The sequence below is a fragment of the Camellia sinensis genome, chromosome 8, assembly GCF_055761805.1.
Source record: "Camellia sinensis isolate YWXY chromosome 8, ASM5576180v1, whole genome shotgun sequence".
Classification (NCBI taxonomy): Eukaryota; Viridiplantae; Streptophyta; class Magnoliopsida; order Ericales; family Theaceae; genus Camellia; species Camellia sinensis.
Genome location: NC_138968.1, coordinates 110,984,842 through 111,045,789, shown reverse-complemented (window position 1 = coordinate 111,045,789; position 60,948 = coordinate 110,984,842). Strand labels below are relative to the sequence as shown.

General features: G+C 39.1%; 1 long non-coding RNA gene across 2 annotated transcripts; it reads left to right on the top strand.

Moving 5' to 3' along the window:
* The first annotated feature begins 24,613 nt into the window (after positions 1 to 24,613).
* LOC145796652 (uncharacterized) lies at positions 24,614 to 28,393 on the top strand. 2 transcript variants are annotated; one of them, XR_014337142.1, is made up of 5 exons: positions 24,614 to 24,908; positions 26,279 to 26,435; positions 26,952 to 27,048; positions 27,207 to 27,290; positions 28,137 to 28,393. It is a non-coding gene; the product is annotated as an uncharacterized LOC145796652 (long non-coding RNA). The 2 variants fall into 2 exon arrangements; XR_014337143.1 differs by having other exon boundaries at positions 24,616 to 24,908; positions 26,385 to 26,435.
* The last annotated feature ends 32,555 nt before the right edge of the window (positions 28,394 to 60,948 follow it).

Genomic DNA, 60,948 nt, shown 5'->3' with positions numbered 1-60,948 from the left:
AAATGATGACATGATCAGATGTACTGAAAATTACCCCTAGTGTCCATCCACTAGCCACTGTTTTCAACGTTATGCAGGCACATGTAATGGGGATCATCAGATCCTGGAACAATTGCCAACCAATCAGACTCATGTTTCTCTTCTGTCCTAGCATGTTGAGAACTTACTCCAGTCCCCTTCTAAAGCAGTGACGGATTCCTCATATACATTTTGCAATGATCATGAATACGATGCCTCTTGTATGGGCACTCTCAGCTTGTTTATGAACATGGACTTGTTTTCGAGATTGGAGTGAACATTTGTGTATGAAATTTTGACCATGCCACTCTGTTGAACTTTTGAGGTGACTCGATAAAGAGCACCTTTGCACGACAGACACATTATGGTGACTCGATACAGAGCACAGACTGAGACAAACACTAGGCATGACACAACATAACTCACAACTGACCCAAACGTAGAAAAAGACTCAAGGTAACTGATCATTCATAGTGCCCCTAGTATTACTTAAGATCCTTTTAAAACTCAATTTTGCAAAACCCAAGTTTCAATTCCTTTTTGTTGCTCAAGATAGAGATTCTATTGATAAGTTCAAGTATTGAAAATTTATCCACTTGTTGATTCAAGTTAGTTCTACCTTACCCAACATAAGTATATGACATACACAGCAGTCGGTGTAGCTCTTGGATTGACATGAAGCTGACGACGTGAACTGGGCAAGATGATTGAGTTGAGATGGATGAGATAGACATGGTTGAGATTGAACTTCAGGATGAAGTTGCCTACGTATCTCAAAAATGGGAATCAAGTCAACGTAGTTCATGGCTGAGGTTCACTCGGGTGTTAACACTCTCGTTTTACGCTCTAACTTTTGCCAAAGTTGCCCCTTCGGGGTTGTCAACCTTGCGAACTATTTTTTTTGATTTCTCATTTTTCATGCTCTAACTTTTTCCTAGGTCGCCTTTTAAGGTTTTCAGCCTAGTGAGCCTCTCAAGGATAGCATTAGAACACTTGTGGTGAATTTGATCAATGGTCATCCTTGCCCTAACACTGGAACTGGCTTCGCCTTGAGTTGAGCTTGGTTCTCCATTCTTTTATGCATGCCTTCTTCTTTTCTTTTGCTCTATTTTCATAGTTGGTTCTTCTCGCAATATGGCGCCTTCTTGCATTGGCTTCCCGAATTCAAACAGAAGTTCCCTTCCTCGTAGTTGATTGGATTTCATTCCAATGGATGCACTGGCTTAATGGTTGACTTTTTTCCCCTTTTTTTTTTTTTCTTTTTTTTTGTTCTTCCTTTTGTTTCTTTTCTTTTTCTTTTCTCTTTTCTTCTTTTTCCTTTTTTTTTCCTTTCCTTTTCTCTTTTTTCTCTTTTTCTTTCTTTCTTTCTCTTTGAAATAATGAAAACACCAGGGGGAGAAATTCTATGATATGTGAGGTTTGAAAGCCGCCTTGTATTTACAGGTTTGAAAGCCGCCTTGTGCTTGCCAAAATGTTCGCCTAACGGCGAAGAGAATTCCTAGGACAATGTAAAATATGACGCACAATTCTGAACCTATCATCGCAAGTTTTGCAAAAGAAACAGCTTAAAATTTTTGAAAGCATAAATGATTTTGTGCCAATAAGTCAGAATTCACTCAAACCATTCAGGGGATCCTTTTCAATACTCGAGCTTATTAACAGAATCTCATTCAAAAACATAAATTCAAAAGCAAATTCAAAGCCTTTTTCTATTTGTAAAAGGTCGCACATGCATTCCCATAGGCACAACAAAGTGATCAAAAACTTGTCTCCCGCTTTTTTATTATTAAAACACCAAAATGAAGACTCAAGGGTACATGCAAGCGACTCAAAGGAAGACTCAACTGACACAACAACACAAGAAAAAGACAACAAAAATAAAATTCACAACAATTATTTACAAGACACAACTCACAACAAAATTAGTACCCTAGAAGCAAAAAGGGTTTTCACTCTCAAAGTCCATGGGCAGAATTCAAAAACAACTTCAAGTAGCCCACAGAAGGGTCCAGGAGGGTCCAAATCTGCCTTCAATTTGACAATACAATCATCAACACCCGGTAGGATCTCACAGATTGATCCTCAAAATTACATTGTCCCCATACATCTCCTTGAAAGAAGCAATTGTTTTTTCACACCATGCACCATAATTCAGAAGGTCCTTTCCAAGTGCTCTTGATAATTCCCCTAGTTGAGACTAAGGTTCGTCATTCCATCTACCAGTGTTGGCATCACTGCTTCATCAAGCTTGAACTCACCAAGATCAAGTAAACTTTCTATCTTTTCAAAGATTTTGTTCCTTTTGCTTAGATCAGAATTAGAAGATTCAGGAATGAGCACAGTGGGTTTGGGCACAGTGGCGGATATGCTGTGTTGGCTAGGGTAATGGTTGGTTGGTGGCAAGTTGTGTATGGGTTTTATGTTATGGAATGGCAATCTATTGCGGTCAAGGAGAGGGTTATTGACAGCTTTGGGATTTTCAGGTGGGGCGATGACTTTCTTGTCAATCAAGTCTTGAATTTCATGGCGCAAGCAAAAGCAACGGTCAGTATGGTGACCATATTACTGATGGAATGTACAATATTGGGTAGAGTCGTGTGTAGGTGGGAGAGGATTAGGGAGAGGTCGTGGATTAAGCCATTTGAGATATCCTTTCTCCATCAGTACGTTCAATGCACAGGTTAGGCTCATGTGGAGTTGGGCGAAGGTTCGTTTTCGGGAGGAGGAAACATTACGCTTAGAAACATTGGCAAATGGGTCAGCAAGTGTTGGTCGGGTATTCATGGGCTTGGGATTAGAATTAGGATGGGTATTTCTGGTAAAGCATCCCTTTCCATTGCTTGCTCCTTGATTCAAAATGCTCTCATCCTGAGCGACAAAAGTGTAATCCACAGTTTTTGCAACAACTGCAAGCACTTGCTGTTTGTTCAACCTTTTGACCTTCAAAGTCTTGATAGCCCACCGAAGTTGTGCATAAGGATCAATACTTGTCCCGGCTTTGTCCTTGCTACTTGCTTCTACTTGGCCAAGGGATTGGGTGGTTATATCAAAGTGAGGCCCATTTGTTGTTGATCTGTCATCACCCAGTCTTAAAATAGTTTAAGGTTGGCCCTTTTCAACTACAGCTCGCCCCAAAATTGGGGAGCTTTTTGACGAGATCGAAACCCCAAATGTTAAATCTGCTACCATTTGTTGAAGGTTTTCAATCATTCCCAACATTTCAGCAGTAGTGGGTTCACCCATTTGGCGCCCTTGGCGTACGAGAACCAAATTGGGTGCATCCATCATGTACAAATCAGTACTTTTTGGAATGAACACCTCAGGCTTGGGTAAATGGGCCGAGGTGATGTATATGCTTGGGTTAAAGGTAGATGAGAGTATATGGATGATGTTAAGGTGGACAGGAAATATTTGGTCATAGATGGGAAGTGGGTTGGTGGTAATATCGGGGTCTTGAGGTGGAGCTATTATCTAGTTGTCAATGAGATTCTGAACTTCATGACGAAGGTGGTAGCAACGATCAGTGCCATGACCATGCTGTTGATGGTACATACACTACTTGGTGGGGTTATGCCTAGTAGGGAGTGGGTCAGAAAGAGGTTGGGGATCGAGGGGTTTGAGGTACCCTTTTTCCATCAGGACTTTAGTGCGTTGGTTAAGCTCCTATAGAGGGGGGTGAAAATTCTACCTTGAGCTTGAGCTTGAGCTGGGCTGGCTGTTTGTAGGTTGGCATTGGCAAAAGGGTCGGCAATTTTAGGAGCGGCGACGGTGTTGACTTCAGTGGGTTTGGGAATAGTGCTACTGCCAGCATTGGTACTTCCTGAAAACACTCTCCTTGTTGGTTCACTTGTTCTGGGAATAATTCCTTTGTTGAATGCACTCTCAATCTAAACCCCTAGTTCATGCAAAGTTTTGAAAGTGAATAGTGGAGCAACTATTAACTTTTGCAACATATTAGGTTCAAGATTCTGCACCACTATCCGCACTTGATCTCTCTTAAAAGGGCGATCTGTCATCTGTGCTACCTTTGCTCTCCACCTTGCAACAAATTCCACAAAAGGTTCTGTAGGATTCTAGTAGGTTGCTTCAAGCTCTTGAGTGGTCATTTCAGTTGGGGTATTGTAAGAATATTGATCGACAAATGCCTCAGCCAATTTTTCCCAGTTTTGCTTTACTATATCCTCCAACTTAGCGTACCAAGTGGCTACTATACCTAACAGGGTTCTTTCATACAGAGAGAGTTTCTGAGGCTTAGTCAGACCCATTGGTTTCAAGATGTCCAAGAAAAGTCGGATATGTACCATAAGATCTGCAGACCCGTCGAAACGATCAATGTGTGGCATTTTGAATCTGTTTGGGAGCCTTACGGCAGCCTTAGTGTACCTGTCCTCAATGTCGGGAATGGAGCTAATTCCCTATGCCTTTTTGAATTGCTTCCCAAGGTTAGTAATTTTTAACAAGGTCGGGTCGAGATCATTAATATCAAGGGGATAAAGACCCTCGTTAGACTGCACCAGGGGTCTGCTAACTCAAGCTTGAGCCAACCCTTCTCGATGATCTGGACCTTGTAAATCTTCAGCTGGCGGAGGTGGGCCAAAGTTTGGCTAGGGGCTCGGGATTAGAAGTGTAGTAAAGGCCCCAGATAGGCGTTGCATTTCAGTATTGGTCTCATTCTGCATAGCAATTCTTTGGTTTAACGCAGCTATCATGGCTATAACTTCTTCTGGACTCTGAGCCATCATGGGTCTGTCAGCTGAGTTGGCAATCGGGGAAATAGATGGGTTGGGCTTTTGTTGAGTGGGTTTTTTCTGGGATTTGGATGGACTGTGATGGTTTGAGGCTGGTATTGCTCATTCTCTGGCTCAGACACACCTGGTATTGAAAACAAATGCCTCTCATCAGATTAGGATACTGGGTATGCTAGTCAAAGAAAAGAAAGATACAATTATTATTATTTTATTTTATTTATTTATTTTTGGCCCTGGTTCTGGTTTTGCTGGAAATTTCACCCATATCAAACACAAACCCCTAGATTTTGACCCAAATTCTGATTCTGATATGACCCTCAAGTTTTGAAAAGAATCACCTCAAGATTAAGGCTCTCCGAGGGTTGCATCATACATTCCCAAAGAGTTCACATTTTGCACAAAAGAATTCAAAACACCCCTATAAGAGGTTTAGGGTTTCCCTATCCTAGCTTTGGAATGATCTACAACTTTACTACTCAAAAAAGCGATATCACATCATCCTACATATAAGAGAGCATCATGTCCTTAGTTGGAACAGTCACTATGGCTTTACTATATGCAACTAGGCTGATTGGTCAAAGGGGGTACCTCAGCAAGACTACCTAATATACCTCTCACACCTAACATCGAGAAGTGAAAGGAGGATCAAACGGTACAACGGTAGTCTAGATTCAAGGGTTGTGTTCCCATCATGGCAAAGCCGGCAACCGGTCAGTCATTTGGTAAATTTTTGCAAGTAAGCCTCCGGCAAACTGTTCAGGAATAACAGATGGCAAACACAGTGACTTACACACACCAATGCAAATGCAAATGCAAAGAGACACATAAGTGTAGATAAAATAACACATCATGAGTTCGAGTCAAGTTCTCTAAGTCCCCAGCAGAGTCGCCAAAAACTGTAGCTCGGCTTTTTTGTGCCCCTTTCGGAAACTCAAAAAAAGCCTTATAGTTCGGACTCCCGCGGTTTTGAATCTAATCTCAAAAGTGCAATGTGACATCGATAAACACCAAAGAGTCCAAATCTAGTAAATCGTTTTGGAAAATTGATTTTGAATCAAAAGTGCCAAAATTGGACTACTTTGCTAGATACAGAGTCGTCACCTAAATATTTTATTTTGAAAAAATTTAGGAAACCCATGACTCATGCCAAAGGCCACGTGTCCGTCATCACCAAAGTTGCCTCAGCTAGAGAACTTAGGTATGAGAGGGAAAGGTCATGAATTAAGCACCCCCGCTCGCTCGATCAAAGATCGCTCTCTACTAATCATGATATGATTTTTTTATAAACATTATACTCTCTTGTTCTATGCGATGTGCACTAGCAAGTATAGACTAATTTGTTCAATTTGGAACAATTCAACTCATGTTTGTTTGTGAAAATGGTTTGAATTTGCCACCTCAAGTGGGTTTAAAGTTTGCGAATTTGCTACCAAACATAGTGGGCTTAAAACTGATTTGCCACTCAACAAAGTGGGCTTAAAACATACATTCGTTGAATCGTTCCAATTCAAACAACAAGCCTTCATCCACAGGCATTCAAACAATTTATCAAGTAAGCATTTAGCCTCATGGCAAGCATGCTAGATATGGCAACACTCACATTCATGCAAGTATGCAAAAGCATAAAACTCACCTACTACTCCAAGCTAAGAAGATATGAGTTAAAAAAATATGCATGATCCTTAACTATACAAGATGCCTAATGCAACACATGCAAAGAATGCAATTAATAGGCTCGGCTACTAATATGACATATGGATCGATTTGGTAACACACGGTTAAACACGTATTCAAATAAGATATTGAAGATATTGAAATGACAATGTAGTTTAAATGATGCGCCGAGCTTCGGTGCATGCAAGACAAGATAAATGTATGCAAGCATAAGGTATGCTATTTGAAACGTGCTCCTAATCTTACCATCAAAAGCGATTAAGTAAAAGAGAGAAAGACGTGGGGTTAAAAGACATACACATTATTACATTTTGCTCTCACGAAGGAGAGTCCGAATGGATGAGGCTAACTAACTAGCAACTAATTAGGGCTAAGCTAATTAAGCTAATTAGACTAATTATTGCAACACTAGAATGAATTAACTAGTAAGCTAACTAACTACTTTACAACACAGATGTAAGTAAACTAAGCAATTAAACTACGTTGCCATTACTCCGCCTCGGGAAGTGGAGGATGCACATGCTCGGTTTTTGCCCGAAAAGGCCTCCATTTTGCTCTCGAAAGACTCTGTTTACAGAGTTGAACATTTCTAGAACCATTCTGCTCCACCTTACCAAAATTTGCTGAAGTTTACATCAGTGGCCTGCCGGCCATGGATGAATGCTGCCATCCCTCTGTTGGCCAAGAAGGTGGCCTGCCGGTCATTAATAGTGCATTGCCGGCCATGGATGGTGGTCTGCCAGCCACTGATACACTGGATCACCATGCTGCAACAGAGTACAAACAGAGCAAAAAGAGGGTTTTCCCAAGGATTGTCTGCATAATTCACCTCTCCTTTTCATGGACAAATCCAAGGAGTTGTGAACTTAAACCACAAACCACCAATCTAAGCAATTTCATTGCATGATGGCTTGTGATTCAAGAGGTGCAAATTCAATAAATGCAAAATGAGACACAAACCTCCTCCCTTTTATGAAAAATCAAGGGAATAAGTTGACCCTGGAGATTTGGATCATTTCATCACTATCAAGTATGAAATGGTCCAAGTTCCATATGTTCAATTAACGTCCGATTGAACACATCGAGTTATTATTTTGCTCACTTTTAGCCTCAATTTTAGTTACTCCATTTCAACTTTACCAACCATCATTTAATTCATTAAGTCCAAATGGTGAATTTAAGTCCCCTAATGGAGTGAAGTACCAAACCAGGAGTTGACTTAAGACATGAAAGAGATGTCATGCCATTGATAATGAACCCCTAAAAAGGATTAAACCATTAAGCATGACAACCTCAATCTCATGCTTAAAAGAACAAGAGGCTTGAAACAACTCTCAAAGCAAAACAAAAGCTAAGAAATGAGGAAGGTTGCAAAGATTGTTAGTGCTGGAAATAAGTGACAAGCATAGAACAAATGCTATCAACTCAAATAAGTGATGTTTAAGACCTAAAACAGCAAGCTTATGAGGACAATTACACTACAAGCATGCAAAAAAAGACTCAAATGCAACTAACAGTTAAGAACAGTCCTAAAATTGGTCTAAAATAGCCATAAAACATGCTGGAATTGAGCTACCAAAAGTTAAAATAATAGGCTAAAACATAGAGCATGCTAGGCTAGTAAACAAAACACAAAGTGGGGAGGCTAACCCCTCTAATTTTGGACTTCAAAAAGTGTTTTTAGCCATTGAAGTAACTCTGAAATTCAGTGTTTAAAAGCTTAAAAGCAGATAGTAAAAGGGTGGGAAACACAGGGGCAAAGGCCTCCAAAACAAGGTATATAGAAGGGTGGACCATCCCTCAACCTTTAATGGCCTTAAAACCCAAGTTTCAACCTAAAAATGCAGAGCTTTTACAGTAAAAAACACCCCAAAAATAGTACAAAAATGTGATGGAATGAAAGCTAAAACATGGAACAATTTAAGCTAGTAAACAAGCTAAAGGAGGGGTGGCTAACCCCTCTATTTTTGGGACTTCAAAACTACTTTTTTAGTCTTTACAAACCTCTGAAAATCAGTGGTAAAAAGCTCAAAAAAAAGTTGATCAAAGAATGGGAAACAAAAGTGAAAAGGCTTAGAGAACAAGGTTCAAAGAAGGGTGATTAACCTCTCTACCTTTAATAGCCTTAGCCACAAGCTTCAGCCCATAAAAATAGGTTTTAAAGAGCTTAAAAATAGCAAGAAAACATGGAAAATATGTGTTGTAGAAATGGTGCAAAAGCAAGAGAAGTATATCCCGTGGAGAGGAATGAACCCTTAAGTCATAACCAACCAATTTCACACTCTCAAGTGTTTCAAGAGCTCAAATCCAAGCTCAAATCACCTCAGCAAGAAGCTCTCTAGGTTTGGTTTGGTGTGTTTGAGCATAGGCAATGCAAGTTGCAAAAGAGAGAGAGAATTGCAGAGAGAGAGGATGTTTTCCAAAATATTTCTTCACTCCTAATGTTTTCTAAACTTGAAAGATGAGAGAGAGGTCCTCTATATATAAAAATATATGAGTTTTGGTTGAAAATATCTAAAAAAGAACAGCTGGAGCAGTGTGGAACAGCTGGAGTAGTGTGGAACAGTTGGAGGGAAAATATCTAGTTTTTACACTAATGGCCGGCAAGCTTGCAGTGGTGGCCAGCCGCCATCATGGCCGGCAGGAAAAAAATGGTGGTTTCCCGGCCACAAATGGTGGCTACCGGCCACCTGTCGGCCATCAGTGATGGCCCGACTTCAAATGGGCATATCTCCCTCATCTGGACTCGGTTTCAGGTCATTCTTGAGTCTAAATTGAAGCCCCGAAAGTCTAGTTTCAATGGTGTTAACCTCACATCTGAATTCTAAGTGTACAAATATATATGCTTATTTTAGTGAAGGTTGCTCAGTTTTGTCTTAATCGGATTGATGCGTAACTTCACACAGCCATATCTCCCTCATCCGGACTTGGCCTTAGGAGATTCTTATGTCTAAAATAAAACCCCGGAAGTCCACTTTCCAATGGTGGTGGCCTCACAACTAAGGTCCAAGTGTACAAAAGGATAGACTTGATTTAGTGAGGGCTGCTCGACTCTCCCTTAACAGTTCATGCCCAACTTCTTTCCCAACTAGGTTTCTTCCCTCCACTATTATTTTCTTCAACTTCAAATCTCTAAATAAGATGTTTAAAATATTTTTCAAAGAGTTCACCTCTCTTTCATTTATTTTCACTTAGTCCTTACTCGGTTTACCGAAAAGCTCAATTTTTAACGAAATGCGAGCTTCGAAACATTGTAGAAACATTTTCAAAAATATTTTGAAAGAGAGGATTTTAAGGTCAAAAGTAATTTTGGTCAAAATAGTTTTGGTCCAAAATGGGGTGTAAGGTTGGGATTTAGAGCTCTCATTACTGAAGAAATCGAACATTTGCATAGCACAACTTTCATCATCGAGTGATCAATCAGTGGCGCCCAAGTCTTAAGGGCGGTAAAAAATGGAGTGTCTACAGTATTTAGATGCGAATCCAACCCGAATTGTGCCTATGCAGAGGAGTTTGTGATCTTAATCCTATCATGTTTGCCACTTCGCTAACTATGTCCAGGGCAATGCCCAGGCGGCGTCGAAGGGCAGTGCCCCTGAAGCAAAAAACAAAATTGCAGTCAAAGTTTTTTGACTGCTCGAGCGGTCGATTGTCTGCTTGAGTGAAGATGCAATCCTTTCAAAAGTTTCACTCACCTGCAAAAGTACTAGGAGTTGTATTTTTACGCTCGAGCGGCCTTTCTTGTGCTTGAGCATAGATCCTTGTTTCGAAACACCCGTTTTAGTCAGACTGCTTGAGCGTCCATTCCCGTGCTCGAGCGGAGATCGCGATTCTGTTTGATATTAATCTGTAATTAATTTAGTTTCTAGGGTACGATTTCCAGATCTTCTTCTTGGGTATTACGGTTTTCATCTAGAGCTTTTTTGCTTGTCTCCTTTGATATCTGTAAGAGTTTATATCATGAATTAAGGGGCTTATATCAAAGGATTTGTTTATTTTGTTTTATTCATAAAAGAGAGAGTTGTTCTTCGGTGGATTCCGTAGAATTTGGGCTTGAAGCTTTGGTGGATTCCCGAGTGGCTCATCGTCGTGGATTCAATATCGGTGTTATGGATTTAACATTAGACGAGACAATTCCGAGGTGAAGACAGTAGTGGAAGACGCACATTAGTGTCGGTTCAATTTGGGCGTGGATTCACTAGATAATTGAGAGTACATTTGTGGAATTCCTTTTTGTCTTCTTAGTGGATTGTTTTGTGGCTTTGACCCGTGATTTTTTTTTATCACAATTGGAGGCGCTCCAATTGTGGTTTTTCTACGTTAAATTGTTGTGTCGATTCGTCTTTGATTATTTGATTGCGATTGTTATTTACTGGTTAAAATTGATACATAATCACAAATAAATATCACGGGATTTTTTAGATTTTTCAAAGAGTTCGAACAGAAAATGGGTATAGGTGTGTGAAAGGAGGGTTTAAGTGGTGTGTGTACAAGGATACAAGTGGGGGTATAATTGGAACATGAAGTGTGTGCAATGAGAACAATAAAATGATTTTAATGCCCTTGTTTGTCATCTCCTTAAGATGGATTAGGCACAGAGTTTCTTTTCCGTCTCACCCTTGCTTCACAACGCATCTCTCTCTTTTCACCACCCATCTTTCCATCTTTATCACTACCAACTTTGGTTAGTACTCTCTAACAACATTTCATCAGAGGAACCCAAAAAAAAAAAAAATTTCCCAACTCTATCACTACAAAAAAAAAAAAAAAATAAATAAATAAAAGTAAAAAAAATAAGTGACCCATGACAAACAAATTAGAGAGAGATAGGTACAGTGCAGTGTATAGATTATTGATTTTGAAGAAGGGGCTTAAGTTGTTAGTGCCACTATTGCGATCCATCAAATAAATTAATTGATTGTGTAAGTAAATAGTGTTAGCAAACTGATTGAGGCCGAATTGTATATCATTAAGGTCAATAATTAGGATTTCTTAATCTTATTCTCCAGTAAATTTGTACATTTTGTGGTTGTTTATTATCAATTAGGTTGGATGCGATGGAAGCACAAAATGAGCAAAAACACAACATTTTTATGCAGAAAAGTACTTTCCGCACATGAAGAGAACCATTCTTGTACGTGTGGCCCATCCAATGAAGCCAAATAGAGAATGCAAAAATTGCACGTGCGAAGGGTTTTTCCCGCATGTGCGGAACCCTCACCACATATGCGGTGGGATTCTCCACACGTATGGTCATACCTTGAAGTTTGTGCATGATGTTTTGAAAAGCTAGAACTATAAAAGGAAGAAAAAAAAGGCTAGAATAGGGTTCTGCAAAATTTCTAAAGTGTAAGAGAGGCTAGGGTTCGGAGATAAGGCTTTTCAAGGTCCATGCATGTTTTCCATGGTGGTTTATTTCTCCTTTATCTCTACCTACTCTTCCATGAGTGGCTAGTTCTTCTCTTTTTCTAGGGTTTTGATGAAGCCCTAGCCAAATAAATAGGGCTTTTCTCTTTGGTTTTTGATTATGTAATGGTTTGAACAAGTTGTATGGTGGTCAAGAAGTCTTCAAATAGTTTCCATTATTTTCTTCAAGTATTTTACTTTCTGTGATTGTTGAATGCTTTCCATGCAATGGTTTTCTATTATTTCATATTCAATGTATGAGATGAGCCATACTACGAGGAACGAGTCATGAGCGAAATACTCGTACTACTTAAGATGGTTCATGCATGTACATTGAACGTGATAATCATCTTGATCAATGCTTCAAACATGTAGTTGTGAAGTGTTATTCAGTTCAAACCATAACACAATTGATTCTGAATTTGAGACCTTATTTATGTAGCTAGTGGTCTGACTACTATATGCAAAAGCAGTTTTTGTGTACCATACCACAAAGTGGTATTCTAATCCAAACCAAAAGTCACCAGTAAAACCGGTGATATGATGTGATTTTTTTTTTGAACTAACAGATGTTGGACGGAAGTAATATTTTACATTAAATTATTTATAAAAAAAATTGGATTAATCTTTTTTAAGATTTAAAATTATATTAAATCCCATTAAATTTGACATAATTATATTAAATTTTCTTTAAATTTTAATTTAAATAAAATTTAGCTAATCTTTCAATAATATTTTGTTAGTTATATGAATAAAAAAATAATATTAATTATTTAATATTAAAATATATATAATATATTAGTATTTATTTGTGTTTACATGAAAATTCTATAATATACATTCTGTTTTTGGATGTGTATCATATGTTCAATTATGGCCTTTGTAATATTTTATTATAACTCATTGTGTTATTGATTATGACTTGATTATGACACATTGTTGTGTTAATTATTTTTAGTTATAAGGGTTAGGCTTCACTCATATTTGGATCTCAACCATAGGTTCCGTTTTGATGATTTGAACCGTTTATTTTTTAGAACTCGTTGAGTAAAATATTCATGCAAAAAAATCAAAAAAATCGGACATAGGTGGTTATTCTTAAAATTATATTTGTCGTCCATCTTTTAAAACAAATATGATTCAAATATATAGCTATCGATGTCCAATTATCTTAATTTTTTGCATGAATATTCTACTCAATGAATCCAAAAAAAATGAACGATTCAAATTATCAAAATCAATTCCAAAATGGACCTACCAGGTCCAAACGCTTTCTCAAGTTGAAATGACAATTCGGGAGAAACCAAACTCTAATTATAAGCTCTTGTAATTTTAATTTTGATTATGATCGAAGAGTTCTTTAGTTATATGCCTCAAATGATATTTGGTTAGTACCCTTGGTATGATTCATCGTGATATTGATTATGATTTATTATGATTATTATTTTGATTATGATCGAAAAGGTCTGCACCGACATTGGTTGAGACTCGACCCTCATTTCTTTTTCGTATAGAGATAATTGCATTAAAAAGGCTTTTCTTTCACAATTGAGTTAAGCCTGAAAATTTTCTAAGTGTTGAAAGTGAATTTTTCAAAACTTACAATTTCGAAAATAATTTTTCACGATAATTGTTCCTTATATATTAAATAGTCTAATTTGATTTTAAGGGATTTTTCTATGAAGTATTAACCCCTTTACTTCAACATCAAATTTAGAAATTTTAGTTGGAAAATTATTTTTGTACTAAAACTGGGGGAACCACTTTTTGATTTAATTAGATTTTGATTTTTTTTTGTATTTTTCTTTGAATTCAAATGGGGGCATTTCCTTATTTACATTGCAAACTTAAGTAAACGAAATACAAATTAAATGGTTTTGTAGGGAATGCCTTAAGAACTAAGTCTTTGTGACAATCTGTTTCTAGGGTGACTGCTTGAGCAGTTGGTTTTATAGTTTGAGCAGTTAAAATGGAGCAACATATACTTTGCTCTATAGATCGAAATGCTGAAAGTTTGAGTTCACCGCTCAAGTGGTGGGAAGATCGCTCGAGCAGTCTACGCAAATTAGCAAACTTAAAAAGTTACTTTTGCTCTTTTTTCTTACTTTTCTTCTCCTCTTCCTCTCCCTAGCTTTGAAAACCCCTAACTTTCTCTCTTTAGAAATCTCTCTTTTAACCAAGAATCAAACCTAAATCTTTTGTAAAAAGCAAAACCTGCTTAGAGACAGTGATTTTCACTGATTGGATGCCGTTTTCGTGAAGAGTTCTTTAACTCGTATTTCGTATTATGAAATTGGAAATTAATATAGGATTAATAATTATAAAATAGGTTAAAATCAGGACGCCACAAGAAATTGGAAATTACTTCGTTACATTTCACTTACTATTCATTGAGCTTTCACTTACTACTTTATTAGATTTTAGTTACTACTCAATTCAATTTTACTTACTACTCAATAATCTTCCACTTACTATTTAATTAGCTTTTACTTACTATTTCATTAGAATTCACTTATTACTCAATGAGTTTTCACTTATTACTTTATTTACTTTAGTTACTACTCGAATAAAATTCATTTACTATTTCAATGGACTTGACTTATTACTTACTATATCATGATAAATAGACTCGAGTTATTATTCAATGAGATTCCACTTATAATTTGATTAGATTTCACTTACTACTCATTTAAACCCTACTTACTATTTAATGAGTTTCTACTTACTATTGCATAAGATTTTACTTACTATTAAATTAGCTTTCATTACTACTTCATTTGACTTTACTTTACTACTTAATTAAACTCGACTTACTATTTAATGAATTTCTACTTACTACTCCATTAGACTTTAGTTATTACTTAATAAATTTCCATTTAGTACTCAATCAAACTCTTCTTACTACTACATTAAACTTGATTTACTCAAAAAAATTTCACTTACTACTTTATTATAAGTAGATTTCACGTACCACTCAATAAGACTCTACTTATAATTTCATTAGGCTTCACTTTCTTAAATATGAAACTCCATTTACTATTTTATTAGAGTTGACTTACTAGTCAATGAGACTCCACTATTAGGCTTGACTTACCATTTCATTAAATTTCACTTGCTACTCAATTAAACTACACTTATTGCTTAACGAGACTTTACTTATAATTTCATTAGGCTTCACTTTCTTAAATATGAAACCCCATTTACTATTTTATTAGAGTTGACTTACTACTCAATGCGACTCCATTATTAGGCTTGACTTACTATTTCATTAAATTTCACTTACTACTCAATTAAACTACACTAATTGCTCCACGAGACTCTACTTAATTATTTATTAAATTTGATTTATTACTTGTGGGAGCCGAGTTTCAAGGACTGCAGAGGGGGCCGAGTACATGCTTGGAAGGTTATTGTATGATCATCCCTACTTGGCCCCACCTTGCATCTTTCGAAAGACGAACACCCTAATCGGCCCTTGAACTAGTTAAGCGGGGAGCCGAACGAGAATTGATTTATAACGGGAAAAGCCTAGTAAGCATTCACAAGGTGGATTAAAAGTGGGCCAGACCTTGAGGCCCAGGGGGAAAGTATAAATACAGGAAAAACAGCCAAAAAAGAGGTATGTGAGAACTATTATGCTTAACTTAAGACAAAAGTAACTAAGAGAGCATATACTAACTTAACCGTCAGAGTGTTAATTCCGGCACCCCCGACCGGAGTGTTCATTCATTTTCAGGTTATTAGCTGAGGGTCTCGAGTGTCCCAGTGGATCAAAGGAGTATTTCCAAACCACTTCCCCACAATTGGCACCGTTTGCGGGAATACTCAAGCACATCCATTGCGGGCGTGACGGAAGATCCTCCGGTAGTCGCTAGCGACCCTACACCGCAAGACGAAACCACTCCAAGCAACATGCTTGGGCCAAAGAATATTACCACAAGAAGGGTCTTGAACTTCAACTCACCCTCGACATCAGCACATGAGACAATGCAAGCGATTATGGAGCAGGCAAAGCAAAATGAACAGAGGTTGGAAAACATGATGGCTGAGAACGAGCGCCTTCGACAAGATTTGGCCTTGGAAGTGGCAAAATCCCAGCAAGCCGTGCCCCAAGACCTGAGATGACCTCTGAGAAGGGATGGTCAACGATCTCGAATTCGGAGACATGATAGCGGCAGTGGCTCTGACTTATCATCCCTAGAATCTACAAAGAAGGGATGAGTCGACATCTCCAGTTCTTCTGAGGGAAGTCCGTGTGCATGGAAGAAGTGAAGAAGAAATGATTCAGATGAAGAGGATCAGCATGACCCCTTTGTACGACGGATTGCAAGGGCAGTGCTACCCAAAAAGTTCAAAGCACCGTCATTCACCTTGTATGATGGTAAATCAGACCCCACCAATCACATTCGCCATTACAAACAAGCCATGACGCTCCATGCAGATGACGAGGCCCTTATGTGTCGAATATTTTCGAGTAGTTTGGGACCACTGGCTGTCAGATGGTATTATAAACTGGAGCCAGCTTCGATCAAGAGCTTCCACCAACTCCAAAAATCCTTCAGGGCAAGGTTCATCACTAATGAGGTCCAGCTGAAGCAAGCCGATTCTCTGTGGGCAATGCAAATTCAACCGGGGGAAACCTTTCGTGCGTATTCGGCGTGGTATTGGGAATGTTTTAATCTAGTAGATGATGCATGCAATGACTCCATGGCCATTGCCGCCTTCAAGGTGAGGTTACATCTAGACAGTGCCCTCCACAGCTCTTTGACCAGACGGCCCCCAAAAACGGTCAGGTCGTTGATGAAAAAAGTTGAGGAATACTGCAAAGTAGAAGACGATGCCCTCCGGGTCAAAGATGGGCATAAAGCCACTAAGTCGGCCCCGCCTGAAGTCGTGTAGTCGATAAATGCCGTACCACCACGGAGCCTTGAATCACGGAATCGGGCTAAGCGAGATAGAAGACGGGATTCACGCCAATCAAATGACCAATGTCTACACCGAGCTAATGAGCAGCTTCAAGTGGATAACAGGCAAGGCGCGCCGATAAGAAATACACGGAGTTATCGGAGCTGATCAGTGTGGTTATGGCTAAGGTTTAACACCTTTCGTTCTTCAAATGGCCATAAAAAATGGTGGGACCTCTCGACACGAGAAAACAAGATAGGTGGTACGAATATCACAAAGATCACGGTCACGATACCGACAGCTGCTATGCTTTGAAAGATCACCTTGAGGAGTTGGTGCAAGACGGTTGGCTCCAACAACACGTCTGAAAGAATAACTCAACCAAAACAGTTGCCTTACGGTAGGATTTACCTCCGCTCGGCGTCATCCATATAATATACAGCCTGCTAGCAGCCCCAGCCGTGCATGCAATTCAGTCACATCCTGGCCTCCAAAAACAAATCACACCAGCAAAATGGCCCCATGAAGCTCCGAATATTACCTTCGACGATTCTGATTTGATCGGCGTAACACTCCCCCACATTGATCCATTGGTCATCGAACTACACATAAATCGATTCACCGTTGAACGCGTTCTCATAGACCAGGGGAGTACTTCGGAGGTTATGTATTACAAGACCTTCATCAAACTCGGGTTCACCAAGTTAGACTTGTCTTCGGCTCCTTATCCATTATTCAGCTTCAACGCTAATCCAGAATACCCGTTGGGAAAAATCATATTACTAGTTCGAGCGGGCTCCCAAATAGTGGATGTGGAATTCTTGGTCGTCAAGCTGCCTTCACCGTATAATCTCATCATGGGGCAAACTTGGTTACATACCATGCAGGTAGTGCCAAGCACCTATCACCAACTGCTCCGCTTCCCGACAGAACGAGGCATTGAGCAAATCAGTGGTTCCCAGAAATCGACACAAGCATGTTATCTCCTTGCCGCAAAGTCACCAAAAGAGTTGAAAGTGAATTCTATCGAGGTGTTGGATCGAGAGAGCCTCGACGATGTTGGGCGGCTCCCAAATGAAAAGGCCACGGAAGCCAGGAATTGAGTTGAAATCGACGGGAATCCAGACAGGTTCTTCATGGTCGGCGCCTCCCTGAATGAAGCCGATAGGGAGTAGCTAATTTCCTTCTTGCTCAGCAACCTTGATGTATTTGCATGGACACCATATGAGATGCCGGGTATGGATCCGTCTGTTTCACAGCACTGTTTGAACGTTGACCCTAAATGCAAGCCGATTATTCAGAAAAGCTGGCAGTCAGCCGCAGAACACACTGCTGCCGTTGTTGAGGAAGTTGACCAGTTGCTCGATGCCGAGGCAATCCGGGAAGTTACCTACCCTACATGGCTATCGAACACTGTGGTTGTCAAGAAGAAAAATGGGACTTGGCGTATTTGTGTGGATTTCATGGACTTAAATAAAGCTTGTCCCAAGGATTGCTTTCCTCTCCCCAGAATAGACCAACTTGTAGATGCCACGGTGCGTCATCAACGTATAAGCTTCCTCGATGCCTACAGAGGCTATCATCAAATCGCCATGCATCCGCAGGACCAAGACAAAACTGCATTCCTCACCCCAAGAGGAACCTATTGCTATAAGGTTATGCCTTTTGGGCTGAAGAATGTAGGGGCAACTTGCCAAAGACTAGTCACCGTCATATTTAAGGAGCAACTCGGCCGTACTATGGAAGTGTACATTGACAATATGGTGGTCAAGTCCAAAGAAGAGCAAACTCATCTAGCCAATCTGGAGGAGACATTCGGCATTTTACGAAAGTACAAAATGAAGTTGAATGCTTCAAAGTGTGCATTTGGGATCGGAGTCGGCAAATTCCTTGGCTATATTGTCAACCACCAAGGAAACAAAGCCAACCCGAGGCAAATCATAGCAATCTTGGAACTCGGTTCCCCTTGATTGGTGAAGGAGGTTCAAAAGTTGATGGGAATGGCCACCGCACTCAACAGGTTCATCAATCGTTCCGCAGATCGCTACCGACAATTCTTTTATATCCTACAGTAGGGTAAGGCTTTTGAATGGACCTCTGAGTGTGAAGCCACTTTCAACGGTTTGAAGACCTACCTCCGATCAGTTCCACTCTTAACAACACCTTCGGCAGGTGACCCGCTCATTTTATATCTGGCAGTCTCCGACCGGGTCGTCAGCACCGTACTGTTAAAGGAAGAGCTTGGGGAGCAACGTCTAGTGTATTATGTTAGCAAGGCAATGGTTGATGCCGAAACATGTTACCTTCCGTTGGAAAAACTCATCCTAGCCCTCATCATGGCAGCAAGAAAACTGATGCATTACTTTCAGGAGCATACTATCGAGGTACTAATGAACTACCCCCTCCGGGCAGTACTCTGTAGTGCAAAAGCATCAAGGCGTGTTTAAAAGTGGGCTCTTGAACTCGGCCAGTACGATATTTAGTTCCTGCCTAGAACCTCAATCAAGGGGCAAGTGCTTGCTGACTTTGTAGCCGAATTCACTAGGGGTCTTGTCGACTTGAAGTTTGATCAAATTCAATCGAAGTCGAATTGGAGAATTTATGTTGGGGACATTTGGCAGTTGTACTGTGATGGATCGTCCAATCAACGCGGCAACGGAGCCGGAGTAGTGATCATGGCTCCCGATGGAGCAATAATTGGTAGGCTGTCAAACTCAGCTTCGAAACATCAAACAATGAGGCCGAATACGAAACCCTGCTAACCGGCTTGCGGAATGCACATCTCCTGGGTGCTCGGCGTTTGCTTATATTTTGTGATTCAAAACTTGTGATCAATTAACTAAAAGGGGAGTACGCAGCCAAAAGCGATCGTATGGCCACTTACATGAAAATGAAAAATTCTTTGCTGGCAAAATTTGACCATCATGAATTGAACCAAATAACCCGTGATCAGAACACACATGCAGACGCCCTGGCTTGCCTAGCCTCCGCCATTAACTCAAAGATTAAATAGACAATTAAAGTGGGTTTCATCCCTAAGCCGAGCATTGGCCCTTCAGAGGAAGTCCAGATCAATGTGATAGAATCAGGTCCGAGTTGGATGGACTCCATTGCTGTATTCCTATCTTTCGAACAGCTCCTGTCGGATAAGAAAGAAGCACACAAGCTGCGAAACAAAGCCTTGCGATACTACTTGGATCCGCAAGGAAAGCTCTACAAAAAATCCCTTTCTGGCCCGTACGTAGAATGCGTTCATCCGGATAAAGTCGAGAAACTCCTGACTGAAATACATGAAAGTAGCTATGGTGCCCATTTTGGCGGGCACTCTTTGGCCCATCGAGCTGTGACACAGGGGTATTATTGGCCGACAATGTAGCTGATGCCGAATGTTATGTGAAAAAATGTGAACAGTGCTAGAAGTTTTTTACCTTAACCCATCTGCCTACTGAAGAGTTAAGCTCTAGAATCAGTCCTTGGTCGTTCGCCCAATGGGGACTTGACATCGTCGGGCCATTGCCTCGCGCCGCGGGTAACAAGCGATTTTTGATTGTCGCAACAGATTATTTCACAAAAATGGGTGGAAGCGGAGGTGCTAATGCACATTCGAGATACTGATGTGAAGCGTTTTGTATGGAGAAATATCATAACGCGATTTGGCATTCTGAGAGCACTTATTTCAGACAACGGTACCCAGTTTGATTGCGGTGTCTACCGAGAATTGTGCAGTAAGTATGGTATTCGACCCTACTTTTCCACCTCGGCTTATCCTCAGAGTAATGGCCAAGCTGAAGCCTCCAACAAATCTATTTTGAACGGCATCAAGAAGAGGCTGGAGAAAGCTAAAGGCAGATGGGTCGACGAATTGCTGAGTGTGTTATAGGCTCATCGCACTACTCTGAGGCGGTCTACTGGGGAGACGCCGTTCACTTTGTGCTTCGGAACGCAGGCAATCATTCCCTTGGAGATCGGCCTCCCAACCTTGAAATCAAAAGTTTTTGATATGGGCCGAAATGACATGATGCTGGCGTTGGATTTGATTCTGATTGAAGAACGAAGAGACCGTGCCCTTGCATCCATGGCACAGTACCAGCAGTTGCTTGCTAAGTCATATAATCAATGTGTTTAACTGCGCCGCTATACACCAGGAGAGTTGGTCCAGAAGAAAGTGCTTCCAGCTGCCAGGAATTCGGCTGATGAAAAATTGGGTCCTAACTAGAACAGTCCCTATCAGATCGACTCAATCGCGGGAGTAGGGGCATATCGGCTCAAAGACATGTCTGGGAGGAGTCTGCCACGACCTTAGAATTCAACGCACTTGCGTAAATTCTATCATTAAACCCGACTTGTAGGGCATGATACTTGTTTTGAATGGCTCACCATGTACATATTTCACTTTTGCAATGCAAAGTTTCCTATTTTCTCATTGCGAAATTCAGTTCAAATGTCTTCTGGTTTAAGCCTCCGGATTCAGAGCGGCCTTCGTGTATCATGATTGGCCAAGAAGAGTCTCCGAATTCGGAGCCCCATTAGTGTATGACACTTTTGGGCTGATTAAGCCTCCGGATTCGGAGCGCCCTTCGTGAATATCACGATTGGCCAAGAAAAGTCTCCGAATTCGGAGCCCTATTAGTGCATAACACTTTTGGCCCGATTAAGCCTCCGGATTTGGAGCGCCCTTCGTGGATATCATGATTGGCCATGACAAAAAAGTCTCTGAATTCGGAGCTCCATTAGTGCATGACACTTTTGGGCCGATTAAGCCTTCGGATTCGGAGCGCCCTTCGTGTATCATGATTGGCCAAGATATAAGTCTCCGAATTTGGAGCCCCATTAGTGCATGACACTTTTGGTCCAATTAAGTCTCTGAATTCGAGCCCTATAAGTGCATGACACTTTTGGGCCGATTAAGCCTCTGGATTTGGAGCACCCTTCATGGATATCATGATTGGCCAATATTTAAGTCTCCGAATTCGGAGCCTTATGAGTGCATGACACTTTTGGGCCGATTAAGCCTCTGAATTCGGAGCCCCATAAGTGCATGACACTTTTGGGCCAATTAATCCTTCGAATTCGGAGCGCCATTCGTGGATATCATGATTGGCCAAGATATAAGTCTCCGAATTCAGAGCCCCATGAATGCATGACACTTTTGGACCAATTAAGCCTCCGGAATCAGAGCGCCCTTCGTGGATATCACGATTGGCCAAGATATAAGTCTCCGAATTCGGAGCCCCATCAGTGCATGACACTTTTGGGCCGATTAAGCCTCCGGATTTGGAGCACCCTTCGTGGATATCACGATTGGCCAAGTCTCCGAATTTGGAGCCAAATTAGTGCAGGACACTTTTGGGCCGATTAAGCCTCTGGATTCGGAGCGCCCTTCGTGGATACCACGATTGGCCTAGTCTCTGAATTTGGAGCCCCATTAGTGCATAACACTTTTGGGCCAATTAATCCTCCGGATTCTGAGCGCCCTTCGTGGATATCACGATTGGCCAAGATTTAAGTCTCCAAATTCGGAGCCCCATTAGTGCAGGACACTTTTGGGCCGATTAAGCCTCCGGATTTGGAGCGCCCTTCGTGGATATCACGATTGGCCAAATCTCCGAATTTGGAGCCCTATTAGTGCACGACACTTTTAGGCCGATTAAGCCTCTGGATTCGGACCGCCCTTCGTGGATATCACGATTGGCCTAGTCTCCAAATTTGGAGCCCCATTAGTGCATGACACTTTTGGGGCAATTAATCCTCCGGATTCTGAGCGCCCTTCGTGGATATCATGATTGGCCAAGATTTAAGTCTCCAAATTCGGAGCCCCATTAGTGCAAGACATTTTTGGGCCGATTAAGCCTCCCGATTCGGAGCGCCCTTCATGGATATCATGATTTGCCAAGTCTCCAAATTCAGAGCCCCATTAGTGCATGACACTTTTGGGTCGATTAAGCCTCCAGATTCGGAGCGCCCTTCGTGGATATCACGATTAGCCAAGATTTAAGTCTCTGAATTCGGAGCCCCATTAGTGCAGGACATTTTTGGGTTGATTAAGCCTTCGGATTCGGAGCGCTCTTCGTGGATATCACAATTGGCCAAGTCTCCGAACTCGGAGCCCCATTAGTACATTACACTTTTGGGCTGATTAAAAGCTGTGGATTCAGCGCGATTCTCATTAGTACTACGATTAAAAAGCAGACGTAGTAGGCGAAAGTTGAAACATGTAAGCACTACAAACAAAATGTTTCATTACACCAGCCGACTGGCTCAGAATGAATAAATCGAAACATGCAAAGATTTAAAATAGAGCTTTTCATTAAATTAACCAATCAATACATAATTTTCTCCCAATTTGTGTTGGGAGTATTTACAATATCTAGTCTAAGTCAGCGTCTCTCTCATCATCACTCTTCTCAACTTCGAAGGCCGAGAAGGGAAATAGATGACTCTAATATAACGGCGAAGCCGAATCAACGCCTGCCGCCCAGAGAGCGTCCGAGGCCTTTAGTGCCTTGATCCATCCATGCTTAAATCCACGATTCTCATATCGGCAGACTTCCTCGGCGAGTTTTTCCTTGATCTTGTCTATCCCGACCTTTCTGCCTTCATGGAAGCCTTTTTCATAAGCCCTGGCCTTGCCAGTCTCAATCGCAAACATACTAGCCGTGTTACGATCGGCAATCACATGACTTATTAGTCGTTGGGTCACCCTCTCCTCCACGATCAGGTTCGCTTTGCCGGTGGATTGAGCCTCGGTAGCCTTGGCCTCTCTTAGCTTGTGCTTGGCCTACTCCGCGCGAGCTTCTAAGCTTCGAATGCATTCGTCTCTCTGCCCTACACTACAACAAAAAAGGTCTATGGTGACGAAAACGCATGACGAAAAAATATTTCGTCTCCAAATATACATGTTTTAGTGATGAAAATAAGATTTCGTCTTCAATTGTACTATTTTTAGAGACGAAAACCAAATGTCGTCACCAAATGCTTAAAATCAAATAAAACAATAGATGACAAAAAAAAATTTCGTCTCTAAATTTTATTTTTCGTCACAAAACAATTTCTCACCCTTGGAAAATTTGGCGGAAGATTTGGCAACATTTTAGAGACGAAATTTTTCGTCACCATTGTAAAAATATTTTAGAGAGGAAATAATTTCATCTCCAAATGTATTGCTTTTAGAGAGGAAAACCAAATTTCGTCACCAAATGTTTAAAATCAAAAAAAAAAATTGAACCAAGAAATTGAACCAAATTTCTGGGACTAACATTTTTTTAGTCACTAACGAGTTGTGTTTTTTGCGACCAATGACATTTTGGTAGCTAATAGGTAATTTTTTGCGACAAAAAAAAATATGATCACGTAAAGTAATGGTGGAAGAGGGGTAAAAAAAAGAGCAAGATCTCAAAACCTTTGGTGACCAATAAATTGTGGTCACCGAAAGGAAAATGTCATATTTTGTATCAAAACTACGTAATTTTGAATGTTTCCTAATAATAATTAAATTTGTTACGATTTGAAATAATTATTAATAATCAATTCAAAAAAATATTAATAATTAAATAATAAATTATTAAGAATATAATAATTATTATTTTTTAATAGAATTATTATTTATTGATTAAAATAATAAAATTTCTTAAATTTATTTATTTTCATTCAAAATATTAATTAAACTTTAATAAAGATAAAATTACAAACATCAATAATAAAACTTAAAAATATATATAAATTAAAACCAATTTTTATTACAAAATTTTGTCTCAAATTTCTTTCCAATATTTGAAACAAGCCCTCCAAAATTTTTCCTAAATTAAAATTTTCTCTTGCCTAAATTTCTACTCCTTGTCTCAAAAAAACAAAACAAAAAAAAAACAATAAAAGGGAAAAATAGAGAACAACTAGCAGGGAGATGTGTGAGAGAGACAGAAGAGATAGAGGGTAGACAGACGGAGAGAAGAGCAGTCCTTTGGAGCAACAACCATTGCTTCGCTCGTGACAGCCATTGCCTCGCTCGAGCAGTCCTTCGGAGTTACCTCCTTCGCAGCCCGGTTCGTTTTCGCTTCTCCCTCCTGTCGACGAAGACCCGCGAACGAAGCAAACGGAGTCGTCTCACCTCTCCCTCCGATCGGAGCTCTCACACCTCTCCTTCCCACCGTCCAATTTCAGGTGCATGTTTAGATATTAGGGTTTTGAGTTTTGATTTGAGGCTTTTCAATTTGAAAATTAGGGTTTACGGTTTTTCAATTTCAAAATTTGGGGCTTTTTAATTTGGGGTTTAGTTTTTAACTTGGATGCTTGTTATGAATGTTTAAATGGGACTTAATAATGTCAATTTACCAAGTCCCTTAACTTCAATTGTTTTTGGAATTGATGTTGTTAAATATATATATATATATATATATTTTGATGGCTTCTATTTTGGTGTCACTAGTATGTATCTATGAAGGTTTCAATTACTGCCAAGACTATTATTGATGTCCAATTTAATTAGTTTATTTACATCTATGTTATGAATTCGTACAAACATGTTATTGATTTATTTAAACGGACACTAGTTCTGCCTTACTTGAGACTTACAAATTCAAGAAAGTTAGTAGCTTTGCTTGCCTTGTTATTTGTGTCTGAATATATCCAATTTAATTACGGCAAAATTAAATCCAATTTAATTATGTTATTTGGTAGAGATATATATCACAATGAATGCTTGCTTGTTCAATTACTGTGTTGTGTGTGTAGTTAGCTTCCTATGTGCCAAACTCGAAACTCGTCCCCTATCTTTGTATTGAAATCAAGAAAGGAATGCTTTTCCGTGCTTTGTTGGTGAGACCGAGTTTCTTACCGACCTCTATTCTATTTATGGGAAAGCACTTGTTTGTGAAGACCCGTGTTTATCTCCCAATTTCATGAGATAAATGCAAAATCACTATTCTTCATCAGTTGGGGATCTTCTTTTGAAGAAAGTTGAAAGATTTCAGTGGTTGGTTTTGGAGTAACTTTGTTTGGCCGAGTGTTCACTCTGTTCTATTTGATGAAATTCTAGAATTGGGATATAATTTTTTAAAATTATTCTATGGTTTTTGTAGTGTAATTATTTGCAAGCATTGCAATGATAATTTCACCTGAAAATTTTGCACCAGTTTCAGCAACTGTGGTATCTGGACTTGTCTTCTTGCTTCTATTTTCTCTTCACGACGTTCACTGAACCCCACTTCTTGTGCTTTTGAGTTTGACGTTATATGCTGTAATGATTTAATTTAGGGAATAATTGGCTTAAGTTTGTTGTCTGAATAATTTATGTTATTTGTATATCACTTGAATATAAAAAGTCATCCTCAAGTTGGATAAGCCTCTAGGAAATTGGCTTAAGTTTGCTGTCTAAATACTCGAAGTTATGCCTATTTATTGTGACTGGATAAGGTCATAAATTGTGAATACTATTGTCTATCATCTTTCCATTCATATGATGCTTACTACTTTTTCAAAATTGTGACTTGTATGGAATCCTGACATCCTTAAAAAAATTATCTTTTTTTCAGTCATTTCACCTTTGCTAGACGTTATACTCAATGCAGAGTTCTCTATGCTTGTGATTGGTGTAGACGTTATATTCAACACAGATATTGAAATTATCTTCTGGAGCAGGAACTGGTGCCTTCAACTCGTGACATTCCCTATGAGTTTGTTGCTGAAGAAGTAAGCTGATTCTGGTGATTTCATCGGTTACAGCATTAAATACCACTGAGTTTTGCGATCACATTTAATTTATCCTTTGAATTTTAGTTTTCAAAATTGGCTTTGGTAGCTTTGCTAGTTTTGTTTCATGTTTTGCTTCTCAAATATTATCTTGATTTAATACATACTAGGTAGTCAGATGTGATTGCAAGGAACTATGAATATCAACTGAAACTTTAATTATCGGGTCTATATTTCATAGCTTACAATGATCCTGGATTTCTAGTATTTGATTTTTTGGAATCTGGATTCCATAGTGAAAAGCCAAAGGCTTTAAACGTAATCTGGTGGCAATATGTGTTGAACTATCTTAAATTCTGTTGCGTTTTATCATAGCAAATCATTATTGATTGAAAATATCTCAGCTTTCTATCCATGTTAAATTTCTGTTTAGCCACAAAATCTTAGCACTGCATTTACTTCTTTATCATTGAAATCTTATGTATCCTGAAGTCTTCAGTATTTATGCTATCACAGAATTCTATTCCACTTCAGAGAGTCAGTTATTGTAGGCACTGCAAGGCATATGTAAAGGGGTTCGACCATCATTGTCCTACTTTTGGAAACTATATAGGTAATGACAGCATGCGGGTTATAGTTCTTTACATTTTTAACTACTTCAGACAACAAAAACTGTTGTGTTTTTCGTTCTTATTAAACTAGTCTTGGATTTGGTACAACAATGGGTCTTGCTGTCTTTGTGGATGTGACATTGATATCCTTTTAATGCAGGTCAAAAAAACCATGTCCTCTTCATAATCCTCCTTTTTGGGTTTGTTTTTACTAAGGCTTCGTATGTAGAATGCTCATCTCAATGTAAGCTTGAATATATTGGATACTGACCTGCATTAGTTTCAACAATTTATTTTTTTGGTGAAATTAATTATGCTAATTGTTAATTTCAAGAGGATTCACATTTTGTCGTATATCACTTGAATATAAAAAGGCATCCTCAAGTTGGATAAGCCTCTAGGAAATTGGCTCAAGTTTGCTGTCTGAATACTCGAAGTTATGCCTATTTATGGTGAGTGGATAAGGCCATAAATTGTGAATACTATTGTCTATCATCTTTCCATTCATATGATGCTTACTTCTTTTTATGTCTTTGTTTAGAATCAGTTAGTATTTAGATCTGAACAATGAGGAAGAACTTTTTGTAATTGCTGTGAAAAAATCATTTCATTTTTACTCCAGTAGGAAACTGTTCATTAAAATAAAATGGAAATAAGGAAGGTGGTGGTGTTTGCTTCTAATACAACCGGTTGAGCCATGCCTTATTTAATTAGCAATGCTAGAGTTGTTATGATTTTCAACACCCAAATTTTCAGTTTAGTTTAATTATATTTCAAAGCTTGATAGGCATAAGTAATATGAACTAGTAGGTGTCTGAATTGTGACATGAGTGCCCCATTTATAATACATATTTTAGATTAATTTGGTTTAGTAGTTTAAACTTTATGTCCGATGTGATGTGCCCATTGTAGTAAGACTTGTCTTATGTTGAAAGATGTATATATCACAGTTGGTTGCTGTTACGCCTAATTGTGTATGTTAACAAAATTTTTATTTTTTCTCCTTTAGGTTGCATATTAACATATTTAGTGAATGGTTATCTTAACCTTTTGTTGTTGTTTTTTTTATTTTTTATTTTTTAAATGGCAGATTGGAGATGAACGAATGTGGTAACCTGCATAGCAAGAGTTTTTGTTGACATTACCAAACATGTATTTTGACTATGTTGTTGTGGGTTATGATTATATTGTGATGGATCTTATTTTTTTGTTGATATTTTATTGAATAGATTAAAATGAACAGGTTTTTGTTGATGTTACCAAATGAACTGGTTTTTGTAATGATTTGTAATGGATATTATATTCAGCAGGTTATTAAAATGCACAAGTTATCTTGATTGTGTTGAAGTTTTTGATTTTACTAGAATAGATGTTATAGTTTGGATGTTATATATTAATTTCTTGATATTATGAGACATGTATTTTGCTTGGGTTGTTTTATGATAATGAACAGTTTAATTTTATATTATTTTGTATTAAATATTTTATTGAATAGATTATTAAAATGTACAGGTATTTTTTATTGAAAAAAACATATAAATTTCAAATATAACCCTCCCCTCAATTTTTAAAATTTATTTATTATTGGCGACGAAAAAAAATTGACACTAAAACTTTCTAATCCCAATAAATAATTTCGTCACACATATTCACTATTTCATCACTAAATTAAAATATTTGTTGACAAAAGTTTTCGTCACCGAAGGGTCTTTTTTTTTCATCTTTTGGTGACGATATTTTTGTCACTAAAAATTTTATCGCTATTTTTAATGACGAAATATTTTGTCACTCAAAACAAATATAATAAAATTTTATTTAATTTTAGTGACGAAATGGACGTTATAGGTGACAAAATATTTAACATTTAGTGACGAAATATTTCGTCACCAAATACCAATAATAGGTGACAAAATAAATTTTCGTCATCAGGTACTTTTAGTGACGACGAATTGATGACGAACGTGGTGACGAAATTATTTCGTCACAGATCAATTTGGTGACGAAAATTTCACTATTGGAGACGAATTGATTTTGTCATTAAAGTATCATTTTGTTGTAGTGCTATATCCTGCCGTGTGGCACGTAGACACATGCCGATTTCATAGGCAGTGTACAGCCCCTTCACCGCCCCATGGATGCCCTCCCAAAATACTTCGAAATTCTATCAACTGACCATCGACTGCTGGACTTCTGGTGGGAAAATCTGTCGAGCGAACTCGACTGCCATATTTGGGTCATGAACGATTGAATCCGCCTCCGTCATCGGTTTGTTCCCCACAAAGACCGCAAAACTCAATGGGCGCGGTGTCACACAGGGTTCTCTTCTGGAGCGTAGTTGAGAGGATTTACCCCACTACTTTTCCCTTCTGGGAGACCTGCTTCAATGACGAGGGGACTGGCGTCTTTCCCGCTCCTTTGTCACCCTACTGCTCGTGCGCATAGGCTAACCACTTTGATTCATCTCTGTGTCCAGTTCACCCAGTGTCCTTCCCTCTCCTCTGCTATTGAAGAATAGTCTATTTGACATCGCACTTATCTAACCTTCCTCAACAGACTGGGCTAGGATATTGAATTTGAGCACGCTAATAGGACCTATGCGCACGAGGCACTAACCCCATTTATTCCTTCTGGGTGCAGCACCCCCAAGGCAACCTCATTACTGCTAGACTTCAAAAGATTCATTAATCTAATCGGCCCAACTTTTAAGCCTGGCGCTGACCTACTTATGTGCCACAGCCACTCCATAAACCAATTGCATTCGGCCTTCCAGTTCAGGCATTGGCTGGGGCAAGGGCAGATTCATTAATCTAATTGGCCCAACTTCGAAGCCTGGCGTCGAGCTACTTATGTGCCACAGCCACTCCATGAACTAATTGCATTCGGCCTTCCAGTTCAGGCATTGGCTGGGGCAAGGGCAGATTCATTAATCTAATCGGCCCAACTTCCAAGCTTGGTGCCGATCTACTTATGTGCCACAGCTACTCCATGAACTAATTGCATTTGGCCTTCCAGTTTAGGCATTGGCTGGGGCAAGGGCAGATTCATTAATCTAATCGACCCAACTTCCAAGACTGGCGCCGATCTACTTATGTGCCACAGTCACTCCATGAACTAATTGTATTCGGCCTTCCAGTTCAGGCATTGGCTGCGGCAAGGGCAGATTCATTAATCTAATCGGCCCAACTTCTAAGCCTGGCGCCGATCTACTTATGTGCCACAGCCACTCCATGAACTAATTGCATTCGGCCTTCCAGTTCAGGCATTGGCTGCGGCAAGGGCAGATTCATTAATATAGTCGGCCAGACGATAAGGCCCTGAGCCGATTTACTTGTTCGGCTAAATCACTAAATTGCCAAGTTACACTATTATTTAGTTGACAGACATCCTTTGGGATGTTTAATTTACTCATCTCATGATTATACATCTTATCGGATCGATAGTTAGCATGCGCAATAGACAGTAATCATGTTATCCAAAATAGTGAAAAGCAAAACTCTCCATTAATATCAAAAATTGAGTACAACTAATAGTGAAATGAAAAGGAAATTTTCATTGATAAATTGAGCACAGATAGTCGCCATTTTATACATGAAACTTACCTTAAACTAACAGAAACCTAGCAAACAAAAAACAAAGAAACAATTAAACAATTACAATTGTTCACAAAAGATGCCTAACAAAATCAGAATGTCGCCCTAGTCAATCTTTAGGGTCAGATTCCAACGACTCAACGTCCACCTGCTCGTATAGAATCGGCATCGCTAATTTCATATCAGCGGTAGCAAGGGCTTTGAGCCAGCCGTGTTTGAATCCCCGATTCTCGAACTTGGGGACATCTTCCATATAATTTTGAAGGGCGGCATCCTTTCCAGCCTCGAACGCTTTGGAAGTCTCAGAGTCAGCTTTTTCCTTCGCCTTCTTCAATTCTTCCAAGTCAGCCTCCAGCTTGGCAATCACCTCCTTGGCTAACTTGAGCTTGTCTTTACTCGCGTTTGCCCTCTCCTCGGCCGCCAATCTGAGATGGTCAGAACTCTGCACCTTTTCCACTTCGGCGTCTGCCTTTGCACTTTCCATCGCCGCTCTTGCCGCCTCGAACTTAGCTCTGCTCTTCTCACTTTCGACTTCTATTTTCAAAAGGCCAATTTGTTCAATAGCGTCATGTTAACGGCAGCCTATCTCGGCTATCCATCCGACCGTCTGCAAAATAGGGAATTAGAACAAAAACAAAGGCAGAAAACGGCAGACAAGATCTAGTCATATACTAGAAGGGCCGACTGAGCAGCTAATGCTATCACCAGCAAGTCTGGCTTCGCTCGAAAAACTACCTTGTCAACCGACAGGGAGATTGAGGAAGCCACGCTCAGCGCCACGGCTGGGTCTTTCAAAGCCGATGAATTAGAAGAAATCGGCATATTTTTTATCCTTGGTTGAACAACAAAAGGCTCAACCAAATCTGACTCCTCTAAGCGCGGCCGTTTGTCAGTAGGGTTTTCTTCAGAGCCGGCTTCGCTCTCAGCAGCATGCTTCTCCCCCCTCTGATCAGCCTCTGGGCTCAGTCATTCGACTACCAGTTCAGTCTCGGCCGTCTCAACTTGCGCCGTTTCTTCTATGACAACAGGCTCGGAGGATTGAGCCGTGGCAGGTTCGGAACGGATGGTCTCGACTCTGCACCGGGCGACCATTTGTTCAACATTTTTCCTTCGTGCCAATTACATCAGCGATTCCCCCGCTATGTTCTCAGGATAGGAGTCGGGGAGATCTCCAAAATTAGTAACGAGATCTTCGAAGGGGATTTCCCCCCGACCTGAAGTGGAGGGAGGATCGGATTGATTAAGGCCAGCTGCTTCAAACGCCGAGTGAAGAGCCTTGTCGACTTCGGCTTCCAAATCAGATTGGCTTGGTTGTTCGGCAATACCCTCGACTTTTGGCTCTGTGGCCTGCTCCGAATCGGAGGTTTCGAAGGAAAAATAGATAAGCGTAAGGAGCTACAAAGCAACCTAGCTCGCCTTTCTATGTAGGTATAGGGTCTAAGCGATCCTCGCCTTCACTGAATTCCCAGAGCTGGCAAGCATAGTTACCAACTAATGGTCAGGGTCCTTGGCCCTAAGAAAATAACGCCTTAAACGCCAGATGATTTGGCTAAAACATAACAATGCCGAATGGCAGGTATGGCAAGGTTGATCCTAAGACGCCGATTCAACTCTATAATCCCCATTACGATGCGAAAAAAGTTTACATTGGGTTGCGAAGGAATCAGACCCCAATGGCGAAGGACGGCCCTAAGAAATGGGTGAAGGAGAAAACGGACTTCGCCCTCAGCGATAGATAGGAGAGGAAAGATGATTGTACTTTCATCATCCCTCTCCATATCAAGAGTGCTGTCTGTCACGAGTGACAGATGGACATCGTCGGGGATGGAAAAATGGCGTCGAAACCCAGAAATATGGTCCGCAAAAAGTAGGTCTTTCAAATGTTTGGCCATACTAGCAAGTTTAAGGAGAGTGCTAAAATAAAAATAAGCAAGGAAATGGGATTGGAAAAGAAGGGGAAGAGAACTTACAAGGAGCAAAGGAGACAACGACCGACGGAAGGAAGTTGCAGAGGATGCATGTAGACTCGTCCCGTGAGGGGGGCCTTCGCTACTACAGTTCGGACTCGCGATTTTGTTGTCGCGGTTCTTAATCTTGAACCAAAGAGTCCAAATCTGGCAAATCGTTTTGAGAAACAGATTTTTGAAAAAGTAGTGCCAAACATGGACTGCTTTGCCAGATACAGAGTCGCCACCTAAATATTTTAAAATGGGGAAATTTAGGAAACCTTGACTCGGTACCGAAGGCCACATGTCCGTCATCACCGGAGTTGTCTCGGCTCGGGAGCTTGGGTACAATCGGGGAAGGTCAGCTATGAGCACCCCCTTTCGCCCGGTTCGAAGACCGGCCTCTACTAACCATGATATCCGATTTTGAAAACGTTATGTGTTCTTATTCCATTTATTAGCCTAGAATTACTATGTTATGCGCACAGCAAACAGTATAGACTAGATTGCCTAATTTGGAAACAAGCATTGCATATCCGTTTGTTTTGGAAAGCGCTTTGGAATTTGCTACTCGCAAGTAGGCTAAAATACGGATTTCAACGAGTTTTTCCAACTCAAACAATCCAACCTTCACCCACAGGCATTAAAACAGTTTATCACGTAAGCATCTAGCCACATGGTAAACATACTGTCGTGGTAGCATTCACACGCATGCGACATGCTAAAGCATTAAAATACTCACATAGTACTCCGTGCCAAAACAGTAAACTTGTTAGCAAACATGCATGATCCAAGTCCATGTTAAGTGCCTAATGCATCGCATACAAAATGTTGCTAGAATAGGCTCGGCTAACCTAAACATGGCATGTGAAAATGCGCAACTATCACGTATTCAGTTTTGAATTTGAAGTACAAATGCAGTTAGCGTTATGTACTGAGCCTGATGCATGCAATACAAATGCATGAATGCACACATGCATAGCATAAGGTATGCTAAATTAAACGTGCCCTAATACTAACCATCAAAGCAGGTAAGTAAAAGGGAAGAAAGAAGTGGGGATTGGAAGACATACACTCCACTCACACACACTTATTACAGATTTGCCCTCACTCGGAGGGACCAAATAAATATTACAAATTAATTAACTACACAAGCTAATTAAATATTACAAATTAATTAATTAATTAACAAATTAACTAATCTAGGAAAAGCAGTAAACCGCCTCGGGAGGAGAGCCAGATGCAATGCGCGCTCGGTCCTGCTCGGAAATGCACCGCCATGCATAGGCTGCCTCTGTTTTCCTTCCTCTGCTCCTCTGGAGGCTACCAAAACCTCAGGACTGCTTCCTTGGACAATGGGGATCATCACCGGCTGAATGGAATTGCCACTGGCAGTGTGGTGTTGTCACCGGCACAAAACAAAGCTATCGGCTGGTGATTTACTGCCGGTCGGCAATATATACTGCCGGTCGGCAGAGAAAGTCTGCAGAACCTGCAACTCACAGCAACAGAGGGCAAGACAAAGCATGGCAGCACAATTCAAGGCATATATGCACCAACCATGTCCCTTATCATGGTAATGACTCAAAGGGGCATGTGCCTCGATTCTCGGACCACCAATCACGCATTTCCATGCATGATGGCCCAAGGAATCAAGTATGCAACTTTCATGTCAAATGAAATGCAAACCAAACAAACAAATCAAGGCCCAATTCCTATCACCAATTCAAGGAACAAGGCATGCATGCAAGATGCAATGCAACCTAGGCATGGAAGCTAAGGATGCAACATGGCATGGCAAGACATTTATGCAAGCATACAAGCAAACATGAGGCAATGCCAACCAATGAAAGTGTGGACTTAAACATGATTTGGGCAGCTCTAAATGGGCCCAAAACAGCGGCCAAAGTGACCAAAATGAGGGACCAAACGCATATACACGCATGCACATGTTAAGGCCAACACTTAGGGACAAATTGGACAACTCTCAAACACATTTGAAAGAAGGATATCATGGACAATTAGCATGCAACATAAGCATTAAAAATCATGTTAAAACATGGCGCCAAACCAAGCAATAAATCAAGCCAAGCATGCGACAAATGGCCTAAGTGCTCAAAGCAAACCAATGGAGTATTGAACTACACTTAGCAAGACTAAACATGACATGAACTTATTGACCAAAAACAGAGTTTTAGCACATTAATACAAGGCCTAACGATCACTTAGATGGCATCCAAATGACTCAAAAAACAAAGGCATGCATAATCACCAAAACATGGAGCATGAGATGACAACCTTACAAGGCATTAAAGGGACAACTAAAGCAAGCATACAAGCATACTATAAGGTCTGAAATGACATGGTGGATGGTCCCAAATCACCAAATCAATGCAAAAATGTCATGCTATACACTCATACACTTAAGGCCAACAAGCCGAAATGCAAAGGAGCTATACTAAACATGCCAAATTCGACCCAAACAACTATGGACAGACCTAAAACATGGCAAAATATGCACAAAAGCTTCACAAGACTAAGCCTAAAACATGCTCTAACAAGGGCTAACAACCTAAGGCACATTGAGGCAATAACATGGCATTACATGGTAGGTATGCTAAGCATGCATGGTGTACCAAAACCAACAAAAACAGAGGTATAATACAACATATTAAGCATGGAAAGTAGCCAAGACATGGTCAATACACACTTTAACATGATGCTCTCTCAAGAGGCCAAAAATGGTCCATTTCAAGGACAACAAGGAAAGGGGGTGGCCCTCTCCTTTTAGAGACTTCAAGGCACCATCTCCACCACTGAAATCCCTCAAGATTTCAGTGGTGAAGAGGCCCAAACACCAAAGTCTCGAAGCTTGCTCAAAATGGCTCAAAATGGGGCCTTTCAAGGCCTAAGAGGGGTCAAACACCCTCAAACCACAAAACACTCTTAATAAACAATCAAGAGGACTAAAAAACAGAACTTTTTTGTCTTATACAATAAGCACGAAAATAGCTCTAAGATAGGTAGAAAATCAATGCAAAAATGGGGAATATAAAGTCAAAATTGTTACCCTTGAAGACTTCTTCAACAATGGTGCTCCAATGGCCCTCTTTGGCTTGAATCCAACACCAAAACACTAAAAACAGTCCTTTAGAACCTCAGTAGCTATAGGAAGGTGAAACACTATGTGTTTGTGTGCAATAGTAAGACACAAACACACTTTAACACACACAAGAGGGAAAAAGAGAGAGATAATGTGTATCAAACCCTAACCCTAGAACTTAAACCATGAAAATGGCTGTCTAAGCTCTCTAAAATATCTCAAGTCTCTAACCCTAAGGCTAAGAGACAAGGCATCTCTTTATAGAAGCTTATTGTCTTGTAAAGCTTACAAGACAAGCTTCCAAGAGAGAAATCCCTCCATACACGTGTATGGACGGGAGCCAAAAGCAAGACAGCTGTCTTAAAATATCTGCAAAAGCAGATGCACAGTAGTCGGCCGGCCAAAAATGCCATTTTGGCAAAAAAGAGTGCCGACCTGCAGAAAATAGTGCCGACCTGCAACAAAATGTGCCGACCGGCAACAAATAGTGCCGATGGCAGCAAAAACCAGCCGGTGGCCTCTAGCCACTGCCGGTGGTGAGTGGGGATGCCTCACAAGGCATTCCCTGCCCCTCCAAGGCAAAACACAAGTGTTTGGTGCAAAACCAGACACTAAACAGTCGAGTTCGGAGATCCTGAGGCAAGGCGCGCGAGCCGAGACCTCCGAGAACTCCGAACGAACACAAACATGGATAATCACCGAGTGTTCAAATGGTGACGTCCAAGTCTTGAGGACAGTCAAAAATGGGGTGTCTACAATGCGAAATGGAGGATGTCTATCGATTGGCAGTCTCGAGTGTCCCAGTGGAGCAAAGGAGTATTTCCAAACCACTTCCCCACATTACTCAATTAAATACCATTCACTATTCAATAAAACTACACTTACTATTTCATAGTAAGTGGATTTGACTTACTACTCAATAAGAATTCACTTACTATTTCATTAGACTTCAGTTACTACTTAATGAGATTATTGTGACATCTTGTTCTAGGTGACCGCTTGAGCGAAGGAAGTGTCGCTCCAACGGAGAATTGCTGCTTCTAGTATCTCGCAAGTTTACAGGCGAGGTCGTTCGAGCGAAGGAGTCGTCGCTCGAGCATAAAATGTGAGCTCCCAATAGTTTCATTGTAGCTCTGCAAAACTTCTGGGACTTTTCATTTTTTGCTTGAGTGGTGGAATTGTCGCTCAAGCGATCCTCTTGTAATTGTGTTGTTCGCTCGAATGAAGGAAGTTACGCTCGAGTAGTTTGCACGAATTCAACAGTTTAAAAAGTACACTCTAGATCATTCTTTCCACTTTTCTTTTCTCTCTTCCTCCCTCTCACCTTAAGTTCGAAAACCCTAAGTTTTCACCCCAAAATACTCCTCATTTTCCTAAGATCCGACCTAAATCACTTGCAAGGAGTGGAATACAACTGGAGATCTTCATTTTTACCGATTGGATTCAGTTTTTACGAAAGATTCTCTTAGAAGCTTGATCTTTTTGCTCATAACTTGAGGTAGGGTTATATTTAATCTAGTATTTCTTTGTTTTGGAGATGTATGTGTGGTATTATTATGAATTTGAAATCTAATTTGATGATTGGGTTGGATAAACTCTTATTTCAATCAAAGGGGAACATATTACTCAACTTTTATTGAAACTTTTCCAAATCTGTTCTCAAAATGTGTATATAAATGTTAAGGAGATACTTATATAAGCAGCTGAGGAGAAAACCCCAAATTTGGTAAAAATCTTTCTAAATTGAGAAGAAAACAGTATTAAGATTGAAATTTTCTTGAATTCTTGAGATGTTGTGAATAATAAAGAGATAAAATATACGAACAATGCTATGGTATTGGAATTAAGGCTTAGGAATTGATTCTTCTTAAATGTTATGGGTGTATCTCATCTCATACAATGTTGAATACTTATTAATTGAATGAAAGTTTGGTAAATTGAGCATGAGTCTCGGTGAAGAGTCGGTTTTGATGTTGTTGAATTGTGTTAGTACCCACGTGGGGAGTCAAGGTGCCCAATTGCCCTGTCTTGAGCTTATTGCTGGGCAAATGTGGGGAAATATTTTTGGGTGTCCATTGGTCCTGCAGTATTGTAGTCGGTAAAAGTGCAAAAACGGATGATTTTGGGTGGTCTTGTCGTATAATAGTCGGTAAATGTGGGAAATGTTTTCTTTTGGAATGAAAGTGATTTGGGTATGTGTCTTTGAACTCTTATAAGGGACTCATGGCATATTACTCGTTCTAATATGGATTGTGATTTGGGTGTGAGATGGAATGTGATTTCCGTATCATTTTGAATTGAATTACCCAATTGACTATGTTTTCTTATGAACTAATAATGTAATTTTAGTTATGATAGTTCCATGGACTTATTCAAATGATTAGATACTTGGTTAAATGTATTCCTACTGGGAATATAGCTCAACCCTATTTAAATTTTCAGGACATGATGATGTACCACCACGGTGATGACTTGAAGTAAGTGGCCACTTGGTTTGGATTGATAGCTAGAGGATATTTTGCTGCCAACGCTTAGAGTTTTGTGTCAAGACTTGTAAATTTATTTTGTTGTTGTCTTGTATGCCTTTTGGGATTTTCTCTTTTGTATTGTCATCTAGTTCATTGAAATTGGGAAGGAGTTTAAAGTATCTTGGGAATGTGACTTTGAAGTTGTAATTTCCTGAATCTTAGTTCAATGAGAAGATGAATTTGGTGTATTACTATGTTTGTTGTGGTGTATTGATGTAAGAAATGGCAGACATTACAAGTTGGTATCAGAGCGTTAGGTCTGAAAACCTCAGGCTCATGGGAAGTGACATTTGTCACAATGGGTTCCCTAGGCTAGGATGGTACACTTATATGCCTTGTGTGTTTTGAGTGATTATGTGGTTCTACGAGTATGGAGTTAAACTTCTCTGATATAGCTTTTATTCATTTCATTCATCGAGATTCTTTTAGAAAGGCACATGATCAATGTTCTTTCCATTTGGAGGTCTTTGATTGCCATGGAACTAGCTAGTATCTTAAGAGGGTGACTCGTAGGTGCTTTATGTGAATATGTGATTATGTGAATGTGTGACAGTAGATATGTGTTTAGATCGTGTGTAATGTATAAAGATCTTGAGTGGGCCACTTAGGTATGGAAAGTTGGTCTTGAACTTAATGTCGCCTCTCTTTCTCATAGGATGTTGGGGAATGTTAGAGGCCACGGTAGACCTCGTCAAGGAGGCCAGAATGTCCCAACCCAACTTGAGATCCTTCCATAAGAAGAAGGAGTGGGTCAAAACAATATACCTTTCCCACCAACCCAAGATACAATGGAGGCCTTGGCTACGAAGATGGCAGGGGCTCTTCAGGAGTCCATGTAGATACTTAGAGCCAAGCAAATGCTAGGACGGTTGAAGGGGAAACTAGGGCTTCCTTTTTGAAAAAGAAATTCTTCCGTTCAAACCCTGCCGAGTTCAGCTGTGGGCCCGACCCGATGAAAGCGGATGAATGGTTAGAACAAATTGTCAAATCTTTTGAGATTTTGAATATTCTTCAGAATGAGTTACAGGTAGCATTAGCAGCATATCAATTGAAGGGAGAGGCTGGATAATGGTGGAAGTATGTCAAGAATCGAGTTGAACACACATGAGAGGCATTTGTGCACGCTTTCCAAGAAAATTTTCTCCCTCCCACCACTAAGGAGAGACTAAGGAGATAGTTACAGTGAAACTACTGGGAGCTCACGTTCTACACTCGAGCGACAACTCCTTCGCTCGAGCGGCCTTTCCTGTAAACCTGCGACATACTGGAAGCAGGAGTTCTCCGCTCGAGCGACACTTCCTTCGCTCAAGCGGTCACTTGGAACAAGATGTCACAATCTCTCCCCCTTAGGAAATTTTGCCCCTGAAATAGCATTCACTCCCAATCCAAGAGTAAACTATGGCAACAACAATATACTTGTCAATCCTTGACAACACCTAGTTGAGCAATATATATCAATTCAAAACCCAAACCAAAGACAAGGGAGAATTAGAAGATTATGGTTCATTTCTAACTTATCATGTACAAGGAAAGAGCAAAAAGGCAATTGCATCACAAATTGGAAAATAAATCTAGGTATTTCTCGCGGACTTCAGCTTCACGTTCCCATGTTGCTTCTTCAATACCATGGTGATGCGACAAGACTTTGACTAATGGAATTATTTTACCCCTTAAAATTTGGATTGGCCTTTCTTCGTAAGGCATATCTTCATCCACCTTAATCTCTACCTAATCTAAGACGTGAGAGGGATCGGGTTTGTATTTGCGAAGCATAGATACATGAAATACATTATGAACTCCAGAGAGTAGTGGTGGTAAAGCAAGACGATATGCAACTTCTCTAACCCGTTCAATAATATCAAAGGGGCCAATGAATCGAGGAGATAACTTTTCACTCTTGCCAAATCTCATTAATCCCTTCCTTGGAGAGATTTTCAAGAACAGATGATCCCCAATTTCGAAAGACAAGGATCTTCGACGACGATCGGCATAGCTTTTCTGTCGGCTTTGAGCTGTGACTAATCTTCATCGAATAAGGGCTACATTTTTAGTTGTCTCACCAACTAACTCAGGCCCAAGCATAGGTGACTCTCCCACTTCTGTCCGACATACTGGTGATCTACAGGGACGTCCATAGAGAGCTTCAAAAGGTGTCATTTCAATACTGACTCGATAGCTATTGTTATAAGCAAATTCGATTGAGGGTAGGTGTTTCTCCCACGACCCTTTAAAATCTACCACACATGCCCTTAACATATCTTCTAGAATTTGAATGGTGCATTCGGATTATCAGTCGGTCTGTGGGTGATAAGCAGTACTGAAATTCAGTTGGGTGCCCAAAGCACTCTGGAGACTCTGCCATAGTCTTGTCATAAAGCGAGGGTCTTTATCGGACACTATACTCATTGGAACCCCATAGAGGCGAACAATCTGCCGAATGTAAAGTTCAGCTAGAAATTCTATAGAATCTCTCATGCTCATGACGAGGAAGTGGGCTGATTTAGTGAGCCTGTCGACAATCACCTATATTGCATCATTACTTCTTTGCATTCTAGGGAGGCCTGAGACAAAGTTCACGTTAACATGCTCCCATTTCCATTCTGTAACTAGAATAGGTTGTAGCAATCCCGTCGACTTTTAGTGTTCGGCCTTGACTTGTTGACATGTCAAGCACTTAGACACAAATAAGGCTATATCCTTTTTCATACCTCTCTACTAAAATTGTCAGCTGAGGTCATGATATATTTTGGTGCCTCCCAGATGCATAGCAAAGTGCGAGTGATGGAAGTCCCGCAAAACTTTATCTCTCACTGATTTAGGTACAAATAACCGGTCAAGGTAACGAATACTAGAATCGGTATAAATGTTCAGGCCCCTCTCTTCTTTCCTTTGGGAGACTCGCTCTCTAATTGCATCCACTTTTGGATCACCCAATTGTGCTTTAACTACTCTCATAACAAGGGTGGGTTATGCAACGGTGGTAAATAGAATAGCTTGTTCCGAAGATTCATGAAGTTGCAAGTCAAATTCACTAACATCCCTCATCATCAACCATTCCCTTATCACTAAGTTGGCAAGGGTACTTACAGATTTTCTACTCAAGGCATCCCCCACCACGTTGGCCTTACCAGGATGATAGTGTATTTCAAAGTCATAGTCCTCCAAGAACGCCATCTGTCATGACCCAAACCCGCCCCGGTAGATTAAGGTCATAACTGACCAGTAATCATAAGATAACCTACGGCCTTAGACAAAACCAAACATACATTATAATGGTAAAGGGGCCAAAATAGAAGCAGTCTTAAAAATTTTTGTCCATTAAGTTGTGCTTACATGGCATACCAAAAAGCATTTCCATATATATATGTATTAATAACTCAAACCATGAACAAAAATAAACATCTTGTGCGTCCAGGATCATACAAACATATGGTCAGCCAAACAGAAGGTTTAAATACATAGGTAATCCAACGAATCCACCAAGATAGCAAAAGAGTAAAACAAAAGGACAAAAACGGAGTCTCATACGTGAGACATCCGGGTTGACTCCACAAAACTTGGACTTCTCTTACAATCTTTATTGAGGCTAGGGTTGGACATCTCTTTGCTCACCTACATACATATAAATAAGAGTGAGTGAAAGCCCATTGAATAATACCAAAGTAAAGAGGTTATACAAATAAAATTCTCTAATAAGTGATATCCTTGTCAATCACATCAAACGGTCTTAGGCCCATTTATATTTCTATCAAATATATCAAACGGCCTCAGGCCCAAGCATATCAAACAACCTTAGGCCCAATTCATTCTTGTCAAACGGCCTCGGGCCCAATTCATTCTTAACAAACGGCCTCGGGCCTAATTCATTCTTATCAAACGGCCTCGGGCCCAATCATATCGAATGGCCTCTGGCCTAATTATCCTATCAAATGATCTCAGGCCCAATCATATCAAACGGCCTCAAGCCCAATTCATTCGTATTCATATTTATGTGTATTTCATATTCGTGGTCATAATCATATTCATATTCAGACGGCCTTCGGCCCAATACATTTTCTTCGTAAAGCCTTATACAAACAATGGGCATAATGAATACTCATTCACAATTTAAATCAACAAATCCATGAAACTTATACAGAAGTAGCATTTGGAAAGTAGCATACTTAAAAGTATCTTTACTAAGATATTACTCATAGTGTTCAGCTGATGGATTTACCCTTGCACTTGACCCTACATATTTTATAACACATTGGGTCACAAGCAATTCAATCCGTTCTTAACTTGTTTATTTCTCTTAGGCCTCTTTCTTATCTCTTTTCTTTATTTACAATGCTCAATACATGCCTAAGAGTGCTTAGAAATGAATGAGAACGGAAAAATGAATATAAAATAACTTTTCAAAATTTCTGAAACAGGGCTCTCTACTCGAGTGTAGCTTTGGTCGCTCGAGCGGCCTGCAAAACTCTGTAAAAGTACTAGTTGCACGAATTTTATGCTCGAGCGAGGAGTCTTGCAAAATAGGGTTCACTCAAGCACAAGTTTGGCCGCTCGAGCCACCATGCAAATCTCTGCAAAATTTCTAGGAGCTAAATTTTCACGCTCGAGCGGACAAGTCGAATTTTGGAATTTCCAAAATTATGTTTGAAGTTCAAAACACACTCCTAAAGGTCCAAAGCTTGCAAATTGCCATCAAAACATAGAAAAACATTGTCTAACATGTGAACAAAGGTAATTTGAAGCTAATTGTCCAAAATCATGATCCATTTCCCATGTCATTTCAAATCCTTTTTCTAAATTTCAAAAGTTATATAACCAAGCATCATGCTTTCATGAATCATGCATGCATGTGAAATATTGACTCTCATTCCACTTCAAATGGAACAATTGATGCTCAAAATCATGAAGCTGAACAAAATTAAGCATGCATGTGCGATTTGGCACTCAATTCTTCATGTTTAACATGCTACATGCTTGATCACACAAACTTATGGCTATTCGTTACATGCATGGTTATTAGACAACTTAAATATCATTCTTAGCTTCCTTTTATTTTTGAATTCACATAACCATGATCTTGGTTAGAGTTTAATTACTCACCTAAAGCTTCAATTCTTCCAAGTTTGACTATTCTCTTGAGCTTAGCTTCCAAATTCCCAAGTTTTGAGCCAAAATCTACAATTTGCCCCCTTTCTCTCTCTAGAATCGTCCCCCCTTCTCTCTCTAGAGTATGATTCAACTAAATATGAGAAAAGGGGTTCAAATGTGAGCCTATACATTAATCTCCCATGTATTTATAAGTTAGACTAATCAACATATCTAATCCAAGCTTAGTGTTAATTAACTAAGATGGATATAATTAAATTAATTTAATTATTTTGATTCGAATCAATTTTTAATTAAATTCCACCATAGGGTCTATAAATCATGCTTATCATAATGACACAGTCAATTCCAATTTCTGTCGCCCCTACGGCCGTCAATTTTCAAATTATAGTAGTAAGTTGGATAGATTTTCCTATGGTGAATAGATATAACTTCATAACTCATATAATTAAACAAGTAACATTCAAAATCATATCAGACACATAATCACAATCATAATTAAGATTAATTAACATAACATAGAACAGGGTTGTCACACCATCCATCTCCGTTGAAGCAGATTTAGATCTTTTTGAGAAAACAAGTACTTAAGACTCTTGTGGTCGAAGAAGACATCAAATTTCTCACCATACAAATAATTTCTCCAAAGTTTCAAAGTGAAGACAACAATGACAAGAATCATGCATTAGGTAGTTTCTCTCATAAGTCTTCAATTGACGCAAGCTATACGCCACCACCTTACCCTTCTGCATCAAAACGCACCCCAACCCCTCTCTAGAGGCATCATAAAATATTGTATACCCCAACTCTCGTTCTGGAATAATAAAAATAGGAGCGGTGGTCAATCTAAGTTTCAGTTCCTGAAAAGAATTCTCGTAAGCTTCATTTCAAACAAATTTCACTCCTTTACGAGTTAACCTTGTCAAAGGTGAAGCGATTGAAGAGAAATTCCTTACAAATCGACGGTAGTAACTGGCTAAACCCAGGAAACTACAAATCTCTGTTGCATTTTTAGGTTGTTCCCAATTCTGTACCGCCTTTACCTTTGAGGAATCCACCATAACCCCATCTCCCAAAACTACGTGACCCAAAAACTTCACTTCTGAAAGTAAAAACTCACATTTTTTGTATTTCACATACAGACGGTGTTCTCTAAGAACTTATAAGATGATACGAAGGTGCCCTTCATGCTCTTCTTCTGAAGATGAGTAAATAAGGATGTAACGCCCTCAAAATAATAACATTAAACCCATCACATAAGATATTCATTGACATATGAAATAACCACATTCTTCTATTCGTCAGAGTTTCATTACAAAAGTATTACATGTTAACAACAAAAGCAAAATGCCCTATGGGCTTACAGCTTTCCAAGTTAACACTTGGTTACAACAAAAGAGTACTAACTCATTTACACATTGAGCCCTTGGCTTGAATTTACATGTAATACATCAAAAATAAAACGACAAAAGTATGTCCGCCTCTAGCCTCCCAAGCTATGTCCTTGGAGGTGGCATGCTATCTGTACTTGAAAATGATATTCCCATATAGGGTGAGCCACAGCCCAGTAGAAATATACTAAACCAACCATGAACAATGACTAAAAGATTAGCAATTGATAGATGGCCAACACTGATACATTCACATAAATCACATATTTATGTCATACGACTTATGAGTCCAAGATACTTTTCATTTTCCCTTTTTCAATAGATAAGCATGTTAGCTCTATCATCATTTCAACATATATGTATAAAAACTATATCCCACATTCACAGATAAGCATATAAGCTATATCCACATTCCCAACAGATATGTATAACAACAATATCCCACATTCACAGATAAGCATATAAGCTGTATCCACACTTCACAAAGATAAGCATATGAGCTCTATCTTCACTTCTCTAGACAAGCATATGAGCTGTATCTACGGAGTTCATCCCCTATCTTCTCCCAACACTATCCGGTTTAGAGGTACATCCCCTATCTTCCCTTAAACCGCAGAGTACATCCCCCATCTCCTCCTCTACACATAACGTATACAAACACATTGGTTCTATATACAATCACTCAATACATACAGTTAATGTATTCTATCAACCGTCAAATTCCATGACACATTCCATTGATTAGTTTTCATTTGCCTAATCATCATGCATTGTCTACAACAATCACGACTATCCTCCACCGATAGCCCAAAGCAGTTATCTCTATACAGAAAATAAATGCACAATGGATATTCAATCAACATTTCAATTCGGTGAGTGATAAATAATTCAACTACACCCTTTAACCCCATACATTCTCAATCTCGACAATTCCATTTCATTTCCTCATTTCTCACAATTAATTATTCCAATTAATCAAATAATGTAATTAGGTCATTTTCCATAATTACCATCTCAACCCTTAGGTCTCATTTTCATCAATGATTCAACATTTATTCCATTCCTCTATACCAAACATACATCTAGGTTTATTATAAATAAAACCCCAACCTTTGTAAAATGACACAAAAGCCCCAAATCTTCACAAGATTACCAAACCAACCCCAACGTCTCAAAATACTAAAATTTAAAGACAAAATCCATAGAGAGGAGTAGGATATCCCTACCTCAAATTCGGAGCTCCAAGGGAGAAGATGACAATACCCAACGTGCTCCAAATCTCGAAATTTTCAGATTAAAAGGTAGCCCTCGATGATCAACAACTTTTTTGTAAAGGCCAAAGATGAGCAAATCACTCCTACTAGATCAAAACCTAGAGAGAAGGTAGAGTTCTAGAGTGAAAGGCTCAACAATGGTGTTTTTGGAAAAGTAGGAGAGAGAAGAGAAAGTGAAAAAGTGATTTGAAAAGTCTAAACACGGAACTTAAACCCAGTTGACCCGCTCGAGCGTCAAACAACCCGCTCGAGCGTCACTCACAAACTCCCGCTCGAGCGTCAACAATCCCGCTCGAGCGGCGGATGCACACTCCCAGAACTTTTACAGAACCAGGTCTCCGCTCGAGCTTCTAACTCCACGCTCGAGCGGCACTCACACAACCCCGCTCGAGCGGCCAACTCCACGCTCGAGCGTCCAACACTGCACAGGAAATACTGGATGGGTGCAATTCCCGCTCGAGCGCCAAAACCCCCGCTCGAGCGGACAGGTAAAAATCTGGGCAACTAGTTTTGGTTTCTAAACTCAACCAACCTGTAACAAACCTGCCCAACACATCCTATAACTCAAATACAAAGTAAAAAGGATGTAAACAAGATAATAATCAACTACCAACATCCACGGACACATGTCCGGATCACTGTACAACAAGGGTAAATCCGGGATCGCTATAAAGGATGTCGTCAACAAAGACGACCACAAATTTGTAAGGAAACTCCCAAAAAAATTGGTTAATTAGGTCCATGAATTTAGCTAGTGCATTAGTTAAACCAAATGTCATGACCAAGAACTCATAATGACCATGTCAGGAATGAAAAACAGTCTTGAGGATATCTTCCTCCCTAACTCAAATCTGGTGATAACTCGATCTTAAATTTATCTTTCAAAAACAATGTTAACCTTTGAGTTGATCAAAAAGATCATCTATTCTGGGCGAGGGGTATTTGTTTTTAACTATAACTTGATTCAATTTACAGTAATCTATACACAATCTTAATGACCCCTCTTTCTTCTTTGCAAGCAAAGCTGAAGCTTCCCAAGTTAAGTTGCTAGGGCGTATGAAGCCCTTACTTAACAACTTCTGCAATTGTTCTTTCAGGACAACCAATTCAGCTAGAGCAAACCTATATGGTGACAAGGAAATGGGCGTTGTACCCAGTATTAGATCTATAGTGAACTTAACTTCCCGGTGTGGAGGTAATTCAGTGAGATCTTCAAAAAAGACATCAAGATACTCGCATACTACCCTAGGAAACTCATCCTAGATTACACCATCTCTGTCCTCTGTAATGGCTGCTAAAAGAGAAACAAACTCATCTCGGCCACGTGGATGGTATGACGGAAGTAAGGATTTATCGTTCATATCCCCCCAAAATGTAAAACAATCTCCACCCGACATGCATACTGTAACTCTCCCACGATAACAATCTATAATAGCCCGATAAGTAGACAACTAGTCCATACTGAGGATAACATCAAAACCTGGCATTTCCAACAACACAAAATTAAATGGAAGTTGTCAACCTACCACCTCAATTACACACCCTTGACATCCCAGTGTCAAAGTGACTTTACCCCTGACTAGTGACTCTACAGTGAGTGAAGATTTTAATTGTTTACTTTCTAACCCCAACAACGATGCAAAAGAAGTTTCCCGAAATGAGTGAGATGACCTAGTGTCAATCAACACACTAGCCCAAGAATTGAAAATGAGAAATGTACCTCTCACAATTGACAGTCCCGATGTCTGCTTTGAAGCGATGACGACATACGCCCTTCCCTGTGACCTTGGTTCTCCTAAGTCACCTCTTTGAGCATAAGTCCATTGTGCCAAGGTGGCCCCTTGTGTTGCCCTAGATGCTTGCCTTGACTGATCTAGCATGTAAGACTGTCTCTGTCCCTGGCCCATCTGAAAACCTCCAAACTGTCGAGATCCTGCAACACTAGTAGTCCCCGCTCTCTGTGGACAAAACTTATTCAAATGCCCTAGTTGACCACATTGATAGCAAGACAGTGACTGATCCTATTCTAAGATTGGCCCTGTGGGCCCGCAGGTTGGGACTGTGTTCCACCCTTCTGTCCATACTCTAAAGCTTTGTGATCCACTTGGCCATATCTATAGCAAGCACCATGGATTCGACCCACTCCCCGAGCTTCCACCCATCACAAAATTGGAAGATTTGGTCTGTTGTAGGGGTGATTGAAATGATAATGATGAGCCCCTAGACATTTTGGAAGAGCCTGCATCGCCCTTGGATTTAGAATGTCCTGGTCTCTTCAACCTTTATCTTGCATCCTCTGCCTCTACCATGATCTCCACATGGGCTGCTACTTCAGCTAGGCGATCATAATCATGAATCATATTACCTACCACTTTTATCAAAAATTTTGGTCTCAACCTCTTTTCAAATTTGAGGCATCGACGTTCTTTTATTGCTATGAGTTAGGGCGCAAAGTGAGATAGACTAGTGAATGTGGCTTCAAACTCAACCACCGGTGTGCTGAGCTGTAATAATTCTTTTGGGACTTTTCATTTTTCGCTCAAGCGGTGGAATTGTCGCCTGAGCAATCCTCTTGTAATTATGTTGTCTGCTCGAGTAGTCTGCATGAATTCAGCAATTTAAAAAGTAAACTCTAGATCATTCTTTCCGCTTTTCTTTTCTTCCTTCTTCCCTTTCACCTTAAGTTCGAAAACCCTAAGTTTTCACCCAAAATACTCCTCATTTTCCTAAGATTCGACCTAAATCACTTGCAAGGAGTGGAATACAACTGGAGATCTTCCTTTTTTTCGATTGGATTCTGTTTTTACGAAAGATTCTCTTAGAAGCTTGATCTTTTTTCTCAAAACTTGAGATAGGGTTACATTTAATCTAGTATTTCTTTGTTTTGAAGATGTATCTATGGTATTATTGTGAATTTGAAATCTAATTTGATGATTGGGTTGGATAAACTCTTATTTCATTCAAAGGGGATCATATTACTCAACTTTTATTGAAAATTTTCCAAATCTTTTCTGAAAATGTGTATATAAATGTTAAGGAGATACTTATATAAGAAGATGGGGAGAAAGCCCCAAATTTGGTAAAAATCTTTCTAAATTGAGAAGAAAACAGTATTAAGATTGAAATTTTCTTGAATTCTTGAGATATTGTGAATAATAAAGAGATGAAATATACGAACAATGCTATGGTATTGGAATTGAGGCTTAGGAATTGATTCTTCTTAAATGTTATGGGTGTTTCTCATCTCATGCAATGTTGAATACTTGTTGATTGAATGAAAGCTTGGTAAATTGAGCATGAGTCTGGGTGAAGAGTCGGTTATGTTGTTGAATTGTGTTGGTACCCGTGCTAGGAGTCAAGGTGCCCAATTGCCCTATCTTGAGCTTATCGCCGGACGAATGTGGAAAAAATGTTTTTGGATGTCCACTAGTCTTGCCATATTGTAGTTGATAAAAGTGAAAAAATAGATGATTTTGAGTGCCCACGTCCTGCCGTATAATAGTCGGTAAATGTGGTGAATGTTTTCTTTTGGAATGAAAGTGATTTAGGTATGTGTCTTTGAACTCTTACAAGAGACTCATGGCATATTACTCGTTCTAATATGGATTGTGATTTGGGTGTGAGATGGAATGTGATTCTTGTATCATTTTGAATTGAATTACCTAATTGACTATGTTTTCTTATGAACTACTAACGTAATTTTGGTTATGATGGTGCCATGGACTTATTCAAATGATTAGATACTTGGTTAAATGTGCTCCTACTGGGCATATAGCTCAACCCTATTTAAATTTTCAAGACATGATGATGTACCACCACGGTGATGACTTGAAGTAAGCGGTCACTCGGTTTGGATTGATAGCTAGCGGATATTTTGCTCCCAATGCTTAGAGTTTTGTAAGAAGATTTGTAAATTTATTTTGTTGTTGTCTTGTATGCCTTTTGGGTTTTTCTCTTTTGTATTGTTACTTAGTTCATTGAACTTGGGAAGGAGTTTAAAGTATCTTGGGAATGTAACTTTGAAATTGTAATTTCCTGAATCTTAGTTCAATGAGAAAGATAAATTTGGTTTATTACTATGCTGCTTGTGGTGTATTCATGTAAGAAATGGCAGGGCGTTACAATTAAACTTACTATTTTATTAGATTTGAGTTATTACTCAATGGGACTTCACTTACTGTTTCATTAAATTTGACTTACTATTCAATGAAACTCCACTTACTATTTCACTAAACGTGACTTACTACTTAATGAGACTCTACTTACTATTGAATGATTTTTCTTTAACTAGGTGAAATGCTATTCCAACAAAATCTTAAATTTCGTAAATTAAAAATATCACATAATGTTAAAATAAAATAGTGATAGTGATAGAGATAGAGATATAGATAAATTCTTACCTTAATAATTTTTTGAATTTGTAAAAATTAAAATCACCCTCTTTCACTTATCATTTGTTACAGAAATCAAAAGCAAAACACAATATTGCTCATAGTGTGTGTAAATGAGTTGTGAGGTCTTCTATATTCTCCTAATTAACTATCTTCTTATATAGCAGTTACTGTTTTCAAGTGCAGTACGTAAAGAAATGTAATTCTTGTAGATGTATTTATATATTGCCATAAATAAAAATGTTGACAAATGAAAAGTTTTCCTAGGTTTATATTTTATTTAATTTACATTTATGCTTTAAAATATTGTAGATATTAAATTTGTAAAAGCATATTCATTGCCAATCATATGAATTTTATGGGGAAAAAATTCATTTTATGATGGAAATTAAATTGATAAAAACTTACGAATTTATAAAAATTTCTAAAAGATTTGATTATGAAATTCATATTAGTTATATAAAATATACAAAATTTATAAGAAATAAAATAAAAATATGGATATCAAATTCTTAAATAGTAATTAATGCCTTAAGGTGTTGTTAGTTAAAAAAAAAAAGACACTTCTTTTAAATTAATTTTACAAAAAATAAGTTTAAATAATTTACATTTTAAAAGAAAATAGTTTACAATTTATTTTTACTTTTTTTATTTAGTTTTAATATTATTTTGAAAAGTATTCTTTCACAATAACAACTTTATAAAATTTGGTAAATTAGTAACAAATTTTAATAAATTAATATTCACATGTCATATTTTACTTTCTACAACTCACAAAAGAGTAATAATATACTTACCAATGGTTTATATGACTTTTAATGTACTACCTTATGTGTCAGTATATCATTAATGTAATGTATTCCATCACTAATGTTTATCTTCAATGTAGTACTGACACATGAGCTGATATATTAAAAATGATATACACAGGTGATAAGTGTAGCATCACTCCTTACAAAAAAGACTAAATATGAAGGAAAAATAGTTATATATAATGTGTCATTAGTTTCATTTGTTTAAAATTAATTTATAATACAAAAGAGAACACAACTTTTGAGACAAAAAACTGTGACCTGATTAACAGGTAATATTGTTGAGTTGCATTTTATTTATATTTAAATAGTAAATTTATTTATAACAAGTAGTAAGTGCGTTAATGGTAAGTAGTAAGTATATTTATAACAAATAGTAAGTTAGATCTATTTTTTCATTCCTAAATTAACTAATACTACTTTGTCTTTTGAAAAACAATATTAGTTTTCTATCCATTTTTAGTCATAACACATCTAATGACTAGGATTTAATCCTATCCAAATCTAATGGTGCATATGTGTTTAGGTACCATATATGAAAACTACTTTCATGTACTATAGATTTTTCCATGAAGAAGAGGATACATGCATGACGCTGATTAGCTAGCAAGCTCCAGTGGGCCTTTGTAACCCGAATCTAGATTAACAGTCGATCGGACCTTTTTTTTTTTTTTTTTGGTACCACCTACACATTACCAATAGATCTCTAATGTTTTCAATATTACAATGACCCCCTTATTAGAATTTGTTAGTTAACTTTGGAAGATTATATTTTTACACACCTGCTTATTTCTCTATACACACTTAATGAAATATTATTTTAATAATAATTATACCTTAAATTAAAATTATCATAATGGACATCAAAACACACCCTTAATATTATATTAAAATTTTCTCTATACATATCTTTTTTAAATAAAAAAAAATCTTAGGGCACATTTTTGAAGTAAAAAAAATAAAAATAAAATTTTAAACCCTAAATATTCCATTGTTTCTCACTTAAAATTCTATTTGCAAAATTTGAGTTTTTTTAACTAATATTCTTTTCAATATTGATAGATGTTTTGGTTAGGGAAGCACGCAACAAAGGCTAAGTTCTTAACCATTTGATATCAAATCATTATGAGTTTGGTTTTGCTAGTGCATATATCATCCCTTCTCTTCATTGGTGCATTCTGTGAAGAGATTTAAAAAATCGAGGTTGTTAATATTGATTCACATTTAGCACCATCAATAGGAAGGTTGCAAGATTGTCGTGGATGCTTTGGTGGAAGATATCAATTCTGATGTCACCATTCAGCAGTACAGAACCAATTTTTTTTGCAAAATTTGAAACTCAAGTTTTGAATAAAACAATTAGTTTAGAAATCAAGTTCCAAAAATCTATGAAATTTTCGAAAGGTAACAATCGAATAATGGATTTGTATACGGAAAACCAGTGCCAAATACACAAAATTAGAAATCTTCCAAGGAAAAGATGAGGGACTTTCAAACAATGGTGTTCGTCAATGGAGTGCAAACAGATAATGACATAAAAGGTTTCGAAATGGATGGAAGATACTCACCATCAACAATGCCATGGAGGGTCTTCAATGGAATTGTTAGTGTAGGGTCTTCAATGAAGTTGTCAATGGAGAGTCTTCACTGTGTCTTCAATGTTTTAGAAAGTGGTCCGAAAATGGGTATGAAAGTTTGAACATCAGGTGTGTGGAAGAAGGGTTTGAATAGAAAATGGGTACAAGTGTGTGAAATGAGGATTTAAGTGGTGTGCGTACAAGGATACAAGTAAGGGTATAACTGGAACATGAAGTGTGTGGAATAAGAACAATAAAATGACTTTAATGCCCTTGTCTGTCATCTTCTTCAGATGGATTAGGCATAGAGTTTCTTTTCCATCTCACCCTCGCTTCACAACCTATCTCTCTCCCTTTACCACCCATCTCTCCCTCTTCATCACTACCAACTTTGGTTAGTACTGTCTAAAAGCATTTCATTAGAGGAACAAAAAAAAAAAAAAAAAAAAAAAACCCCAACTATCACTACTAAAAAATGAAGTAAAAAATATAAGCGACCTATGACAAACAAATTAGAGACAGATAGGTACAGTGCAGCGTATAGATTATTGATTTTGAAGAAGGGGCTCAAGTTCTTGGTGTCACTGTTGCAATCCATCAAATAAATTAATTGATTGTGTTAGTAAATAGTGTTAGCAAACTGATTGAGGCAGAATTGCGTATCATTGAGGCTGATAATTAAGATCTCTTAATCTTATTCTCCAATCAATTTGAACATTTTATGGCTATTTAATGTCAATCAGGTTGAATGCGATAGAAGCACAAAATGAGCAAAAACACAACATTTTATGTAGAAAAGTACTTCCTGCACGTGCGAAAAACCATTCCCGCACGTGCGGCCCATCCAATGAAGCCAAATAGAGAATGCAAAAATTGCACGTGCGGAGGGTTTTCCCATATGTGTGGAACCCTCACCGCACGTGCAATGTCATTTTCCGTACTTGTGGTCATACCTTAAAGTTTATGCGCGATGTTTTGAACCTATTTTGAAAAGTTGGAAGTATAAAAGGAATAATAAAAAAAAGGCTGGAATAGGGTTCTAAAATTTTTCTAAAGTACAAGAGAGGCCAAGGTTTGGAGAGGGCGGTTTTCAAGGTCCATGCATGTCTTCCATGGTGATTTATTTCCCCTCTACCTCTTCATACTCCTCCATGAGTGGCTAGTTTTTCTATTTTTCTAGGGTTTTGATGAAACCCAAGCCAAATAAATAGGGTTTTCTCTTTGGTTTTTGATTATGTAATTGTTTGAACAAGTTGTATGGTATTCAAGAAGTCTTCAAATAGTTTCCATTATTTTCTTTAAATATTTTACTTTCTGTGATTGTTGAATGCTTTTCATGTAATGGTTTTCTATTCTTTCATATTCATGATATGAGATGAACCATCCCTCATACCATACTATGAGGGACGAGTCGAGTTGCTACCCTAGCTTAGAGTGAAAGACTCGTACTACTTATGATGGTTCATGCCTATACATTGAACGTGATAATCATATTGATTAATGCTTCAAACTTATAGTTGTGAAGTATTATTCAGTTCGAACCACAACACAATTGATTCCAAATTTGAGACCTTATTTTTGTAGCTAATGGTGAATTCATAACCTTAGGATTTTCCCAAAATCACTGTCTCCAAATTCAATTTTAATTGCTAGTTTAATCTCTTAGTTTCTTTTAATTATTATTAGTCTATGAACCATCATCTTTTTGATCAAAATTAATTTAGGAATTTTACAATTAAATTAGTTTAATTTCACATTTGTCCTTGTGGATCAATACTTGGACTTACTGTTATCTTAAAGAGTTTGGTATAGTTTAGTCTTTATTTTTCATGTATAAAAGAACCCATTAAATTTTGGCGCTGTGGCCAGGGACTTTTGGCGAGATCAATTAATTTAAAGTTATATTATTATTTTAATTTTTATTTTAGGATTTTATGTTTTTGTGTTGCTAAGTGTGCAAAGTTTTTACAAGTGGAGCTATCACTGAAGTGCAAGCAGAGCGCAACCGAGCTTTGAAAAAAAATAAAAACAAAATGCAGCACTAAAGTGCTAAAAAGAAAATACTCACAAGCAAAACACCAAATACTAAAAAGAGAGAGCTCAAGTGGAGATTAGAGACAACGGGCTACACTTAAGCATCCGCAAGATGAATAAAGCTCTTTCGTTAAACCGTTGTGAGTTTTTCCTTCTTTGGTATTTTGTTTTTGTAACTTAGCACACAAGAGTTTGAACTTAGTGTGTGTGTGTGAGCGGTGTATGCATGGGGAGCTGTTCTTGTTGCCCTGAGCTGTGGAGTTTAGACCTTGAACTAGAAAGGACTCTTAGAAACCTTAGAGCGTCTTCCCGTGTTCTTAGGCTTGAATATCCATATCTATACTTAGAATCATTAGAGATGGTAGAACAGAATCCTCTCCCGAATGGGCCCAATCAGACCTTTAAGGATTATTTCACACCCACTGCATATACTTCACCATCATGCATTCAGTCACCAGACACCACCACTTCTCATTTTGAGATTAAGTCCAGCACCATCCAAATGCTCCCATATAGCGATTCCGATTTTGACCCGACCCATTTGATATTCCGGATTCAGGTTTTATGGTTTCCAAATGTTGTTCATATCTTTTCCCCTTTATTCTTACTTGTGTTTGGCTATTGAGTTGGTTGGAGTATGTTTGGAACAGGTTGGTTGCTTAGTTTTCAAACCTGTGTCATCTAGATTTTTGCCCTTCCGCTCGAGCGGTACTTCTTGCGTTCGAGTGATGTTCTTCTGTCTGCAAAACTATTGGATGTGTGTATTCTACGCTCGAGCATTCATTTCTTGCGCTCAAGTGGAACAACGGATTGTGTCTGACGCTCGAGTGTCAACTCTTACGTTAGAGCAGACTGCACATATATCAGTTTGCAATGAGGTTATTTTACATCACTTTTTCACTTCTCTCTCTCCCTCTCTACTTTTCAAAAATCCTAGATCTAGAGCCTTTCTCTCTAAAACCTACATTCTCTCTACATTTTCACCTAGATCTGTTGGTTTCTCTACCCGTGTGCCTTTGTTAAAAAGGTAGAGCGTCTCAAAAGCTCCGTTTTGATCAGAGTAGAAGTTGGTTTCAGCTTCTTTAAAGTTCTTCCATTGTTGCTTTGGTCTTCTAAGCTTGAGGTAGGGACTTTCTACACTCTCTATGAGTTTTACCATGGTCATTTCTTGTTGTGTGAGGAACATTGGGTTTTGAGGTGATTTTAACAAAGCTAGGGTTTGGGGTTTAAGTTCCAAAGAGGGTTTTTCCAATGGATGTCTTGGAAATGGTAATGGGAATGAATATGACTGTAGGTTATGTTAAAATGGTTGATTTTTGTGGTTTGGGATGAGATTGGAAAAAATGGGAGTTTTTCCCTAAAATGCCTTGACTAATTATTTTGCATAAATAATGGAAATTGTACGAGGAATGTGAAGTTGGATAGACATTTATATGAATGGTGTAATTGGATACACGTTATCTCTCACCTATGAAAATTTGAATAATTTATTTGTTGAGAAGATTGTATATCTGTTTAGAAATATCTATTTTGGGTTATCGGTGGAGGATAGCTATGATTGTTGTAGAAATTGCATGAGGGTTTGGTAAATTAAAACTAATTCCTTATTGGTTGTCATTGAATATGACTATGTTTTAATACATTGTATATGTATGATGTTTGGAGGAGAAGGGGGATATACTCCATATTGGGAGGAGAAAAGGAATGGACTTCATTAAATTAAGTTAGCCTGTGTGTCCTGGGTGCAAGTCCCGAAAACCACACGTATACATGGGTACGATCCCGCGGATGAAATTTTCATAAAATGACAATTTGAAGTGTTTGTGTGTAATGGTTGTGTGGTAAGAAAACCATTGAGTTGTAATCTCAGTTGGGTTGTTTGGATAACAATGGATGTGACTCATGAATTGAGAAGATATAAAATGACATGAAATGAATTGATATAAAATGGATTGGGACATAATACTTGGCATAATATGGTTTTGGAAAAAGAGTTGTAAATGATTTTATTTTTGGGCATTGGTCATGTGCATCGATCATGTGCATCATGTTTATGACTTGTTTAAAGTTCATATATTATGTTAGATTGTCTTTATTGGGCTTTGGCTTACCCTACTTGGGAAAAACCATTTCAGGTGCTAGTGATATGCCTCCGCTAAGGACTTAGCTTGGGAAGACTGTGGAGCTGAAGCTCACTTTTGTTCATTTTGTATTTACTTTCTTTTCAAGCCTAGGCCTTTGTGTGTATTGAGCTTTTGACTTATTTTGTTGTAACCAAGCAAAATCTTGGAAAGATGTAAGCCTTTAGGGCATATCAATACCTTTTTATCTTTCATTCTTTATTACCATTTGTAACACATGCTGTAGATTCACGATGAACTATTCATGAATGTACACTGCATGTGTCACCTTTTGTATATCAATTCCTATTAATGAAAGCTTCTTATTCTACCTATATCACTTGTAGTAGTCGTTCAGAGTTGTAATGTGTAATTATTTTGGGGGCGTGACAACTTGGTATCAGAGCGTATCGGGTTTGAATACTTTGAGTATGTGGGAAGTGGTTAGTACCACAATGGGTTTGTTTCGCTTCATAGAGACTTTAGAATGAATGATGTGTGCTTAGATGATAACATGCTTATGTGATTATATGAGCATGAGATTGAATTTCTAGGATATTGATTGAGTCCATGGGTTTCCAAAAGTCCTATTAGAAGAGCACTTGATCGCTACTGCTTCTAATCGGAACTTTGACAACGCTACGGGACGGTCATTATCTAGAAATGAAATTCGTATGTATTTATGTGGCTATGTGCTTATGTGGAGTGAATTACTGTTGTCCACCGCATTAGGACGCGAGTGAGTTAGCTTCGACACATTTGTAAATGTGCTAATATCTTTTGTTACCTTTATTAGGATGTTAGGACATGGACGTGGTGGTGGTAGGCGTGGTAGGCCTGGGAGGCATGAGGTGCCTCTACTGGACATAGGAAGAAGATGTTGGTCAAGCCAATATAGCAGAGACAATTGGTCAGCAGGCCATGGACGCCTTAGCCCGTGAAACGGCCTGAGCATTGAGGGAATCTATGGACATTCTCAGGGCTGAGAATCAAGTCTAGGCCTAAGTAGCTAAGGCAGGGCCATCTTTTCTGAAGCGAAAGTTTTTTTGGTCAAATCCAGATGAGTTTTTGGGTGATCCCAAGGAGCCACTAAAGGCAAATGAGTGGCTAGAGCAAATAGTGAAAACGTTCGAGATGCTTGGCATCGAGGACGATGGGCTGAAAGTGACATTGGCATCCTTCCAATTAAAGGGAGATGCGGGATAGTGGTGGAAGTATGCGCGTGGGCGTATTGAAGCTACTTGGGAGGCTTTTATCAGCGCCTTCCAAGACAAGTTCTTGCTTCTTACCATTAGGGAGAAGTTTAGGGATCAGTTTCTCAGCTAAAGTAGTTGAACACACAGGTGGTCGAGTTTGAGGCAGCCTTTACTAGCCTCTTTAGGTTTGCACCAGAGTTAGTTGCGACAGAAGAGCGCCGTTGCTTGGAGTTTGAGAAGAGGTTGAGGACCGGGCTTCTATTCAAGGTAGCCGATTTGATGATTAGAGATTACGGGCAACTTGTGGAGTTAGTGGCTCATCTTGAGACCATGATGCAGATAGAGGAGGAGAGGATAAGGGGCTCCAGAAGGAGTTAGGATGTTCTGGGGGACAACAAGAGGCAGAGGGGTTCTAACCCACAGCCATCCCAGGGAGCTCAATCAAGGTCCACTTTTCTAGTACCGAGTTTAGGTTCTAGGAGAGGTGGTTAGGGAGATTTCACTTGTTACAAGTGTGGCTAGTTGGGTCACAAGTCTTTAGCTTGCCTGTAGAGAGGATGAGGGCAATGGTTTGTATCATCATCGGTTCGTTCTTAGAGCTAGAGTCAAGGAAGAGGACAATCACTCACTTGTTAACAGTGTAGGCAGGCGGGGCACATGAAGAGGTTTTGCCTATAGTTAGGTGGTACACCCGGTGCGTCTGGGTCAAGATAGACATAGAGCCACTAGCAGACACAGTCAGCACAGGCCTCGAGGGCCAATCAAGGAGCCCTTTCGAGTCAGTCAGTGCATCAGGCTTATGCTTCGAGGGGTGAGCAGGTTGAGTGAGTAGGTTGAGCAAAGACCTACAAGGCGTGTGTATACTATTACCATGCCAGATCTAGTACCAGCACCTTCAGTGGTGAAAGGTACCTTCTTGTTTTGCAACTTAGTTACTAATGTGTTGATTGATACAGGTGTATCCCATTCATTTATCTCATCTGCATTTGCATCAGTTTTGGGGTTAGAGTTGGCTCAGTTAGCATCTCCTATCTGTGTAGAGTCATCTATCGGTAATGAGATTATTTTGACATAGTGGTGTCAGGATTGTGACATAGAGGTTGCCGGTCGCCGACTTCTATTTGCATTTGTATTGATTGATATGTCTAGCTTTGACGTTATATTGGGTATGGATTGGTTGTCTTCATATCAGGCTGTTATAGATTGCTACCGTCAGAGGGTTATTGTATGTACCTTGAGTGGTGATTGCTTTTACTTCTTAGGGGACCGGGTGGATAAAGTCTTATCACCGGTATATGACTCGCGTAGTAGAAGTGAACTTAGTTGCCTTCTTGTTAACTTCTTGAGTATTGAGTGTGATGAAGCCCGAGTTGAGTTGCCAATGGTAGTTTGTGAATACCCGGATGTTTTTCCAGAGGATCTTACCAGTTTACCACCTCACTACGAGATCAAGTTTTTTATTGACTTAGCGCCTAGCATGGCATTGATTTCTATGGCACCGTATTGATTTGCACCTGTCGAGTTGAGTGAGTTGAAGATTCAACTCTAGAAATTATTAGATAAGGGTTCATTTGCCCAAGTACTTCACCTTGGGGAGCGCCGACTCTTTTTGCCAAAAACAAAAATGGTGCATTGCGACTTTGTATAGATTACCGGAAGTTGAACCGGGTAACTGTTAAGAACAAGTACCCAATGCCCTATATAGATGATTTGTTTGATCAGTTGAAGGGGTCTTGTTGCTTCTCTATGATAGACTTGAGATCAAGTTATCACCATTTGAGAGTGAGGGAGGAGGATATCCCAAAGATAGTATTCTGTAAGTGGTATAGCCATTATGAGTTTCTAGTGATGCCATTGGGCTAACCAATGCGCTAGCTGTGGTTGTGGACTTGATGAACTGGATCTTCCGTGAATTTCTAGACCATTTTTTGGTCGTTTTTGTGGACGACATCTTGATTTACTCGCCTTCTGAAGAGGAACACGAGTGTAGATGCACCCGAACGTCCCGGCTCTACGCGCGAAGGCGTGAAAATCTGTTTTGTTCATTAGTTACTACAGTTCGGACTCAATATCACGGTTTTGAATCTAATCTCGCAAAGTGCAATGCAAGACCGATGAATCACCAAAGAGTCCAAATCCGGCAAATCGTTTTGGAAAACTGATTTTTATAAAGAAATGCCAAACATGGACTGCTTTGCCAGATATAGAGTCGCCACCTAAATGTTTTATTTTGGGAAATTTAGGAAATCCCGACTCGTGCCTAAGACCACGTGTCCGTCATCACCAAAGTTGCCTCAGCTTGGGAAGTTGGGTACGAGAGGGGAAGGTCATGCAATGAGCACCCCCGCTTGCCCGATCAAAAGATCGGCCTTTACTAAGCATGATATTTTGTTTTGAAAACACATGTGTTCTTATTCCGGTTTATTAGCTAGAATTACTATGTGATGCACACAGCATACAAGTATAGACTAGATCGCCTAAGTTGGAACAAAACATTGCATGTTCATTTGTTTGAAAAATGGTTTGAAGTTTGCTACTCGCAAGTATGCTAAATCGGGGATTTCAATGAATTGTTCCAATTCAAGCAATCCAACCTTCACCCACAGGCATTCAGACAATTAAACACTTAAGCAGTTAGCCTCATGGCAACACTCACACTCATGCAAGATGCTAAAGCATAAACACTCACTGTGTACTCCGAGCCAAAACAGAGAACTAATTAGAAATTGTGCATGATCCTAGTTCATGTTAAGATGGCTAATGCAACACATGCAAAATGCAACTAGAAATAGGCTCGGCTATTCTAAGATGGCATATGAGATGCAACTTGATAATCA